The 72,089-nt window shown below is 35.1% G+C and overlaps 1 protein-coding gene and 1 non-coding gene across 2 annotated transcripts; one reads left to right on the top strand and one right to left on the bottom strand.

Moving 5' to 3' along the window:
- Positions 1-18,236: 18,236 nt before the first annotated feature.
- Positions 18,237-18,328, bottom strand: LOC132612388 (small nucleolar RNA SNORD24). Its single transcript, XR_009571755.1, has one exon. It is a non-coding gene; the product is annotated as a small nucleolar RNA SNORD24 (small nucleolar RNA).
- A 22,039-nt stretch (positions 18,329-40,367) lies between these two features.
- On the top strand, positions 40,368-45,944 carry LOC132610874 (WRKY transcription factor 55). The gene is made up of 4 exons (XM_060325272.1): positions 40,368-41,535; positions 43,998-44,134; positions 45,076-45,396; positions 45,627-45,944. The coding sequence occupies exons 1-4, from the start codon at positions 41,137-41,139 to the stop codon at positions 45,859-45,861; spliced, it is 1,092 nt and encodes a 363-aa protein (XP_060181255.1). The 5' UTR covers positions 40,368-41,136; the 3' UTR covers positions 45,862-45,944.
- Positions 45,945-72,089: the final 26,145 nt, after the last annotated feature.

Genomic DNA, 72,089 nt, shown 5'->3' with positions numbered 1-72,089 from the left:
CATAATTCAACACTGGGACAATATTTTGCAAGATTCGCGCTAATCGGGTTCAGGTGTCGTAATTGTTCCAGAACTACACTCGACCTGATTCTCGTGCAGTCCGAGATATGTAGGCAACTCAGAGACCGGAGTTCGGTCATAATCCTCTCAAGTTTCCTTTAGCCGGGACAAAATAGGCTATTGAGTCAACGTCTTTGCCCGACAACTCTTTTCATCATTACCGGGCAAAGAGGGAAAAGTTGTTGACACCCAATTTTGTCCCGCCTCTCCTCCGAAATACCTATTTACGCTTCTAATATTTTTGGAAAATTAAAAAATATATATATTTATATTTTTTACTATAATTATTAGCCTCTTATCAATGCCGGCATTTTATTATTCTATTACAGTTACCAGCCATCATTATCATTATTATTATTATTATTATTATTATTATTATTATTATTATTATTATTATTATTATTATTATTATTATTATTATTATTATAATTCACATCTTTATCATTTTAGCATATTTTACCAGCTTAAGCACACGCATCGCATTTATCTTTGCATAATTAAATAATAGTGTTTATTTACTGTGGATTTTCGAAATATTATTGCACGGCTATTACAACGCCATTTTTTATCTGAGCACTAATAATTGCATATTTTATGTTACGTAATATTTTAACGCAAGTTATTTAAGTAGGTCTTTATTTAAACGCAGTAGCCCAATCAACCCATACTATTTTCGGACCAATTCATAAATCAGTCCACATTTTAATTTACCAGCCCAATTTAATTCATCCTAGCCCAAATAATTAACCAACACTTCGGACCAGCCCATTCATTTAATACCCAGCCCAAAAATTGATCCAGCCCATTACCCACGTTACCCGACCCGGTCCAACCCCATTTCCTTATTCTTTTACCCTAAAACCCTTTCCTTCTCTTTCTTTCCCCTTCACACTCATCGCCGCCTCCTTCGCCTCTCTCTCTCTCCTTCCCTTTCTTCCCTCTCCTCCGCTTCCCCCCACTCGTTCCTGTTCCCCACCACCGCCGCCCACACCCGCTCCCACTTCTCTCTGTTCCCCACTTTCCCTTGTCTCCCCTCCCGCTCCTCTCTCTCTTTTCGTCACAAGAAACCCTAAATCGCTTTATAAATGTCCATCTCCAAATCAGTTGAGAGGGGGATTTTTTGGGTTCACGAAGTTACCTCAAGAAGTAAAGGATTTTTGGTGAAACCCCCTAAGAATCAAAGCTTTAGAAACGGAGAAATCCCCTGGAAATAGAGCTCTCTGAGTCATCCGAAACCCCCCTAAAAATAACAAATTTGCAGTGGTTGTGCTAATTTGAAAACATCGAGTCCAAAATATTAGAATATTTGTTTCCTTTTTTTTGTCTTCTTTGTTTGTTGTTGTGAATTCGAGCATCGCAAACTCTGGCTCAATAGTCTTCGAGGTAGATATCGAAACCTTCGCCTCATTTCGCTGCACCCGAAGAAGGTAATTCTCTATTTTTTTTTTATTTTCGCATTCGCTGTTGCTTTGTGTTATTTTGGTTGTTATTCTGGGATTAGAATATTTTAGTTTAGTTAAGCGAATTTTGTTAGACAAACAAGTTGGTTTGCAGGTTTTCTGTGTTGATCTGTTTGTATGGTTAAGTATGACAATTTGGTTTAGTTTGGCTTAAGTATGTGAGCAACTTTTCTTTGGTCAATTAATTTTGGTCTCATAGCTCAGTAGGTGTTGATGTATTCATTCAAGATTGTCGTCTCAGTTGGCTTGTGTTCTGTTTAGCTTAATTTAGTAGCGTTACACATATTCCTATTTTAATTAGTTTAGTTTCGTTTTAATAGTGAAAATGTTTAAATATTCATGTTCAATGTGGGTTAGTTTCCAGTCTAAGTAGTAGCAGAACCTATCTGTTCATGCCTTAATTCAGTTTCAGCTAATTTTAGTTTTATTAGCATGTTTGTGTCTGTATGTAGTTCATGTGAGTATATTGAATGTTCATGCCTCTGTATAATTGAACCCTTATGCAGTATTGTATTTCTGTTCTCCTTTAACTTTGTTGAGCATATGAAGCCATGAGTTTAGAAAACCAAATCGTTTTATTTTTTCCTCTGCTTGTTCCCTAATTAGAATCAGAAAAATATGATTGTGTGTTTTTTTTTTGTTTGGTCTCAACATATGCTGCCTATTTGTCTATTTTAGAAAAAATAGAAGAAGGGTTAAGTGTGCTAATATCCAAATGTTAGAGTCTTTACTTGAATAGAAAATATGGGTTTGTTAGATGCTTTTTATTTAGTAATGAAAATGTTGATTTTGATAGGTAACTGTGGAATAATATACTCTCATGTTTTATAGATTTCCCATTAAAATTTAAATTAACTGGATAAATTTGAAGTACTTTCTCAACGGGAATATATGTTTTCATTAAGTTTATTGCCTCCTTGGTTATTTGAAACAAAGGTGTTAATTAATAAGCCACATGCTAACATGAACATGATTAAGACTTTAAGCAATTGTTCCTTTTTTTAAAAAACCTTAATCAGTCACTAGATTTAATTACTTCTTAACTGAACACTCTTTTCTTCATTCTCTTTCAATTGTGTCCTCTAGGTACTGTATGGATAAGAGTGTATTGTTGTGTTTTCTCCCTGATTAGAACGGTTATGAGGTTCCATCACTTCTTCTACACTGAATATGGAAAAGATAAAAGCTTGTCTACAGTGAGATATGATTTGTTTTATAGTAAATATCCATGACAGTGATTTGTGTGTTTTTTTTGTAATTTTTGAATCAGATTACTTCCTTTTTACTGGAATTACCTATCCATGTTAAAATAGGAACTCATTTCCAATGCTGCATTTTCCTTTCAACTCTGTCTTGGATATCGGTTGGATGCATTTTTATTTTATTTTCAAATTCGGTATATCCCAGCATTTTTGATTGAATTCAGGAAGGATTAAGGAAGTACCTCAAAGATAAAATCATGTCTTTTGTCTAGGTTTCCTTCTACACTATGTTGATGTAATCTTATCATGTTTAGCCATTTTTTATTATGCTTTCAATCAGTTCTTCTATGGATCTTTCCATTATCTTTTCCTTCTCAAAGAACTCCCTGTCTATTCAGATGGCTTTAATTTAATTAGATTAATCCATATAGAGCATGGGGTTTAATTTTCTTATGAAGAGCTCTGTATGATTTGATGGTGTGCTATTTGTATAAGAATGAATAATATCTCTGGAGCATAAGCAAAGAGCTTAAAGGATTTCCTTGTTTTCATGGAAATGTTGGTCTGAATAGGAGTTAACCTTGGTTTCTTGCTAAGTAGTTTAACTACTCAAGTTTACAGCAGTCGTTTATTGAAGCATAACACTTTCTTCCTCCCAAACTATATTTGAATGCTAATATGTTTCCTTGGTTCTGATCTTTGTCGTTAGCGCATTATCATGTGAGCTTTGGGACTCTAATGAATAAAGGTGACCTTGCATGAATTAGCCGTAAAAAAAAAAAACAGTAATACGTTTGAGAGTCTTAAGGCAATTGTGCTATGCTTCCTTTCATTTAAATTGATTTGAGCCCATCTGAGAACTAAAAGAGCTGATACATCTAATGTATACTTGACTGTTGTTGTGTGCCTCCTACATGAAATTGTGAGCTTCTGTTCGCTACTGCTGTTGGGCATAATCTTTGCCTTAGCATATTTTTGTCTGCGTGACTGCTGTATGGTTGGATATAGTGAATATACTTAGTCCATATTATGTGTATCTTCATGGGGGCGAAACATGTGTTGGCAGATCCCCAATACAGTCCATTGCCAATACAATGTTTAAATTTGTGCATTGTTGCGAGCATACTTCATTCGAAGTATGTCTATAAGTATGCTTAAATATACCTAGTATATATTGTCTACTGGGCTATTTTCAGTTTGTATTTCTTTTTAACCTTATTGATTGTATACTAATCTTTTACTTTCATTTTTTGCATGAACTCCGCCTACGAGTCCAAGGGATTCGTCTCCTTTCCCACATTCGGGGTTGGGCTAAAAGCCCAACATAATATTCTCGAGTCATTTTCCCATCAGGCCTATCCGCAGCAAAGAATACAAAACATATTTGGGCCTTGGCCCGTACAACAGCAAATAGGTCCAGCAGTTCCCAAATGGGCTGGCCCATTCGATATTTTTTTTTTACCTCTTTTATTTTATTTTGTGCATTTAACTTGTGTTATGTAACTAATCCTTTATCCCGCTCTATTTTCTTAAATTAGCTGAACTTTAGTGTATTAGTGGGCTTAGTTTAGTAATGGGTAATTTAGTTTAAGAAAGACTAACAATTCATCCCATTAGTTTATTTCTCTTCTTTTTCATGCTAAATGTCTAATAATTTTCATTTGAGAATGATTGATTTGCAAAATGGCATGACTATATATTTTAAGTAAAAGGAATCATACTTTCATCATAAACATTTCCAAACGTCACTAATACGTAAATATAAACTCAAGTATATTCATAAATAACTCTTCAAGTTCGAATCAATCATGCATTTAATTAAACATATCACATTATCTTATTCAAAGTTCAAATTTGCGAAGTCTTATATTAAAACTATTACTCATATGCAAATTATCTTTTACAAGTTTTTATTTATTTTTTTTATATTTTGAAATAGTATTAGCATTTAAAATCATATCAACATATCTTTAAGTGTTATTTAGCATTTCAAATCTTCTTTTGCTAAGCGGCATTTGAAATTTCCTTTCTATATAAATTATCATATTTTCTATCAGTCTTATTCTAGCTAATATTTCTCATTTAAAGCCTTAGTAATATTTATAAGTATTATTTTAAATAGTATTATTACATTTTTTTTTCTTTTAAGATCTTAGCAATAATTTATAAATTATTCTCTTAATATTATATTTGCGCTTAGTCTATATTAATTAACCTAAGTTTGGCCGGATAACCGTAGTTAACGGATTCTAAAGGATGCCTAACACCTTCCCTTTAGGATAATATAGAGCCCTTACCTGGAATCACATTGGTTGAGCAGACTATTAACGGAGGTTTAGTTTTAACTTTATCTTAGTTAACATCTAGGTGTCCTAATTCACTGTTAAATTAATTAGGTGGCGACTCCTTAAAATAAATAAACAAATTTAGGAATCACCAATAGGTCATACTCCTAATTTTGACTCCGGGTTAAAATGGGGTGCGACAGGAAGGAGTTCTTACTTCTTGACTGAGGAAAAATTGATGAAATAAAGAATTTGATAATCTTGAGGTATTTTTTAGGCTAAAGAATCACAACTGATAGTTCCAGCATGTGAAAAGTAGATGCGTGGATGCCCCAATACGGAGGTGTGAAAGGTTTATTATGAATCATAAAGAAATATTAAGAATTCAATGATGGAATTATAACAATTCATACATAATATAATCATGTACATGGACCTAGGGTTATCATGAGCATAGTATAGAAACCCTAGTTTTCGTAGAGAATCATAATTTATGGATTATGAGGCGTGCGGAAGAACAATGATGTTCCCACACGTAGATAGTAACTCTACATACCTTAGTCGCTCCAAAACTTGAATTAAAGACTTGAGCTTTGAAGAAGATTTCCAAAATCTTGAATTCTTGAACCTTGAGATGGGTTTTCTTGTAGTTTTGGAATGATGATTCTTGTTTAGATTACAAGGATATATATTAGAATTGACTTGGAATGATTAGAGTAGGCTTACCTTGGTGTTCTTGATGATGGGAGAGAATAGAAGGTCGTTCTAGGGCTTGGGGGTGTGAAGAATGAAGTGAAAAAGCCTGAAAACGAAGTTTTATAATTGTTGTTGGACCCATTTTACGCCCTATTTTACGGTCCCTAAAAGTTTTACGGACCGTATATGTAACCGTACATCCATTACAGTGATTTGGGCTTTCTGGACCAATTTTACGGTTGGAATATACGGCCCGTATAATTTTCACGGCCCGTATGTTTTACCGTATATCGGCAGAACACTGTTTTAGTAAAACGGGCATAACTTTTTGTACAAATGTCTGTTTGGCCTCCATAATATACCGTTGGAAAGGTAATTCAAAGATCTACAACTTTAAAGAAGGAAATTTTCCCAAATTCCTTACGGACCTTTCCGTATACTCATTTTAATTGAGATATGGTGCAAACTCACTTGAAAACACGCTCCGTAGGGTAGCTTCCGACTTTCTTTTGCTCAAGGACTCTTCTCGTGTCTTAATTGGGTTTCAAACACCATTTATATAATACTAAAATTGGGTTCATTATACCCCCGTCTTATGAGTCAAATCTTAGCCCGAATGCACGAGGTGTTACAATATCTCCCCTTTGGGATCATTCGTCCTCGAATGATGGGTTTTGGTTAGGTATGCGACTGGACATGGCACGAATACATAAACGTGATGAAAATGACATGAAACATAAGAGCTTGACATGATTACATGAAAACATGGTCATGGATCATGAGAACTGAATACGTGATTACATATAACATGTACATAGGAACATGAAACTGAGTAGCACCTACATGAACTAGAATCATGAAACCATTGTCCTCGATACATAAATAATGATTAAGAGTTACTACTAACTCTAGAATTTACGAAAATTATGGCAGGACTTCTTTCGTAATTCGGACTCGCATGACATTTCTCAAACGCCTGTCAACTAACTAAAGTATCAACATAAACCTCACAGGGTATCTTAATACGTATGATGTGGCATAATCTTAATTACTGAATCTTGAATGTGGCTAACATGAATACTGGGCTGGCCTGAACACATGATTATTGGCTGAATGATTACATGATTACTATACATGGGGTTTGGAAGAGAATTTGTAGGCACGAATGGCATGAGTACTGGAAATACGCACGAACATGACATGATTTGACACGCATGACGTGGGACATAAATACATGAAGACTAGATGACATGAATACCTGAGTGCTAAACCGTCATGAGATACGAATACGTGTAAACATGTATATCGTAACATGGGATCTGAATGTCGAAAACATGATTGTTACAACATGAGGGTTGAATACTGAGCGTAGGCAGGATCTGAACACTTAGAGACTTGATCATAGATGTTCGTGTGTTACCACGATAGACATAAGAGATAAGAGTACGACTTAGGCTTTGAATGTAAGTGCAACTCGGTGCGAATGAGATAGAGTTGAGTCATATACTAGAAATATGATTCTAACATAGGTATTAATAAAGCTCTAGCATAGGCATGACATGATACATCAAATCTGAGTAGAATATTTTTGAGATAATTAGTACTATAGAATACCTGAAGGGATCTCACTATAAACTTGGAGCATACCTTACTTCGAACCTTACCTTGTTCGCTCTGAAACATAGATATGAATATCTTGACTTACCTTGCTTATTATTGTAAGCGGATCATTAAGGAGTGAGAGAAAGGGATCATTCATACAAATCAGACATTTCATCTTCGAAGATATACGTGGCATGGGTACATCAGACTGAAGAGCATAACATGGAACATGTATACCTGGAAATGGGACTAATATGGCATAAGACATGAATACATGAGTAGCATGGCATAGGGCATGAGAGACACGGCGTTTACATAAGTAGTTCGAAGCTACATACCCTGACATTTAGACATTAGCTCATGAATATTGAAGTGTGAATAAGACATAAGTGTGACTTAAAGAGAGTATAAGTTGTAGGCTTCACTCTTGAGTACTTAGAGACATAGGGATGGATAAGATATCACTTTTGGAACTTAGCTATACTTACAGAATGGGACATGGTTCAACATAGTTTACTCTTATTACTATAAGTCGACACCCTCATTATAAAATAAGACTCATGAAGGAAAGGATCATAGGCATGAATACTTCATTTGTCAAGCACCTAAGGCATAAGTAAAAAGTCACCTTGAACTTAAACAGGGCATAGGTACTTCAGAAAAGAAAATGGCATCCTTTGTGCCAAGCTACGAGTTGCTTTAAAATAGTAGCCAGAGGAACATAAGCATGAGTTACGTAGAATCGTGGGTAGGACATCCATCTTGACTTACTCTTATCATTACCTACCAAACCCACTGTTATGCTATTTCTATATGTGGATGCTCCAAGAAGTCGGTCGTGGGCATGAGTACGTGAGAACGTAGGTAGCATATCTTTGGAGTTGAAATAAATCATTTACCTAAGGCATTTTTCCCTTGTTCAAGGACCAGGTGGGCATTCCATAGGATTCTTAGTCTTTAAACTATTGTGTTACCTTCTCCTTAATCATTATCAAAATCAACATCATATTCGGAAAGCACTTAGAAGCTAGAACGTGGTCATGGGTATAAAAGCACGATAGATACGTGAGACATGAATAGAGTCTTTAACCTTGGACATGAGTACAACCTGATGTGAGAAACATGAAAGAACATTCCCTTAAGTTAGCGATAAGTGGTCATCTAGTAGTTCCACTAATTTTCTCTGAAATACTAACCACTCATTTATTTAGCTTACTTCAAGCAGGTCTTACTTAGTAGGAAAATTGGATTACTTAAATGAATGGGTACCTAATGTACATAACTGGCATAACATGGCTTTGTCAGTCTTGGGGAAAACTCTTTTATGATAATTCTTAAAGGCTCTTCTTTTGTAGCTTGCTCTCTTACTGCTTAGATGGTTTTCTTCTTTCACCTTTCTATACCTCAAATTTAACTTAAACCCTTTGGGTTCTAATACGCCGTCGGTGTATTCAGACGGTTTCCCACTCACTAGTGTTAACTTGACTATGTAACTCAAATCATACTTCTACTAACTCTGCTGAAAATTTCTAATTCACTGTATCTACTCAAACTTACTTACTAGGCTTCTGTTAACCACTTGCTAGTATCATATTCTCTAATTATTCTTTGAGTACTAAAGTGAAACATAAGGTTATTTCTAACTTTTCCTCCTCTTCTGACTCTATTCTTAGATTGTATACTATCTTTCTGAACTATAGACATAGATCACACTTAGGGAAATTTCATCTGTCTCAAACGAGAAATTGGAACAACTAACCCCCACTTTCAAAATTATACCATACTATACATATCAGGGATAAAATACTTAATAACATAACCTTAAGAGGGAACTGTCATATCTTTTTATCTCATATAAATATTTACTTCTTGTAGTAACTTACTAACATCATACTCTCTAGGTCTAATCTGAATAGGCTTAAATAAATTAAAACTAACCCTATTAAAAAAAATTCAATATCGTCTGCTCGTGGTTTTCTTATCGCATCAGTCCCTTCCTAGTCATGTACATAGATCATATGGAAAATATATATATATATATATATATATATATATATATATATATATATATATATATATATATATATATATATCCTTAAAAAAAAAAGTTGAGACTTTCTAGTATTACAGGTGGTTGTCTCTTAGGCTATTTCCTGCTCAAAACTATCGTGGATAATTTATGATTGCTGCAGCTAATTTCATAACATGTTACTCTGTAGGGTCTTAAATCTGAACTATCATCCTTATACTGTAGCTCCATGGTCAGATAAGCCAAATAAACTTATTCTGTGAGGTATATAACTTACGTGTACTGCCATGCTGAAACTTGTTTTTAAAAGGGTATTATCACCTGATAAACACACCATGCACTATTTGGTAAGTCTTGGGTCTCGAATTTTCCTTCTCGCCTCTTACGCATTCGATACGTTTAGAATTCGATGGAAAGAGAATGTTAATTACTGCTTTAAGCTTCATGGCACGAGTTAGAATAATTCCTGACGACTCTATCTGAAAGCAACACCTCGATAATGACTAGCTTTACATTTTCCTCATCCATTGAGACTAGGCGTATTCGGTGGAATGGGAAACAACACATGAGTTCGAGTGATTTCTGAGAACACAGCTCTATTGCACGATCTAGAGTTGAAAGAAGTGAGACAATCTTAAATGTCTTGGTGGTCAACTGTTTATATGTGTGGCGCGCACACACATATAAAAGTGACCTCACTAGACACGGTTTCATAGAATCCCTAAGACACTTGAACCTAGTGCTTTGATACCAAGCTTTGTCAAGCCCCGAACCATGGCCTGGGCGTAACACGACACTCGGTGCCTTACTGCACGTGACCGAGCGAACCACATGGCTTGCTGAATCATCATGAGGCATAACATGAGTGGTATATAACGTGAATGCATGATGAGCCTTTATAAAACGTAGTAAGTCATAATACTTAATAAAAATACTTGTTTAAACATGAGTGCGAAAATAACATGAATGAGCCAAAATGGCTATACGACTCCGAATGTCTAACATAACATAACTGACTTGTCTAGTCTATGAAACCTCTATCATGAGTCTTCCTGGAAAACATACTTACTGGGACAAGGCCCTCAGCATACATTAGATGCATAACTAATCATAAAACAAAAGTTGACTAAACCCCGAATGAGATGGGGCTCACCAATAAGCTGATACGAGCAATGTCCTAATGAGCAAATCTGATGTCCTGTCGATCAATACCTGCATCGTGAAATGCAGGCCCCCGGGCAATAGAAAGGGGACGTCAGCACATTGAATGTACTGGTATGTAAAGCAACTGAAAGAAATAACTTGGGACATGAAATAATAATGATAGGAACTGAAACCTGGTTATGAACATGAATACAACATATATATAAAACATGTTAAAAATATCATAAGTAGGGAGAGCAATAACTTATAACCGATACATGGTCTGGTGCTTGTGTCCCGCCAGCAAAACACTCAGTCCTTGCCAGGGAACACGAGATTTAATAAAATATAAAAGGATCCAGTCATTATGAGAGATCGTCCGGGACATGGGTGGAGCGATCCTCATCCTACGGTGGCTACGTAGTTTCAGGCTATCTGAAGCCCTCCTCGGTAATTAAAGCAACTCCCAAAAACATGAACATAATATAGTTGGCTAAGAAGCCCATGATTTTCGTGAATTAACTTGTACTTGTCTTGTAATCATGATTTCACGAAATAACTTGTAAAATAAGTGGCACTTGCTGCCCATGGTTTTCATGAATATAACTTGCTTGTACATGGATATCATGAATTACAGCTTGCTTGCATGAACTTGTAAAACATGTATAGTATTTTCTTGAAGATAGCATAATATATCATAACTAACATGCATGAACTCATGGAATGGGATATATGGGTTTTTCATGGATTACAGACAGATTCTTAATAATCATAAAGAAATATTAAGAATTCAATGATGGAATTATAACAATTCATACATAATATAATCATGGACATGGTGTTACAACTTATGTAGTTTTCTTGATTTCAGGTATGATTGCGATTTTAAAGTAAAAAAATCCAAAATATTCAAATGATGTTCAAAAGGCTGAAAAATAGTTGTAAAGCACCCAAATTGTGAAGTTGAGCAAACAATGGCTACATATGTTAAGTGCGGACAACAAAAGTACTATCTGGGTACATAAGAGGGCTGAACCTGAGAGAATTGGAGCCAGGAGCATAGACTTTTCGTGGAGCTAAAGAGTCAACATTGCGGACCACAAGACTGAAGTTGTGACAATAGAGTGAGGTAGAGAATCATCAAAAGTGAAAGTCTAATTAAATTCAGAGTGCGAATCGTAGAAGTATCGTGTGATCCATAGAATTTTCAGAATTCTTTCTGTGGACAAATTGAAAACATCCTGCTAAATGCAAGATTATTGTGTGATTTGGGTCCTATTTCAGAGCAAATTTCTACAACTTTTGATTATTGTTGTAATAGACTATGTTGACACCCAATTTTGTTTCACCTTTCCTCCAAAATAGCTATTTACACTTCTAATATTTTTGGCAAACTTAAGAATTAATTTTATTATAATTATTAGCTTTTATTAATACAGGCATTTCATTATTCTGTTGCAATCACTAGCTGTTATTATTTCGTTACTTATCCTTATTATTATTATTACTATTATTATTATTATTATTATTATTATTATTATTATTATTATTACTTTTATTATTATTATTATTATTATTATTTTTGTTATTTATTATTATTATTATTATTATTTTTGTTATTTATTATTATTATTATTATTATTATTGTTATTTATTATTATTACCAGTATTATTATAATTCGTATTTTTATCATTTTTAGCATTTTCACCAGCTTATGCACGCGCATCGCATTTTATTTTGCAATAGCGTTTATTTATTGTTGAACTTTCAAATATTATTGCACGGTTATTACGACGTCATAGCCCTGTTTTATTTTATTATCTGAGCACTAATAATTACATATTTTATATGAGGTAATATTTTAACACGCGTTAGCATATAATTAGTTAAAATGGGTCTTTTATTTAAATTTAGGAGCCAAGTTATTTCTCTTATTCAGCCCGTATTTTAATTCATTAGCCCAACTCCGCCCCAATCAATTTATAAACATTTTTTCGGACCAGTCCATATCATTTTTAATTCATCAGCCCAATGGAGAACCTAAATCCGAGCCCATTCGTTCCATTTAATACCCAACCCACGTTTAATTATCCGACCCAGCCCATGACCCGCTAACCTACCCGGCCCATTTCGTTGTCTTATTGAAACAACTAGGGTTTTCACCCTTTCAGATCCGCCTCCCTCCACCCATCTCTCTCTTTCCTCTTCCTCTCTCTATTCGTCGACAAATAGAGCAAAGCAACAGACGCCTTTCACCTTCCCCAGGCCTTGCATGGCCATTTCGGGGAAGGCAATTAATGTTTGTACCCCCTCGTCAATTTTTCAACCGTTGAAGAGGTAAGAGTTTTGTTTTCTTCTTCTTTCTTTCTCGCGTGCTTCTGAAAAATCTTAATGGGTTTTGTTTGTTTTGAACCCAAATCATTTTTTTATCCGTTCCTTTGACCTCGGGTACAAAACCTTTATGAATATTGTTTTCTTCTTCTGGGTTAATTTCTGATCGATGACAGAAGGGTTTTAGCATTTTGTGTTTGAAAAGGATCAATCCCGCCCATTTTATGAAACCCAAAAACCCTAACAACCCCCTATAAATATTCGCTTCCTAATCTGAAAAAGGGGAGGTCTTTTTGAACAGCAGAAATTCCTTAAGATCAAAGTCCTTGAATCGCCAAATTTGCTTGAAAATACGAGTCTTTTTTTTTCCCACCCCATTTAGGAGGATTTATAGTGTTTCCAAACTTCCCCTCCAGTATGACTCGAACCCAGGACCTACGGGTCGTGGGTGGAGGTGCTTAACCACTGAGCCATCCCTCACTTGTCAAAAAAAATACGAGTCTTTAGTCATTCCCGTTCTCCTTTAAAATATCGGCTTTTAATTTTCTCGATATCGTCACAAATACTAAATCCTGTCCTGTTTTGCTTTGGGTGTTTGTTTGAATCTGAGCATACGCAAGCTCGAATTTGGTGGTGTTCGAGGTATATCGGAGGTTCGAGCCCCACTTCGCTGCACCCGAAGCAGGTAATCCTCAGTTTGTTTTTTTTTTATTTTCTTTTTTTTTATTGCTCTGTGTTGTTCTGGTTTATTACTCAGTGATCCAAGAATGTTAGTTTAGTTAAGTTATTTTAATTCGATAGATAAGCATGTTCTGTGTTAGTCTGTTTGTTGTTTAAGCATGTTCATGGATGATGATTTAGTGTAGTTTAGTTAAGTGCGTTAATCCCCTTCTATTTTATTTTTTCATCTTTTACATTTTTTAGCTTCTTAGTTGTTATGTGTTAGCATTAGTATATTGTCTTCATGATTTAGCACATTAGTATGTTAATTCAGTTTATGGTTTATGAATCATGTTATATGCTGGCGGATTAGACGCAATGCCTATGTCATGATTTCGTTTAGTGGTTAAATTTGGTGGTAGTTGTTAGATTAGTCTACAATTAGTCTTAATGGGTTTGTTTAGGTTTAATTCTTGTCATTAAGTTGTTAGTTGTTGACGATTGCATGGATTAACTGGATTATTTGATGTTAATATTGGTCCATATGAGTGTGCCTAATTAGTTTCTTGGCAAATATATAAAATATGGAACCTCTAGAATTGCTAAATGCTAACCATATCTGCCCAGCCATTGTAGCCATTTGCTATTCGTCTAAGTAGTAGGTCAACTTGTTAGTCTTCATGAAATCAATTAGTCAATCCGGTGTGTTTGTAGACTGGCCTAGTTTGGACTTCGCTTAACCATGTGTTTATGGATGCTGTCTAGTACCCCATTTGAATGATGATCAAGTTTAGTTCATCTTAAACATGTATTCTCATGTAACTAGGTCATGCTTAAATCAATAATTTTTTCACATGCCTACTAATTCTTAAGCATAAGTTTGTTGTTGTCCCTTGTTGTGATTATATGTCTATTCATTATATATGATCACGAAAGCGAATAGGAATATCGTTTTACTTCTAATTGGAACCACAAGTTGTTGCTTATTCTCGGGTCATGATGTCTCCTTTGGTTTTAATTTGAAGGCAGCATGTTGATTGCTATATCAGTTTGTTTGTTAGTATTGCTGCTGAGTAATTTAGTCTCTGTTGAAATCTCAAATGGCCTCGTCATGCTCACTGTTCAATGCATCTTCTTTTACTTAAGCTTGAACTTGTTATTTGCTTCACTAAAAAATGACTTAAATTCTTTGGGTGCACAGTCGTGTTTATGTTAAGTAAAGGGTCCAGATCTGCCAAAAATGCTGTGATGATTTTTGCTTTGGTTAAATTCGTATATGTCAGTGTATTGCAAGCATATTGGGTTCGGTTGTATATATTGATGTATACTACCAATATATCTTAGTTAATACGTCGATAGGGAGGTTAGTTGGGTCATTATGGATCAAGCTTGGACCCTCCCCGGTGTTAGCCATGCCTAGGATGTTACACCTCGGAAATTTCCCCGCGAACGTACAATGAAAAGTTGCAGGTTTGCACTTTGACCCAGTTGGTCGTAAAGTGGAATACGGCCCGTAAAGTGATTTACGGACCGTAAACTGCTATTGTCCTCCAACCTTTCAAAAATTTCAACTTTCTGTCAAATGCTTCAAATGGTTAAAAACGACTTGGAATATGGACCGTAAATCGAAATACGGCCCGTAAAATGAGTCGTAAATTGCCATGATCTCCAGCATGCCTTTCTGGTTTTGATATGCTTAAATACGGTCGTGAAGGACGGACCGTAAACCAGAATACGGCCCGTAAAGTGGGTTTACGACCACTGTACACCTCAGTCACTGTTCATTCCGGATTAGATTTTAAGTCATTAAAAAGAGACCAAGCCTCATCCAATTCATTTCAATTTCACGATATCTCTCTCAAGAAGCCTCTAGAATGCTCTCTACTCTTCATCACAAGAAAACCAAAGGAAATTTGTGATCCACTACATGAAACCCACGAAATCAAGTGTGAGAATCACACTAAAGTTCATCTTTCTCAAGAAAAATCCAAAGGGAGTGAAGTAGGGTTTTGGTGCTAGGGGAGAAATTCCACTCATGACTTGTTCAACCATCATCTAAGGTAAGTTTCATGACTTCTTCATGATGTTTGAAGTATTGGAAAGCTAAGATGCTTGAATGGTAGAAAAACATAGAAGATGAGTTTTAAATGGATGAATAGTGTCACAATTGAATGGTAGTTGAATGGAATCATAAATGTTGATGTGCTATGATTATGAATATGTTGTAAAGGATGTATAGACCATGAAATAAGTATTATATAAGAGAAAACGTGATGATGAGTTATATGTATAAGTGTGGAGGAATTAGAGAGAAATGGTGGAATGCGGTTAATGCATGTAAATGATGATTGTTGATTTCAATATTGTGGGTGTTATTGTGGGCATTTGAGAGTTGATGTAGAATACGGGAAAGGTAGTAGGAACAAAGGAAGTGCTGCTCAATTTTCTCTAAAAATGGTAGCGCATTCTTATGGCTAGTTAACTAATGATAGTACGAATTACCTCTTGAAGGTAGAGGCGTGATATCGAAGGAGAACAAGCAGACGATAGCTTAGTTAAACGTCAAAGGTATGTGAGGCTAGTCCCTTCTTTCTAATGGCATGAATCCTATAGCGTAACTTATTTCTTATCCATGAGCCTATGTCTATAATTAGCTACACAAGGTAATGAGTTAAAGTATAGAAAGTCTAATGATGTTATTTATCGCTTACACTCACCTTATATGCTAATTCCTTCAAGGTGAGGCAGAATGTCCATAATTGTTCCATAATGCAATCGGGGGATCACAACCTTACGTCACCCCGATAGAGTATGGTTGATCTTGAGCCTTATGTATGTATTATGATAAGCTAAGCATATTGTGATGAGCATATGATGATATTACTATTACACCGCGCCTATTTGGCCGGGCAGTCACCGCCAAGGCGGGCAGCTATGCGATACACCATGGCCAGATGGCATGGGCAGACACCACTAGTGGGCGGCATGAGATGTTACCCCGGACGCGGGAGGCCTGGACGCAGGCTCATGTTGTGATTATTACACCGATCCGATTTGGACGGGCAGTTTATACATGATGCATATATGATATGATATGATGATGAGCATGAGTAAGACAACATGATTTGTTTTCTTATACTTGGTGTTGTTGCACCTTATTTTTTACCAAGGCTAAACAAAGCACAACTTATGGAGCTCTGAAATAATTAATTATGTACAGAGTCGCCACCTAGCATTTAAGGTATACTAGGGTACCTATAAATTATTAATATATGCAGCTTAACATGGTCTACGAAAATAAGTGAGATTCTAGGTAAGGGTTCAAATTATTCCGAAGGGAAGGTGTTCGGCATCCTTCAGAATCCACAAATGTGGTTCCCGGCTGGACCAATTTAACTATTCGAGGGATGTGTAAAAAGGCTTGATTATTACTTACAAAAATTAGTAGAATTTAGACTAAAGAATAACTAATATGACTATTCACATAAATAATCGTGCAATATGTATTTTTTACATATGTGATATAATAATTACTTTTTTAAAAAAAAAAAGGTTATGTGCAACTTAGAAACTTGGGTATGTGACAAAGGTATAAAAAGAAAATGGACATGAAATTATTTTGCACTCGAAGTGAGTTAACTAATTTAACTAGTTAAGTATGTACGCCTAATCAATTAATTATGAGAGTACATTCTAAAGCCTAAATATTGAGGCAAATCACCCTATTTATTCACTTAAGTGTGCTAAGCTATTGAATTAAAACTCTAGCGAAACATGATAACTATCAGAATATTAACTACAAAAATAATAACTGTCTAATATTAATTTATCTAAAACACATAAAATTTAAATCACCTAAGCAGATCATAAATAAATACCACTAGCCTACACCCTAAAAAGTAAAGTTTCACTATATTTTATGCTTGCATAATTTAAGAATGTAAAATATATATATATATATATATATATATATATATATATATATATATATATATATATATATATATATATAAACAAAGAATTTAAGAAGCTATTTGAACTTCTTTGAGTGCCATCTTCCAAAAAATAACTTCAGATACCTGCATGAGACTTAATAAAAAATGTTAGTAAGAAAATAAATAATTATCGAATGAATTAAAAAATAATAAATAAACTTAAAATAAAAATCCGTCTTTGTACATGGAAGGCCTTGGAAATCGACGGAAATTTCTTCATCGGCCAATAACTATTCGATTAATTGTAGCTGCAGTACAAAGACACTCTTTTAAGTGTTTGTCGGATTCTGATGCAGAGCATAATTATTCATAATTATTCATATAATACTAGGTAAAGAGTGTACTATGTTGATATGTTACTGTTGTAGTACTAAATTAAGAGTATAGGATACAAGAATCAAGGCAAGTATTTGTAATTTTCACACTAGAACTTAGAGTGTAATCAATTCCCTTGTAACTCATGAGTAATATGCGAATAAAAAAAAATTAGAATGAACTATTTACTATCTAAGTAGCTTTTACATTAACCATTTTACGGATTAGAGTCCTAATTTCTTATTAAATCTGTTCAAAATAAAAAAAAAAGATACTTGATATAGTATACATTTAAAACACCTAAATTGAAAGAGACGAAGCATGTATCATATTTACTTATAAGTACTAACTATTTCTTGGGCAAAAATTCATCAGAATTTGAAAGCACTTGCCCCATAAATGGGGCCACACTAACAATATAACCTTATATTTTAAAAAGAAAACAATTTAAAAATAAGGCCTCAGAGATCTTGGTGGATAAATAATCATTAGATAGAAATTTGATAAAGTCCCATCAAGAGTAGCAAATATATCCTTACATCACTGGTGGTGGCGTTGGGCCTGTGACGGAGAAAAAAAAAATGAGGGCATAAGGGTGTGTCGTAGTGGAGGCTTTTGGTGATGAGAACGGAGGGAGCAAAGGGCTGGTGGTGTTGGTCTAGAACTCCAGCGAGCTCGTCATCGGAGAAGATGGTGGAAGATGAAGTTGTGGGGCAGCGGGTTTGTGGTTTGGTGGCGTGGTGGCTGCTGGGTCCACCGGAGCTGTGAAGAAGATGAAAGGGCTACTGGTTGGTTTTGTTTTCATTTTTTGAAGCTTGAAGAACAAGGGAAAGGGGACGGGAGCAGCGACTGGTGGGTGGTGGCTGTTGCTGGCTGCTCGTCGGTGAAGGAGAAAAAAAAGAAAGGAAAGAGGAGGAGGCTGGCGGAGGGAGTAGAGGGAGACGAAAAAGGAGGTGCAGGGGTTGTTTGGGGTGCGTCGCTGGATCTCCGATGGCGGCGGCGGCTAAGAGAAAAGTGGGGGAGAAAGAAAATGTTTAGGGTTTAGGGGAGAGAAGAAGGAAAACAGAATCTGAAAATAAAAAATATCTCCTGTGTAAGTGTGTGTTTGTGTAAATATATGTAGAAGATGAATACCCCCTCCCTTTTCTTATAATGCAAAATGGCCCCTGTTTTGTCCAAAGAATAGAAGATTGCACCCTTTTGTCTCCTCAATGCTTACCTTAATCCCTTTTTAAAAAAAATGATGAAACCTTGACTTGATCCGATTTTACTCTGCGTTAAAAAATTAATTACTCCGATTTTCTGTGCACTGTTAGACTGTACTAAAATATAGTTAATTAATACATGTATAAATAATAACGCAAGTATAAAATATAAACATTAATGTCTATGATATGAAAATGTATTGCTATGAAATTGAGAAACAATAATTAATTTCATAAAAAATGGTAGTATTACGCTGTACATGTGCAAAATAATGATTCTTGAAAAAATGACAATAAATTGAGAAAATTCCTAAAATAAGGATAATCATCAATAAATTGTTGAAAAAGTGTAAAAATGTGTAAAAAATGTATTTCGTGCTCTTTAACGAATCAGGGGCCCCCAAAACGTTAATTTTAAGCACGTCGAGCCAAAATTAGGTGTCAACACTTGGCAGTTAGATTCTGATGTTCCATATGATTATCTTCCTTATATCATTGTCTTACTTCATTGTTTATGCCTCTCATACTCAGTACAATATTCGTACTGACGTTCGTTTTCTTTGGATGCTATGCTCATGCCCACAGGTAGACAGGGAGGAGAGCTCGATCCAGATCCGTAGTAGCTGTCAGCTGATTGGAAGCCCTCCATTGTCCCGGAGGTGCTTATGACTATTCTTTTGTGTATATGTATTTTTCTGGGCACGACGGGGTCTTGTCCCGTCCCTATGTTCAGTACTCCAGTAGAGGCTCGTATGTACGCAGTGCGGGTTAGATGGTCTCACGAGATTGCTGCTGTATGTATATATATATATATATATATATATATATATTATTATTATTATTATTTTGCTAGCCCGAGGGCACATGTACATGAAAGTATTTTATGTTTCCTTACGAGATATGATTTTCCTACGCTACGAGTATAAAGATGATAAAAAGGGTATAAAATGAGTAAGATGAGCGACAGAACGAGCGGTGCTCGGTGGTTAGCCCCGGGTACCCGTCGCGGCCCCTAGCTGGGTCGTGACATGGGATTCGTGAAATTCCTTGGAACTTGTGCAACATCGGGAAGACGGGGGCGAAAGCTTTCCAATATTAACCTTCTATACATCCTTATGAATGTGTATACATGAGATATACTTAAATATACGCAATATATATGTAACCTACTGACCTGTTTTTTTTTTTTTTTTGAATTTGTATTCTTACATGTTTAACATTATTTATCGATCGTATACTAATCCTTTTCCTTTTATTTAATGCACGACCTTAGCATACGAGTCCAAGGGACTCGTCTTCCGCATTCGGTGTTGGGCCAAGGCCCAACGAAAATATTATTCCCCCTCTGTCCAGTTCTGTCCGCAACCTATTTTCAAAAGAAAGAAATGAGTTTTGGGCCAAAGCCCAATAGCCGATTAATTCGCAGCAGTTGGGCCCCGAATAATGGGCCAGATCCATTCAATTTTCTTCCCCTCTACTTTATTTTATTGTTGTGTATTTTTGATTTGTTTTGTATGATTAACACCTTATCTTATTTCATTTTCTTAACTTAGACGAATTCTAATGAAATTAGTGAGTTAGTTTTAGTATAAAGGATAGTTAATCCAAAGGAAACTAGTAATTAATCCCATAAGCTTCATTTTCTTCTTTTATATTAATGTTATTTATAGTATCTATAATATTTACTTCTAGAATAATTGATAGTATAAATTCATATTTTCGGATTAAAGGAATTATATTTTATTCTTATTATCTTAATTTCAAAACATCACTAATACGCAAATATAAATTCAAGCATATTTTATAAATAACTCTTCAAGTTTGGAGTCAATCACGCATATTTTTAGCTAAGCATAGTTAATGAGAAATAACAAAAGGATAAAGAAACTCATATTAGCTATTTTTGTATTTAGTTCATGCTCCTAAACCACAAAAGAATCAATTAATATGTATTTATAAGTCTATTTTTATATAGCATTATTATATTTTTCTTTCAAAACCTTAGCAACATTTTATGAATTTTATTTTAAAGAGTATTTAAAATCTTCTTTTATGCAATTTATCCTATAAATTTCAACCTCATTTCTAAATCTTAACCTCAATTTATCCTATAAATTTATCTTCCTTGTATTTAAAGTCTTAACCACATTTATAAATCTTATTTTTGAAAGTATCTAAAATTTTCCTCTGTGTTAAATTACTATATTTTCTACAAGTTGGTTTAAATAGCATATTCATACTGTCCTTTAAAACCTCAGCAATATTTATAAGTTTCTTTTCTTAAAATTTAAGTATTACCTTTAACCTTAATTAGTTAACCTAAGCTTGGCCGGATAACCCTAGTTACGGATCTTAGAGGATGCCTAACCCCTTCCCTTTAGGATAATTAGAACCCTTACCTAGAATTAAAGTTAAGCAGGCCATTAACGGGGTTTAGTTAGCTTTACCTTAGTTAATAATTAGGTGCCCTAATTCACCTTAAAATCAATTAGGTGGCGACTCCTTAAATAAAACAAATAGGAATCACCAATATGTTGTACTCAATTTGGACCCGGTTTAAATGGGGTATAACAGACTATAAATAGTAACTTCTTTGTACTTTTTATGTAGCTTTCACATTTGAAGATATTCTAGAGCTTGTTTAGAGACTTGCGAAGGAAGAAACTCACTTGAGGAGGAGTCCTTCAAGCTTCTTATTTCACCCATGGTGAGATTTATCTTATTTTGTGTTTTTATCTTCTTTAGCATAAGTAACTAAATCTTTTACTAGGATTGTGAACTGAACCTATATTATTTAATTAATGGGTGTTTGATTATTAGATCTATCTTAATGGATTTACTATTATTTCATTGAATTTATGCCTTATTGTCATAGTTGAGTAGTAGAGATACACTTGATATACCCTGGAAGGTGAATCTTACTTGTGAAAGAGGATTAAGTTTGGGTTGGATTCCTTAGCAGGTTGATTTAATTACCCAATGAATTGGAGTGTTGGATCAAGAGTGAGCTTATAGGTTATTTGTAACTAGACCATATTAATAGCCAGTTGAGTGAGCTAATTTGATAATAACCCATTAATTGAGAACATAAAGGAGGTGAGAAATCCCATACCTTCCCTTAATTGAGTTAATCCTTTAGTGGTAATTACGTTTGTAGCTGTTTAGCTAATTTCATAGCTTAATTTCAGTTTTAGTTCAATTCACTCAATCACTAGAAAGTTAATCAACATCATGCAAGGCTTAAGTAACTAACTTGAACTTTATTACCCTAGTCATGCTCGTTAAGAAATTCAACATGATCTTACTAGCTTATATTATGGCGACCGCTTTTACTCCTAATTTTGAGAGTATGATTGAATATTATCAGTTAACATTAGAAAATCACCAAAAGTTGTTCTCAAACTCAGCAATTCAAATAGTTCTGTAAGAATCTTGTTAGATAGTATAAAATGTTTATATCTCATTTATTTTTTGTACCTTGCTTTTATTTATAATTTACACTTAATTGAATTATAAAATGCAACGAGTTTTCTGCAGTGACTCCAAATCTATCTAAATTTTCAAACTAAGTCATTTAAAGCATTTAGAACGAAGCTCACAATTCACACCCTTCTGTCTCATTTTTAAATTGTTATCACAACCTCTTCTTACTATCTTATTTTTCTTAACAATAATTGAATGAAGATCCATGGTTAATCATCAATCCCAAGTGCAATCTTTCAAAAAGAATGCATCACTTTCTAGCTTTAGTCCATTGACTATCCCACATGACTAGCCATTCAAGATGTATGGACCCAACCATTTCTAATATTGCCGATGAGCGGATATGTGCAAGCTAATGTTAAGGTTATTAACTTGTTTTTTGTGTAGTCTGTGAAGAAGAATATAAGAAAACTTATATAAAATATCTTTTTAGATATTATATATATATATATATATATATATATATATATATATATATATATATATATATATATATATATATATATATATAAAGTAAAGCAAACTAGAATCGACCTTTCGAACCATGAATATGAGTAATTGATGAGGAAAGAAAATGAGACAAATAGTTAAGAAATGTTTACAAGATTTGGAAAGACCGTTGGTGATCTCAAGACTTTAAAATAATTATACTATAATTAAGAACAAGTAACATGAATCAGAACATGAAGAAAAGGAAATGAGGAAGATCATGATGTCCTTAAGGATAGCTGATAATGGTAATTTTATGAACTTAATCAACGTCGTTTACATAGATTTCTATTGCTTTTACATAGATTTCTATTGCTTTTAATGACTATTTATATTATCGTGTTCCGATTTTATGACTAATAGAAGATCTCGAGGCCAGAAATGATGAAAAAGAAGTGGAACAAAACAAAAACGAGAAAATTGAACTCAAGATGCACAAGTCTAGAAAAATGTCGTGTAAAGTGCAAAATACTTTAAGATAAGCGTCCAAGGCTGTGAAGTGCACAATCCAGTGTGGCAAGTGCACAGTCCGGTGCGCCAAACACTTAGTGTGATAAAGGCACAACCCAATGCGAAGTCGCACTTTGTGCACAGAAAAACTTCAGAGAGTTGAAAATTGAGGAAAAAGTGTGACTTATTCTACAAAGTCAAAGAGGAAAAAGAGAGTTTAGCACTACAAACTGCCAAATCACAGCGCTCGGCAGACCAAGGAGATTTTTGTTTGAAAATTTGAAATTTTCTAATTTATTATAAATAGAAACAATTAATTCAATTTTATTTATCTTTTGTTTGGAAAAATAAGAGAACATAAGCAACGATATTTTGTGAAGAACATGAACATAAATCCGGAGGAGCCTAATCTTGTGCTCGCCTTCTAAATTCTTTCATTTATTTTAGTAATCAATATGATGAGTACGTTTTGTTTATTTATTTGTAATTCTATCATGAGCAGCTAAACACCTATCTAGAGTTTAAGCCAAATCTATGTTATTCGTTTAATTTCTAGATTCGTTCGCGGTGTAAATTGTTAGTGTTTCATATATTCTGATTGTATCTGCATTTCACCTATAATAGAGATAGTATCTGATTTTGGTTTTGCCCATCCAATCTATATTGAGAAATAAGATTGTATCTAGGGTTGGTTTAAATTAGCGGGTTGGCTACACTACCCAAGGAATTGGAGCATCGAACCAATAATTATTGCTAGGAATAGTCTATCTCATCTCAAGAATTCGCCAGAATAATTACTATTCCATGATTAATTGTCACGGCCCAAATTTCAAAGTCATCAAGGCACCTACCCCAACCGGTAGGCGAACCATCCACAACTGATTAGGTCAATTTTAACAAGTATATTATGCAGAAATAAATAAATAAAGTCATTTCAAAGTCACAATTAAGTTTCACAGTCATAAATAAGTAGAATAAGTACTATAACCCAAAACATAGTGTCACAGGTACAAGAACTACTAGAATAGAAAGTATAAGTCTAGAATAATATCTAAATACATTATATGAATGTAAGAAATGACATCAATAGAATAAAAGAGAAGAATCTGATGCCATGGATCAACCAACAGCTCACCCGGAATCCTCTAAGTCAGTTTCCTCAACGATTGGCAAAGCCTCGTACTCCACTAGTATTAAGGACAGACTTTGCACACATAAAGGTGCAACAAGTACAGAATGAGTATGGAAAATCAACATGTACTTAGCAGCATCATTGACCGACCATAAACTAAAACAGTCACGAGGGTTGGTCTTTCGAATGCTTACTCCCACACTTTTATGTCCGCTATTAGTTTATAAGGACATACTAGTACTCCAACAAGTAGGGGATAAGTAATTCACCCAATTTAACAAGGAATCAAATAATCAGTTAAGTAAGATAAGTACATTTCAACCAAACCTTCAAGTAAGTCAAATAGTAAGAATCAATGAAATGGTATAATATGATATGCAAATGCAATGCAAATACCATCTATTACCTGTGTACACACACTCCTTAATAGAGAATACGTGACCAATGAGGGACTTGAGAGTCTATACACCACCAAAATCATTTCTCATTAGGTTCTCAACCAATTTGATTCTTATTACTTTCGACTGTTATCCGTATCACTCCGAACAGAAAAACTTTCCATCGGGCATCACATATTGTTAGGTTGCACGACATATATCCTATCCTATGCAGTATCCAATTTTTGCCTATAGGATGGAACATATTACTCTACTTGTTCTATGCTAGTGTCTTACAGCATATAAATTACAGGTAAGTAAAGAACACCATAATTTTTACGTGAAAACCACACGGCTCACAAGGACGAAAAAAACCATGACTTACACCTCTGTAGAATTTTCCCCAAGACTTCACCACAACGGTGAGAATCTGCAAATTCAAGTTACAGACTATATAACCTAGGAACTAACCTCTAATTCCTATCTCACTAATCTCACTATACTAGTAAGAAACCTTCAAGTTGATCCCCAACTTGAAGTTGAATTTACAACATTTTTGTACTAACTATATGCTTCTATGAAAGCGAATAAAGTACAACTCGATAAACAACCAAATACAAAAATATAGACTTAAGAACTGGAAAACATTATATAGTAGACAACTCTTTTAATCTTTCTTCCTGTACTAGGGGCGCACGCCTAGATTCTGAATTTTCTTGATATCTTCATTGATAGCTCAATATTCTGAAATCTCTCTTTGTGGGTGTGCAAACTTTCTTCTTAGTAATACTTGGATATATATAGCATTGAGTGCATAATAGGCCGACAAACACAAAAATCTCTTCGAGTAGGCCCATGAGATATATTAGGGTTTGTGTTGAATTGTGATTCTTTCCTTTTGAATCGACTTCATTATCCTTGTAGGAGTCTGAAGAACCTTGTTGAATTATGGTAAGGAATCCTGCATACTTGACCGCCAAGTCTTTACCATAAATCTACAAATGCTAGTTGCTGTAGGACTTGCGCTGGAACTGTTTCATCCACCTAGTTTGTCTGCATCTGAATTTTTGCACTGTCTGAGATGGAACATGTTTACGAACCTATTTCATCATCTTCTTCTCGTTCATTCCTGCGACTCTATCTTGAGCCTGCTTTTGTGATGGATGAAAAAACATATTGACAAACTTGTTTCATAGCATTATTCTCTTCGCTCTGTTTCTATATTTCTTCACTTAGATTTATTCATTGCTGGAATAAATCATGTCTTTAGCCTTGTCTAGCTCTGTGACTCCGATCATGTTCTTGCTCTGTGTTGGAATATGTCTGTAGACCTGGCTCATGTGTTTTGTCTGCAACTCTCTTTATTTGAAAAAAAAATAGATCTGAGTCATCTTCACCTTTTCCCTTCATGTTCTCTTCTCTTTTGATTCATTCAATAACTATACCTGATGACTCCCGAGATAGAACATGCTTGTTCTATTCTTTGATGAACTGCACTATGACTGAGTCATCTTCATCTCTTTTTCTCTGTCTATATCTGTCTTGTGATTGATCATGTATTGGTTCACTCTCTTTGATCTGATCATTGCACTTATCTTTGCATTGACTAACATGTATACTCTTTTCTATAGCTTCTTTGCAGTAGAGCATGTCTATGGACCTGTTCTAGCCATCCTGTGCTGCTTGCTTTTTCAAGCTTTTTTCATTGTCTGGAACCTCTGCTTTAGCACAACCAGTTGTCTAGCTTTGTTCAATTACTTTATCAATTATCAAATGTATCTAAACCTATTTTTTATTTTTATTTTTACATTGTAGGTTCACTTTGTCAATCATCAAAACTTCACACTTGGCATTATGCCAACACATATGTATCTTCAAGTGTAATATGCATGAGATATCACATGCACACAATTAAGCAGCAAGGCTATAAAGTAAAGGCTCCACTTAGCTCTTTTTCATTCTAAAATGAGAATTTCGGAGTAATGAGAACACAATCAAACAGGGGGATGCATCCTTCGTATAAGAATCAAGTAAGAGATTCATATCTCTCATCACGATCATATCAATCAAATTTAACCTATCAACTAATACCTACATGCTTTGGCATTGTTACTGTTACACCTCGTACTTTGCACGTCATTCGTGTTGTAAGTAAACTAATGTAAAAGCGAAGAGGCCATGAAACCCCTATAAGGCTAAGGAAGGCTTTAAAAAACTATTAAGGATATACCACAAGGTTTTGAGGTCAAACAAATCAAAGGACATAAGTTCGTTAAAAAGTAAAAAAAAAAATGGTTCAATTTCACAGACCATGAAATGATTCACGGCCCGTTTTTTTTTTTGGGTGATCTCCAACGTGAATTGGTTCCAGTAGCACCTGTTGGGAGAGGAGAATTTACGGTTGAGATTCACAGACCGTAAATCAATTAATAGTCTGTGAATCCCATCGTGAAAGTGAGGCAGCGGACGACTTAACTTGGTTTAAAATGATTGAGGGTTCATTTTTGGTCATTTTAAGACCAAGACTAGTCTCTAAACTCTCCTAAGACTCCTCTAACATTTCTCCAAGGTTCATGGGTGAATCCAAGGTGTATCAACTCAAATCAAACCTTAAAAGCCTTGCAAAACTTGAAAGTAGTACTTATATGATGTTGTTGTAGTGTTGAGGATGACTTCATGTTGAGGAAAGCTTTCGTTGGAGGTGTTTCATGCTATATGAGCTAATAAATCTCGTCTCTTAGGTCTGCTCAAGTGAATCTAAGTCTTATTTAAGTTATATGGATGAAAAGTTGCAAGATATCACTCAAAGTTGTTCATAGTGTTGTTGGGTTGTGTTGGACTATATTATGTAACTTTTGTCATGGATAAAAGGCTAAAACTCAAGTGGACATGCTTATGTATGTGTTGGATATGCTGTTGTGTTGAAATTGATAAATAAGGTGGGGGCGGGAAAATTGGTTGTTGGTTGCAAACCGAGCTTGTCGCTCGTCGTATTTGTTAGTAACATCCATATACTTGTTGTTCTGTAGATTGAGGCACATTACGGGCTGCTTAAGTTGTATTTTTGGAGCAAGTTGGCTAAGGTATGTTAAGGGACCTTCTATCCTTCTTTTGGCATGATTCTGAACGAACGATACTCATAATGACTCTATTCTCCATAGTTATAAAAGCTTAAGTCTTTGGCTTCCATGATGTATTTTTTTGATCTATATTGCATTGATCTTTGGCTCTTAATGAAGTATTGTTGATGATGTTAGTTTCATAACGATAATCGGAGGTGTAACGACCTTACGTCACTCCGTCAAGTTCATAAGGCTTCCTTATCATTCTTATGCATGTATATATGATATTGTGAGATCATAAGTCCGTGCGTGGCTCTAAGAGTTATATGCGCATATATACGTACGACGGCGTTATATATGCGCCACTGATCAATTGGTTATTATGATGATGATGATATTGATGCCCACATAGGCTTGATGGCGTTATATACGCATATATATTGTACTCATGCATATCATGGCCCTCGGCGGTACTTCAGAGTTCGAGTTGATCTTCTTATCCCTATGTTACATTGATCTCTTACTCATGTTGTTATCTGTCATACATACTTGGTACATTTATTCATATTGATGTCCCTTTTCCTGAGGACGCTGTATTTCATGCCTGCAAGTCCCGATAGACCAGTTGATGATCCTCCTCAATAGGTTACCAGCTCAACTGAAGTGTTGATGCACTCCACTTGTTCCGGAGTTACCGTTCAGAGTCGGTATGCTTATGTACACATGTTTTATAGGTACGGCGAGGCGCTGTCCTGACCTTATGAAGTTTATGCACTCTTAGAGGCTTGTAGACAGATGTCCTGTGTATAGATGATCATGACGGGCTTGTTGGCCCGTATTCTCATGTATAGATGTATGTATATCAGTTTGGGTTGTCTATTGCGAGTTGTCTCTCATAATTCATCAGGTCATTGTATGACAGCCTTTTTATCCCACTTATATACGCTAGTATGGTTATCCGTGTACGTTATGTTGGTGCTCGGTAAGTAATGCTTCGGTTTCAGTCTTGCCCCTCTAGTTTGGGGTGTGACAATTACAAGGAAAGTAAACAATTCGTATGACACAACTTCCCCAACCATGGGACCGGTACCTAATATGAGTGCTAGTTACCTAACAAGTACGAGGCCCCCTTATTACTCGTTTCCCTTATCATAAATTTACCAACCACGTGCTTTAAATAGAAAGTACGGTCTCAAATAATAAAGCCATGCCTTTCCTTAAAGCTTCCGAATGATCCCAATATGTTCAAATATGAATTCTACACAAGCATACGAGTCCGTAGTCACCCATATTGTTATATTACAAATCCGAACTCAAAAAAGTCATCCAAAAAATCAATCCTGAGTCCCAGAGGGCAAAATTATAATTCGTCCCAGAATCAGTTTACCTATAGCCCATAGAGTCCAAATGCCGAAAATGACTCAAATTCGACTTCCAATTTGAAGAGTTGCATAAATTTCACTTAGGGCTTAAAATTTCAATTTTTACAATCCAAATCATGACTTTAATGATCAATTCCCTCAAGAATCTAAGTTAAATCAATAAAAAGGAGGTTAGAATCTTGCCCCCGCGATGAATGTTGAAAATCCCTTTTAAAAATCTCCAAAAGTGAGGTCTCTAGCTCAAGATATGAAATAAAATGAAATGTCTAAGTTCGATTTGGGGATTTAAGTTTCTTCCTAGGTGACCCCTTATTTGCTATCGCGGGTCACTGGGTCAACAAGCTTGGCGATAGCGGCCCATGGCATCCCGATCGTAATGATCGACTTTCCCAAGCATCACGATTGCAGCCCCACCTCGCGACCGCGAAGAAGAAAACCAATAACTCGACATCAGAAATTTTTGGTGTCTCCCGAACTTGGAATCAACATCCGAACCTCATCTGGGACCTCTCGGTCACAAACCAATATGCATTTCAGTCATAAATCACACTATGAACCTGCTAGCATACTTAAAATACTCATACGGGGTCATCTCGACCCGATGTTGATGGTGGTCAGCTCCAATTCATCACTTAACTAGTTTCTCAATCAAGAGTCCAAAATACATCTGAGCCCCTTAGGATCTGTCCCAACCATCCAACTAAGTCATAAATCACGTATCAGACCTAACAGAACTCTCCAAACTCACATACCGGTTCGGTAACCTCAGATACTGACTTTGGTCAACCATTTCCATTTCTTAACGTAAGAATTTCCAAAATTTACTTTTTCTTCTCTGATACTCACCTAATTGCCACGGCAATCGTATCACTCATCCCCCAAGTCTCAAACATCATTTAAAGCTACGAGAAGTGTTACTTAGGAAAAAGGGACCTAAAACTCTAAACGACTTAACGGGTCGTTACATTAACGAATATGAATATGAGTTTAGTCAAAATACGTCTATGTTGGGAGACCGTGCCGTATGATAAAAAACACTACTAAAAAAATCACTATTTTTCCGCTGAAAATGTTTAGTGGCTATTCCTAAATATATTTTTATTGAATCAGTGATAAAAGAAAAAATAGTAGTGTTTTCACACGGAAAAATTAGGAAGTTTCCATCTTTTCAATAGGAACCTGTTTCCCACCATGTGTTTTCACAGTGAGCTGGTTCGATGGGAATGAGGTGGAAAAATCATATTTTATAACACAAATTTCTCACTGATTTGCTTTGGAAAAAGCCTATGTTTCTAGTAGTGAAGGTAACCTAATAATAGTCTCTAATAACTAATCCACTCGAATCAACGAAGTCCAATAAATGGGTAAAGGCAGTGGAATCCTAGGTTTCTCTTGTATTGATTACAACCTATCTTTACTTCGCATTCTTACTAGTTAGTTTATAATTTTAGTTGTTAGTCAAAATCACTATCAGAAAGATAATCGGCATCGTGTTATGCATAAATTGACGAACCAGATTTTAACAACCTAATATAAGTACTCTCAATAGAATTCGACCATGAATATTTCAATAATTACGTACTGTGATGATCGCTTTATTCTTTTATGAAGGTACAGTTGAGCGTTATCAATAGCCAACACATATAACGAGAAGAAATAATTAGAAAGAAGAAGTCTCAATTAAACCTGAACAATAGAAGAATAAAACGGAATGCTAAGCTATGCTTCTACTGGCAAAAGATGCAACAAAGTACAAACGAGTGTGGTACCGTAGCATATAGTGGATTAATTAAGGATATTGGTCGCTAATACGTGGTTAGACTCGTTAGAGCAACCAATTCGTGCTCCTTACAAAACTTTTGGTTGTTAATCGCTCCATTTATTGCATAAAGAAAGTTATGCAACTTGCATTTGATGGTCAATATTCAGATACATGGACTTGGAAAGAAATTGACTGCCAGCTTGGTCATGTACTCATGTATGAAACAAATATTTGCTATCACAAGGCAGCAATACTACTCATGCAAATGCGAGATTTGAACTCACACCTCTTTCTATTAAAGCTAAAATATTAAGAGCCTGTTTGGAAAGCCACCTAGTAATTTGATTTGGGTGTAATTGAAAGGGCATGATTACACCCTCCAATTTTCAAGGGGGAGGTGAGAATTGGTGGTAATTACACTGTTAATTACAAGGTTACTTGGGCCATTTAATTAAGAGTGACAAAAAAGTCTCAAAATTGAGTTAGGGTAACTGTATTTTTTTTTTATTGAGTAGGGGAGATAAACTTTGGATTAGTGATTAGGGAGTTTTGACTTGCCCCAAAGTTATATTTTTAACACTTTGACCGCAAGCTTTGTTTTTTACACTTTGCCTCCAAGTTTTGTTTTTAACACTTTGACCCAACCCATATAAACCATAAAATATCCCCTGCCCCCCACGGCCCCCCGCCCCACCCCCTGCCTGCCCCCACCCCTCACCCCGCCCCCACACTTTGAAAAGTTTTTTTTTGTACCACCCGCCCCGCCCCACCAACCCCCACCCTAGCAAAAAAAAATTAATTTTATTTTTAAAAAAAAGTTTTGAAATTTTTTTGTTTTTGGTTTTTTGCACCAGCCCACCCCATCCACAATGTTTTTTAAAAAAAGAGTTTAAAAAGTTTTTTTATTTTTTTACCACCCACCCCCTGCCCCACCACCCCCACCCTCCCAAAAAAAAATTATTTTAAAAAAAAGTTTTGAAAAGTTTGCCCCCACCCCCCAAACCCCACCCAAAAAAATGTTTTTTTTAAAAAAGGTTTTGAAAAGTTTTTTTTTGTTTTTTCCACCCCCACCCCCTACACTCTAAAAAAAAATTATTTAAAAAAAAAGTTTTTGAAAAGTTTTTGCACCACCCCCACCCCACCCCACGTCCGCAAAAAAAAAAAAAAACTTGAAAAGAATTTTTTTTTCTTTGGTTTCTTACTCCACCCACCCACCCCAAAAAAAATAATTTTGTTTTAAAAAAAAAGTTTTGAAAAGTTTTTTTTTGCACCCCCCCCCCCCTCCCCTCCCGCCCCCCAAAAAAAATCTTGAAAAAAAGTTTTGAATTAGAGAGAGATACCTCCTCCATATGTTGATCCTAGCAAACCTGGAAGAAAGCGGACAAAGAGGAGGTGTGGAATCGGGGAATCATTGCGAACGAGGAAAAACAAATGCTCCTTATGCAAAATAGCTGGCACAAAAAACAACATGTCCAAGCCGAAATGCTCCATATTTGTTAATTGCACTGTGTTCTAATAATAGTTATTTTTTGGAACTTTATGACATTTTAATTTTGTTCTTTTTAGAATGATAATTTATGTTCTTGGTGTTTATGAACTTGGTTTATATGATATGTTTATCGTGTTCAAATCACAAATGTGTGTATTCTTGTTAATAAATTGCTGAACAGTTTCCAACAAGTAATGAATCTATTGCAACAGCTCTGTAATTTGTTGGGTTTTATCCAACAAATAACAAGACTTGTTGCAGCAACTAGTATCTTGTTGGGTTTTATCCAACTGCTAAAAGATTTACAACAAGTAAGCAATCTGTTGCAACAACTGACAGGCCTTGTTGCAGCAACTAAGTTACATGTTGGGGTTTTTCCAACAAGTGGAGTGGCTTGTTGCAGCAACTAGGTAACTTGTTGTGTTTATCCAACAAGAGTAAGGACCTGTTCAACAACTATGTCACTTGCTGCAACAGATACTACAGTTGTTGCAACATATACTACACTTGTTACAACAAATATTACAGTTGTTGCAACAGATACTACTTGATTCACCCATATTTAGTGATCAACAAAGGGAATCAATGAAATTTAGTGATAAACAAAGGAAATCAACAATATGTAGTGATCAATATATAATACTTAATCAATTTGATGGTAGTTTGAGTCAGGAAAGATGATCTACTAAGTCGTATGCACTAAATCCAATGACCATTAGAGTGAATTGATGTGAACTACTTGATTCATCCATATTTAGTGATAAACAAATGAAATCAACGATATTTAGTGATCAATGTACAATACTTAATCAATTTAATGTACTTTGAGTTAGGAAGGATGATCTACTAAGTCAGTATGCACTAAATCGAGTGATCATTAGAGGTGAATTGATGTGAACTACTTGATTCACCCATATTTAGTGATAAACAAAGGAAATCAACGATATTTAGTGATCAATGTATAATACTTAATCAATTTGATGTATTTTGAGTCAGGAAAGATGATTTACTAAGTCAGTATGCACTAAATCGAGTGATCATTAGAGTGAATTGATGTAAACTACTTGATTCACCCATATTTAGTGATAAACAAAGGAAATCAACGATATTTAATGATAATATATAATACTTAATCAATTTGATGTATTTTGACTCAAGAAAGATGATTTACTAAGTCAGTATGCACTAAATCGAGTGATCATTAGAGTGAATTGATATGAACTACTTGATTCACCCATATTTAGTGATAAACAAATAAAATCAACGATATTTAGTTATCAATGTATAATACTTAATCAATTTGATGTATTTTGAGTCAAGAGAGATGATCTACTAAGTCGGTATGCACTAAATCGAGTGATCATTAGAGTGATTTGATGCGAACTACTTGATTCACCCATAGTTAGTGTTAAACAAAGGAAATAAATGGTATTTAGTGATGAATATATATATATATATATATATATATATATATATATATATATATACTAACATCCTTAACGGATTAGATAGTAATTTCATGGATTAGATGGGCAATTCTAATTGTATTCTTCCTAAATCGAGTGATCATTACAGTGATTTGATGTGAAGTACTTAATTCGACCATATTTAGTGATAAAAAAATGAATTCAATGTTATTCAGTATAAACAAAGGAGTTCAATGTGATTAATATCGTGAATATGTTGCAACAATGGAGGAGTTTTTGCAACATATGAGTAAGTTGTTGCAGCATATGAGACACTTGCTGCAATATATGAGTAAGTTGTTGCAATAATTCAAACAAGGTGATTAATCTATTGCAACAACTACACAATTTGCTTAAATATCTGATCCATCTGTTGAAACAGATTAGTAACTTGTTGCAACTTCTTCAACAAATGTATGATCTGTTGCAACAATTAACTCATCTGTTGCGACATATTTTTTTAGTTTTTGCAATAATTTAAGCAATTGTTTGATTTTTTCCAACAAAGTGAGTAATTTGTTGCAACAACTAAGCAACTTGTTTAAAAGGATTAGTAACTTGTTGAAACAGATTAGTAACTTGTTGCAACAAATTAGTAACTTGTTGCAACTTCTTTAACAACTGTATGCATCTGTTGCAACAATTAGTAAGCAAAATAAATAAGTTCATAAACAGAAATTGTTCAACTGCCACCTTGGCTCCAAACACCACAACTAATCAAAATAAATAAGTTCATAAACATCATTCACAAATAACATAAAGGACAAAAAAAAATAAAAATAAACAACCACCTTGGCTCCAACATAAGTAATAATTTGTTCAACAACTGCCTTCTGGGGTGTAGCAGATTTCCTTGATCTACTCCATCTCCTTAATTTCCATCATTAGTTTCTTTATCTTCTAGTTTTTCTTCACTTTCTTCATTTGTATCTACTGCTTCTTGGCTCTGTTCTTCATCTCTTTCTGAGGATTGGTTGTCAGTTTGACTGTCAATTTGACTATATCTTTCCTCAACATTTGCTGATTCATAATTAGATTGTCTACTTATTGCAACAAGTGTATCTTCTACAAATAGAACCAAATAACTGAAGCTATGTCCAACAATTTTGTAGTGGTTGCAACAGATTGTCTACTTATTGCAACAAGTGTAGAACTTGTTGCAACAACTACAAATCTGTAGGATATTTTCTACAAACAGAACCAAATAACTGAAGCTATAACCAAATAACTGAAGCTATAACCAAATAACTGAAGCTATGTCTAACAGATTTGTAGTTGTTGTAATAGATTATCTACTTGTTACAACAAGTGTAGAGCTTGCTGCAACAACTACAAATCTGTTGGATATCTTCTACAAACAGAAGCAAATAACTGAAGCTATGTCCAATAGATTAGTGAGCCGTTGCAACAGATTGTCTACTTGTTGCAAAAAGTGTAGAACTTGTTGCAACAACTACAAATTCGTTGGTTATCTTCTACAAACAAAACCAGATAAATACCAGGACAAGAACAAAAAAACTATCTGTTGGATATATTTTCCTAAACCCTGAACCATACCAGGACAACAACAGAAAAACCATCTATTTCACTACAAACACACAACAACAACAACCTGGATTTTATCCAAATTTTCCTAAACCCAAAAAAAATAAAATTCAAAACTTCCTTTCAAGATTTTTTTTTTAGAGTGGGTGGGTGGTGCAAAAAACCAAAAATAAAAACTTTTCAAAACTTTTTGTTAAAAACATTTTTTTTTGGGTGGGTGGGGGAAGTCAGAAACCAAAAAAGAAAAAAAATTCAAAACTTCTTTTTCAAGAAAAATCATTTTTTTTTGTTTTGGGGGGGGAGGGGGGGTACAAAAAAACAAAAACAAAAACTTTACAAAACTTCTTTTTTCAAAACAATTTTTTTTGGAAGGGTGGTGGGTGCAAAAATTAAAAAGAAAAACTTTTCTAAACTTTTTTTTAATTTTTTTTGGGAGGGTGGGGGGTTGGGGGAGGGGGTGAGAAGGGGGGGGGGGAGGAGGAGGAGTAGGGGCTGTTAATTGTTTTTGGGGGGTTGGGGTTGGGGGAGGAGGAGGGGCGGGGGGTGAAAAAACAAATGAAGAAAATCAATTTTCTTTTTTAAAAAAACAAATCATTTTGGGGGGGGGGGGGGGGTGGGAGCAGGAGGAGGGGGGTGGCTGGTGAAAAAGCAAATAAAAAAATTTAAAACTTAAAAAAAATTTGGTGGCGTTTGGGTGTGTGGGGAGGGGGGGGGGGGGGTGGAGGTGGGGAGGAGGAGGGGGGGGGGCTGGTGAAAAAGCAAATAAAAAATATCAATTTTTTTTAAAAATAAAAATAAAGTTGGGTGTGCGGTGGGGGGAGGGGTGCTAGGAGGAGAAGGGGGGCTGGTGGATTTTTTGGGATTAAGTTGGGGTCTTTTTATATTTTGTAAAAGATTAAGAAGTTTTAAAAATTATAATTCAATCCCATTTAACTTAATCATATTTTTAAGACAAGTTTGACCTTGGCTCGTCAAACTTGTCATCATTTCTAATTAGTGAACTTTTTTGTCACCTTTAGTTTATTTTTCCAGGTTACTTTTCAATTTGTTTCCTTTTTTGTTTTTTATTGTAATTTATTTTCTTTATAATTTTTAATTTCTATTATTTTAATTTCTTTTTCTATTTTCACTTTTAAATTTGTTTTATTTTCTTCATTTAGCACAATTGCATTATTATTCTTGTTTTTCAAACTATACCTCCTAATATTAGAAATAATGTCATTAACAAACTTATCATGTAATGAGTGATGTCATTAAAGTAGAATTTCGTTGTTGAATGACGTTATAAACTTATTATGTTTTCCTTCGTTATTGAATGACGTTATATGTTTTCCTTTTCTTTTGAATTATTTTTACTTAAGTTATATTGGAATTTGACATAAAAGTATTATGTTAACTTTTCATTTTGTATTTTGAATTTATGTTATATTCATGGTTCCAATTTATTTGCTTTAGTAGTATTCGCTTGTTAGTTCACATTGCATATTGTTTATTTTTCAGTTAGCATTGAAAGATTAGTTTTTATTAAACATTTGAATAATGTTATGACATTATATTTATAAATATTAATCTATTTTATCAAACATGCAGTCCATGATGTTCTTACAAAACGTGTGCTTTTATTTTTTTTATTAATTAAATTAAAATATTATTAATTTGAAAAATATATACTTTTTACAATATTAGTTATAAATATATGATTACTAACTTTAATAAATAGAAAAAGTATGCATCTTATATACCAAATTTAATACCATTTCTAAAGACACATATTTATCATATTAACTTTTAAGTTAATATGATAATTACTTTATTTAAAATTTAATCTAACTGTGTAATTACACTTGTGCAACCAAACATTACGCTTGTAATTACACTGTAATTACGCTGTGACAAACAAACAGGTCATCATAATAACTATACTATGTAATTACTATCCTTGTAATTCCACCAATTCCAATTACCAGGTGGCTTTCCAAACAGACCCTAAAAGTATTAATGCGAAAATAAAAATAAAATTATAAAAAAGAACAGGTTAATAGTGGCTATACTATGATAGGTGGATGGATAGTTCTGAAGGGGAAGAAAACCAGCTAAGGTTTGACATTTTGACCAAACAAGTCAAGAAAAATTAGTGTATAGTACGTATAGAGGTCAAACTATTCAAAAAACAAAGGTAGTAATTTAGTTGAAATTGTCTTTCTAGAAATGTTAAAGCGTGAAAAGCTTCGAAATAGAACAAACCGTCAATGTGGTATTCGTTGCTCGATTTAGTAGGGCTGAAATAGAGTAAAAAGTGCAAAATATTAAAACCAAAAGAGGAGTTATTCTAGTAGCACGGTCTATTATTGGACCAAAGAAGATTCCAAGCAATTATATTTCATGTTGTTCTTCTTCTCCTCTTTCTTTTCTTGGTTTTCCTTTTTTTTTTTTTTTTTTTTTTTTTTTTTTTTTTTTTTTGTGTTTGTGTGGGTGATGGGTGGGGGGTGGGGAAGGAGCAGTTGGGAGGAGGGGAATATAAGACTTTTACTTCAAATGTCGGTATGCTATCTGGCACAATAATACATACCTAATTTTCTGCTAGTAAATATCGAAAAGTATGTGGAATATTGTTGTCGTCAAGAATTTGTGACATAAATTTAGTTATTGGAATAGAGTCTTATGGATTTGGGATGATACTGTTATTCAATATTTAAATCTCTGGAAGAATGTAAAGGACAAAGTCTGTATGTGTATTACTCCTTCTGATTTACATTATATGGTGTTTTGTGTTTGGTCATACTTCTTAAGAAACCACTCACCGCTAGAAAGTAAGAATTATTTTTCACTAAATTATGCTTATTTAAATAATACCAATTCAATATGATTTCTTAATTATGTAAAAAATCACTTATCTAAATAAGGATAAATTTGCAAAAAAAATTAATACCTTCTTTATGTAAAAGACTATTTACTTTGGACTAAACATAAAAGCTAAAAACACCATATTAATATGGACATGAGGGAGTATATGCGTAACTTGCAGTTATTACATGTTCAAAAATATGTGTGTACTGTATAACTTGCAGTTGTAACATGTTCAAACCGAGTACCTAACTCCGTATGATAGCATAAAAACAAAATGAAGCATCATCCAAGGGCAGCTGGAGTATAATTCATATATTCTTGAATAAATTTCAGTATTAAACTACCATGCATATCCTTTGGACGAAAACAAAAAGTAATAAGAAAAAATAAAACAAATTAAACCTAATACAAAAAGAAAAATAAGAAACAGAAAGAAAGATTATGTGGCCAAAACAATCTTGTGCTAGCAGTAATGCAGTCACTTCTGTTCATGCATAATATTAAATAAATATAAGTCTTTTTAACCAAAAAAAAAAAAAAAAAAAAAAAACACAAAGAACGGAAGAAGAAAAAAATCGATTAGGCAAAAAGCCAATCCAAAGAGGCTCTAAATGTTAGGGCGGAGCTAGCATAGTACTCGGGGTTCGGTCGAACTGTGTAACTTTACTCTAAAACCTGTTTTTGACTAGATTTTTTTTTTAATATGTATAAATTTTCTATTTAGAGCCCAGTAACTTAAACGAATTAGAATCTCGAACCCACAAGCTTCGAATCCTGGCTCCGCCTCTAAATTTATGTTAGCATGCATGAATCATGGTAAAAATTGGAATTCTGAAATAACTTTGAAGGGATTTATTAATCTCCTTGTTATTCATATTTAAAAAATATCTCCGTGTGAAAGAAAAAGGTCTATTGTTGATTCTCCTTTGCAAATGAATGACAGGATGAGAATGATAGACACACTAACATAAATTATTCACTGAAAGAAAGTAGGTATTTTTTTCTATTCACTGAAAGAAAGCAGGTATTTTTTTCCTTGAAAACTCCTTAAATATGATAAAGCAAGAATCGGCAAGGTGGAATCTTGAAATTTTATTGGGTACTTCCTGAATGAACTCTCTGCTATATATTGTAATCCAAAAAAAGAAAAAGAAAAAGAAAAAAATATATCAACATATCAAAAAAGCAGAAAAAAACAAATCAAAAGGTTGTTAGACGCGGAACTTAATTATATGTAATCTGCATTGCAAGACTTGCAAGTTGCCATCAAAACACATGATATTTTGGTTTAGTTAAGAATTAGATATATAGATAGGAAATCTCCATTTATGTAATTTTAGACTCTCACCAAAGTTCTTATGAACTCGTTATTTTTTTTCTACATGAGTCTGTTATATTGTAAGGAAAAGAGCTATGTCCTTTTACTTCTCTAGGGTCGAATCATTTCCATTTGTAATTTTATTTCACCTAATAATACTACATAGTATCTCTGTCCCTTTTCATTCTAAGAGCCCGTTTGGATTGACTTATAAGTTGCTTATAAGTTTGCTTATAAACTGTTTTCAGTTTTTTTGAGTGTTTGGCTGACCAGCTTAAAGCCATTTTGTGCTTAAAATAAGCTTAAAAAAATAATTGGGCCCATTTGACTTAGCTTATCTAATCAACTTATTTTTTTAACTTATAAGTTGTTTGCAGCTTATAGGCATAAGCTCATCCAAACAGGCTCTAACTCTAAACCAAGAAGAAGAATAAGAAGAAGATGGGACCCATATGAGTTAATCAGGCTTGCTGCAAAGGGTCAAAATCAAAACATTCCAGATGGAGAAGATGGTCGTAAATCGTAATATAGGGGTCAAGGTCCTTACTCAAATTTAAATTTGCAATTTAATTAATCCCTCCACTAACCTCGTCATTAACAATTTTTAACGAAGAATTCGTTTTATGTGATATATCATTTGTTTGGATACAAATTACAATGCAAACTCGATACATAGTAATTGTGGTGAACAAAAAACGTTAAGTAAAATATATATTTATACTTGGAATTTAATTCTACAAAAAAAAAAAAAAATCTCATATAAAACTTATAAATTTGAATTCTTACAATATCATTTTATGTAATAGAATGGTGTCAAATATTTAAGGACGTTACGTTAAAGTAGAAAGAACACCATCATCATATATATAAGTTGGACGAGGGAGAGAGTAATTACCAACCAAATTCGTAGAGAATAAATTGCATATAGAGGAAAAAAAAAAAAAAAAAAAAGGAAGTCACATCTTCAAAGTTGGGGAAAATTCTTCACAACACCAAATATGGTCCAAAAGATTGGTTTTCAATGAGGACCAGTCTTCTCGTAGACCTGAGAAAAAAAACCTCAGTTTATACTAATTTGTAGACCATGACTTGGTCTTATAATAATAATTTTTCCCTAAGCTTCTATGAAATCTTAGTATACTTACCGTGTTCAACAGATACAAATACTTTGAAAACACAATCTTCTTTTTCATATATAATACTCTAGCAAGCCCACCTAGATAATCCCCTTAAATTCTCCTCAAATCACTTCCATTTATGTTGTCTTGAACAAGTTAAAATCTCCATAAACCATTTTGAACAAACAATACCAGCCAAGTAGTTAACTCTTCGTAAAAGGGACATATATACATGGATGAGACAACTGCTATAATGCTTTATGGGTGTAAACTGGGTAAAGAGCTGGAAGCCAACTTACCAAACTGGGCAAACCAACGAGGTGTCATATTAAGTAAAACAGAAGAAATCCTCGCCGTATTTAATAATGTAAAAGAAAGATTAATGAGCCATCATCAGCATCAGCAACAGGTGGTTCAAGAATGGCTGAGTAGTAGTGCTGCAACTACTCAGGCACTAGAATTGTTCCATGCAGCAGAGAATATGTCAGCATTCGCCGCGCATGGGCTGCCACCGGAAAGTGATCAAATGGGGTTGCAACATCAGGTGGCGGGTCAGAATCAGGTCATGGATGCATCTCATGATTCGAATAGAGCTGCTGGTTCTTCTTCCTCTCAAAGGCAACGAAGAAGGTAAGAAACTTCACTACTTTGGCATTAACAAAAAACATTATAATCTAGTAAGAAATAGGAGTACTACAATATTTGATTAGTTACGTTTGTATAAAAGAAATAACAAAAGTTGAATAGCTTAATACGACATTTGGTTAGCCTTATTAAGCCCTGTATTGCTAATATACCGATATATGCTAACGATATTTTGTATACCTTTATAAGTTTATGCTATATAGAATATGGAATAGGGATACATGTATTAATTAGTAATTCCGATCTTGTAATACATTTTCACGGCGCAGCATATAACTAGTTCGAGAACCAAACTACTCTTTTAGGAGTCGATTCGTTTTGTATACAAGGCATGGTAATACCTATACAAAAATCTATCAATAAAAATGCAATGTTTGATTGCCTTTTGAATGCTCTGCGTAACTAATTTTTACATTATTAATCCTTGCATAATTTGTCTCAAAGCCAAACAACCCCTTCGTAGTTAGAGTTATGCAAATATTAGTTATGCGGGTAATGTAAAGATTAGTTATGCAGAGATTAGTTATTTCATTTTCTATATACCCTGTATAAATTAATACATAGATTATCTCATAGCTTATACATGTATTAGTTATGCCGAAAAGAAAACATGAATCAAATATTGTATTAGCAATGTTATATATGTTCTACGAGAAAAAGAGAAAAAAAGCAACAAAATATTTTATAACTTATCCTAGATTCTACGTGGAGATAATCTTTTCCCAATTTTGTAACCAACAACGACAATGTTTATAATTATGCTAATTTTAATACATGAATAACTCCTCCCACACCAACAACCAAATTAGTGCATTATTTCATGCAGTCGTTATAGTGTGAAAATACCAGTGGGAAAGAGGAGCGCACACAAAGGTTATAATTACTGTTTATATTTTTCATTCTTATATTAGTTTCTGCTTTATGACATTTTCAAAGAAATTCCACAGAACTTTCTCCAAAGCAGAACACCACTAACGATAAAAATGTCAACAAACAACGATTTTCTTCCAAGTTTATATCGTTAAATTACGAAGAAAAGGAGATCATAATGCAATATTGAAATTAATAAATTAGCACTTTAAAATACAAAAGAATAATCATAAGTGGGGACAACAATGTTTATGCACAGAAATGTATTGTACAATTATTTTAGCACGACTAGACATATATAGCGGTTCACATGATCACAATTAGGTGTTCTAGCCATAAGCTTAAGTAATGGCTTGTAACTATTCAGAAGAAACATAAGAGAAAAGGTATCATTTGACGTTCCTTAGCAAATAGGAAGAAATAAAAGGAAGGAAAACTAAAGATCTTGCTGATCAAATCCAACATTAGGAAAGTAGACATCAAATTATTAATTTTGGAGCCCCGACTACTTCAGGTTTCGTTTCAAAACCTTATATGAGGGAACAAAGGTATTGGTTCCAGAATTTAATTTGCTGATCCTTTAAAAGAATCACCACAAGCTCAGGAAGAAAAATAACCGAATTATTAGACTTCACATGATCTTCTTCTCTCAAAACATATTAATAGTGTAACTTTTGCATTTTATAGTTTTGTGTGCTAGGATTTGATTGAAATGCGTGCAATTGGTGACTTTTCGGGGAAGAAGGATTTACCGTCTTATAACACTTTTCTACTTTCCAAATAAGAGTTGTCGTCAGTATTTGCTTATGCTCACCACCAGTAATCATATTATCGGCTCCTTTCATTGATTGTATAGTTCCTCCCAATTAGCTAAAGACGCAACAGGTGTACTTCTGATTTTGAATCCGATTGTAGGTGTACTAGCATAAACTTATAAAATACCAAGAAAAACGTTTAAGTATTGGTGAAACGTTATTATCACTACAAGAAAATAGGTGTTTATAAAGAGAAAATTCGATTGTTAAGGGTTCTAATTCAGTCGCTATTAGTCAATAATGACTGGAAAAAATCCGATGGTCGCTGGTCGCCCTTATTTCAATGCCATCGTTAAAGAACTTTTAGCAACGACAATAAATCCAGTTGTTGTGCCTCCTATCGACCACATTTTTCCTATACTGATTTTCATTCCGGTCTTTAAATCTATTAATTGACATGTTCTAATGTTGGTTAACTCATATAGCAAAATGTTCTTACTTTGAATCTGGGAATATTATTTTGACAAGAGGGACTCGATGCTAGCTGATATATCTTGCAAGAAATATCTGTAGATATCCACATCCTATTTGTGATCTTAAATCTACATATTTGTGATACAATAATAGGTAGATTTAAGATCACAAATTCCACGTCCTAAGAAGGCTTATCTGTAGAAATCTTTTGATCAGTGACCTAATAGTGTAAGAAAAATCTACAATTATGATGTATATAACTTAAATTCTAATTTTTATGATCAATCTCTAACTACGAGAAATATTCATAATCTGCCAGTAATAGTTTTTATTTGCTTTTTTTGTAACTTGCAGAACGGGAGATACAGACAGAAGAACAGTGAGGATGGCTGCTCCTAGAATGGGAAATCTTGAACTCCCACCTGAAGATGGTTATACTTGGAGAAAATATGGTCAGAAAGAGATTCTTGGATCTAGGTTCCCAAGGTAATTAATTATTTTTATTCACTAATATATAGTATGTACGTGCTTGTTTTTCTTATTCTTTAATGTTTTTTCAATAGTATCCAACCAAATTCGACAAAATCTAAGGACCAAGTCTTCGCGCTTATTATTTGAAGGGGTCAAGATAAACCATTATAACTCCATCTTTATACATTAATTTCGCCGATTATATGACCTCTGAATTGAAGTAGAAAACAAGCTAGAAACAGTCAGTTTGAACAACTTAACTTTGACCAATGAGATGAGAAGTATGTGGAGAAGTGTCACCTTTTTTATAAAGATATATATAGATACCATGTAATTAAGAAGCTAACAATTCTTGTCTACTACTAATACTGATCATCAGCTTGCACTTTTAGACCTTTCTCTCACTGACTTTTCCTGTTTGTAGAAAACAAAATACGGTATTGGATATGTTGACCAATTTGAATTCCATTGAATTCCACATACAACAACATTGTTGGGAGTCAGTGGGACATTTTGACCCTTTAGACTTCTTACACATTCTAGAATTAATGATATGCATCTAACTACCGTTTACTTTAATCCCCTTGTTGGTGTTTCTATAATTTTTTCTTTTATGGATACTCGTCTCTTGACTCTTCCCCTAGGTAGGAACACTATGAATATTTAAGATACAAAACTACCCCAGTATTTCATCTAAAGAAAGTTTGTAAATAACTACATATATTAGTATAACTTATGGTACAACCAGTATAAAACTCTTTCACACAATCAAGTAACAGTTACCTACAACGAATGCTATAATCAATTTAATTTGATAGACTAGAAAAGAAAATAGAAATCATACAACTTGTTATGATATGTAAAAAGTTCTCGATAAGAATTTAATTATTTCACACTATTTGTATATAAGTTAAATCCATTAACTAATACTAATATTTTTGACGATTTAATTTCAGGGCTTATTATAGATGCACCCACCAAAAGTTATACAATTGTCCAGCCAAGAAGCAAGTCCAACGCCTTGATAATGATCCTTACGTATTCGAAGTAACATACAGATCTCAACACACGTGTTATATGTCCGCCACAGCTCCCACCGTGCCTCCTCAGTCCGTGGAAGAGATAACTCATCAAACCACCACAACTCTGCCTCCAGCGCCGCTGCTGTTGCCTCCACCAACTTCAGCCTCCTTAAGCGAGCATTGGCTCTCCATGGATATTAAGCCACAAGGAGAAGCTGGCCCAAGCACTACTAGTACTCCATTTGACATACAAAGGTACGAGGGACATAAGCATATTCAGAATTTAAATGTAATGCGTTCTAAATATTCATTTCTTAAAAAAAGAAAAAATGAATCCCATGAAATAATATCTTTACTACTTTTATTCGTATTAAATATGAGCAGATTAGATATTTTAAGTGTTTTTGCCTAATCTATTTTTGACCCGTCCATTTACCAACGCTAAATTGGACCCACCACTAATACTAAAATCCGTGTTTGTACAGGGATTTTGGGCATGGTACTGGTGGTTCACTAGCTAGCATATGCAATGTGGTGAACACCGGCAGCGGTGGTGCGGGGCCCTCCGGTGGTAGATATGGGAGGGAAGTTGATCACTACCAGCCGGTGGTGGATATGGCGGACGCCATGTTTAATTCTGGGAGTAGCAGCAACACTAGCATGGACATCATCTTTCCTTCTATTGATGAAAAATGGGACACGGCAGATAAGAAAGAATAGTTCATATAATACGGCTAGCTAATTAATTAATTAATTAAACACGACGACAAAGTCTTATTAATTGTTTATGGGAACTTAGGTTAATTAATTAATTGCCAATAAACTATTCCTGACCATGTATCTGTCATGATCACAAGATTTTGAAACACCAACACGTTAATTAACTTGTCTAGCTTAAATTAAGTATAGTGCCCTTTTATTCCAGTTGATTTTTTTGTTTATTTATTCAGATTTTGTACCAATCCGAAGCTGTATTGATTACGTAATGTCAATTCTTTTGTCATTGTCGATTTTCCAATAAAGCACCTTGATTCATCAGTATGGAATACACCAACTTCAATTTAAGTGAAAAAAAATTGTGGAACAATGCACAGGATTATCCAGTATCCGAGGAACATATAGTAACATATATGCTACTTAGTATACGTGAAGTGCAAGCACATATATATATACATATATATATATATATATATATATATATATAAAAAGGTCACTACTATTAATGAGAGGATAGACACACTTAGAAGAGATTAGAAAAAGTTTACACACACCGACAGACACGCAATGAATTAAATAAACATCTTGAATTAAATATATAATGAAGCAATAAGGTTTTTATCGCCTTATTTTAATTTTGATGATGGTGTTATTCAACTAAGCACATTTAATCTTTTTTTAGAGGTAATACTTATTTCATTTGACTTTTATGATTTTTTTTTTTCCTATGAAATTGCCATTGTTTTTCACCTTGATGTTATGGACTTGGCTTGGTCCCTGTCATTCCCATTCAATTGATGCAGAAAATAGTTGAAAGAGGGGGACAAAGACCTGACCTCTGGCATATAAGATTGTAATCTACGATCTGCAAAAGATATGGAAGATACCCTTCACAACTTTCATATTAGCCTATATACAAAATATTCAACTAACAAAAAAGTTATTATTACCATATCTCCTTCTAATGCTAGGAAGTTAACATTTGTCAAGTTAAAATAGACCATTCACTTCTCTTGGCTATTGTTGTTGGGAGAACCGGAAGGTGCTATTTCCACTTGAGGAGGCTCGTTTAGCAAAAAAGCCAGCCACATCATTAGCTTCTCTAAAGCAATGAGCAATGGTAATATCACTACAAGAAAGTATAGAAATTGCAACAGCCCTTTTGGTAACAAAAATAATATAGTTGGCAAAAGTCAATATTTGGCAACAACTTAGTTTTATTATTGACATATATGATAAATCTTTTAAAAATGAATTTTTTTTGTTGCCAAAAATTTAATTTTGTTGTCATATAGTATTGACTATTGTTTAAAAAAATACTTTTGGCAACTAAAAAAAGTTGTTGCAATAACAGCCGTTGAGAAAAGTTTATGCAACAACAAAAAAATTTTTGTTGCCCAAAATACTTTTTGCAATAATAACCTATCTATGGCAACAAAAATTTTTTTGTTCTCAAATGTTTTCTTTCTTGTAGTGATGTCAGTATTCTCCATGGCTCGAATAGTGTCTTGAATGATCCTTCTGAGTTTGAGACTTCTAGTGTCCCTGTAGTGCAGCATGTCCACAATAATGAGTGACTCTAGTTCCAGCTGAATCTTGCCAAAATCATTTTGTAAGGTCCATTTCAACCATAGTTTGCTGCTATAGTCTCCGCCTGATTGTTACTGCCACACTGGATGACCATTGAGAAGGACATAATGAGATCGTCATTGCAATCTCTAGTTATTCCTCCTATCCCAGCCTTACCAATAGTGCTATCATAACTACCATCAGCGTTGATTTCAATCACACCTTCCGAAGGTTTATTCCAAACTACTTGTTTTCATTTTGTCACAGGTCTTAGCCTTTCAATATAGCCTCATTTCAGCCACCATCAACAGTTGATTCTAGGAAAATCTGTTGTCAAAAAAGTTTTGATGATCAAATAGTAGTCATGAGACAAAAAATCCAAAAATAATATAAAAGATTGACAAAACGGAACCAGCCCAAATCGATATAGTTGGTTTGATTCGGTTTTGATAAAAATCGAACCAAATCGCCCCATATACACCCCTACTTTTAATATATAACAATGATTAGCACTTGAATGTGGCTGAACAATATTTCAATTATAGTAGGTATCTGAAACAAATAAGTAAATTTTACTATATGAACAAGATACAAAGTTAAAGGAGAGAAGGCTGTGAAGTAAACTTACAAGAATGTAACTATCAAACCGGAGAAGGGCATAAATAGCCTAGGTGAGTTACAGTAAGAAAATGAAAGAGAGGGAACACGACATGCTCCACACTCTTTTTTTTTAACGGAAAAGGCTCATAAATACCCCTAACCTATTGAAAAAGGCTCATAAATACCCTCCTTTCACCTTTTGGTCTAAAAATATCCTTCCATCCACCTTTTAGGTCTAAAAATATCCTTAAGGTTTGTTTTTGGCTCAAATATACCCCTCAAACTAACAACTTAAAATTAACTCTTTTAAAAAGCCAAATGACATTTTGTAATTGGTCAATAATAAAATTCCGTAATTTAAAAAAAAAAATCCAGATTTAAAAAAAAAAATTCCAGTAATTTAAAATTCCAGATTTTAAAAAAAAATTGCCAATAATAAAATTCCGTAATTTAAATATTTTAAAAAAAAAAAATTGTGTGGAAACTTTAGGTTTAAGTGTTTTATTTTTTAAGGTTTTGATTCAAGCGTGTTATTTTTTTAATCAAGACATAACTTTATTTTGAACATAAATCTAATTCAATTATTCTACTATTTTTTGAAAAGAAATGGGTGGGTTTGCGTCTTAAAAATTGGGTGGGTTTGCGTCTTAAAAATGTAATTGGTCATACATTTTAATTTTAGAATAAGTAAAACCCATTTCTTTTCAAAAAATAGTAGAATAATTGAATTAGATTTATGTTCAAAATAAAGTTATGTCTTGATTAAAAAAATAACACGCTTGAATCAAAACCTTAAAAAATAAAACACTTAAACCTAAAGTTTCCACACAATTTTAAAAAAAATATGTAAATTACGAAATTTTATTATTGGCAATTTTTTTTTAAATCTGGAATTTTAAATTGCTGGCAATTTTTTTTTTTAAAATCTGGATTTTTTTTTAAATTACGGAATTTTATTATTGACCAATTACAAAATGCCATTTGGCTTTTTAAAAGAGTTAATTTTAAGTTGTTAGTTTGAGGGGTATATTTGAGCCAAAAACAAACCTTAAGGGTATTTTTAGACCAAAAGGTGGAAGGAGGATATTTATGAGCCTTTTTCAATAGGTTAGGGGTATTTATGAGCCTTTTCCCTTTTTTTAATCACCTTCGTCTGCAATAGTACATGTAAATTAAACTTTTAATTTCTTTTCTGGAAATTAGGGTAAATTTAACAAATGATTATAACTTTTTTGCACCAAAATTATATAATTTTATTTTAACACTTAAAAGTTACAATGCCATTACATTGATAATAAATAATTACAATAGCCGGAAAATATAATTTTCGGTAGGATTTTCTTTTTAACTTTTTCTAAACAAATGACATTGAAAAACTATAATGACAATAACTATGAGTTGAATCAACTGAGGACTTAGATTTTTCTCTTCTCTTAGGGAAAATAAAAAGAATCGACAAGTTATTCTCATTATTTTGTTTTATACTTAACGTATATAAACTAATAATGATAAACATGTTATTTTCTTGCTTTCTAAAATTTATTCTGATAAAATACATAAAAGAAGTAATGAAATCCTTTTTACCCACGTGATTCTCCACATGTGTAGTTTTTTCAAGCTCATTTGTTTAAAAAGGGTGAAAATATATATTTTTTAAAAAACCACTAAAAGTTATATTTTCGAGCTATTGTGATCATTTTGTTATATAGTATTGTAATATTTAAGTAACAAAACAAAATTATGTAATTTTGATACAACAAATCTATGGTTGTATGACCAATTGTGAAATTTACCTGAAAAAATTAAGTAAAATTATTTACCAGGTGGTCAAAGGAGAAGAGTACATCAAAACATTTGTCACTAAGGATATGTTACCCACAATAACATTATCGTGTTTTGTGAGTATAAACCACACTTAAGACTGTAATGGCAAGCGAAATCATGAAGACAATTTCATTTAAGAATATAAAGAAAATTTTCATCATATTGTTCCTTTATGAGTACACTGTAAACATAATAAAAAAAAGACTATTTCGACGCTGAGCCCTGAAGCATGAGTTGTGAATCATGTAAGACTGAATGCACGGAGCCCATACAAAATCCTAATTCCATAATGCAAGAATGTGGCTAGGTATGGCATCGGTGAGAATATATTGCTCGACCGATTTCTTTTTGTAGATACTAAAAATCGTACTTGAATTTAAATTAAAAAATAAGTTCGAAGTATTTAGCAATTAGCAATTATATAGTAAAGAGCTTTCATAGTTGTAAAGATATTTATATTTGACCCGTTATTATTTTTATATAAGCCCTTCGGGTAATTTCATACGTGCAAGCACGTACCTTTACGAAATACTTATACAAATTAAAAAAAAAAGAGAGTCAAGAACAAGCAATTACGCACACAGTTACTGCATGTTCAGAATACTTTGAGGTGCACCGACACAAGTTGAAATATAATTTTTAAACATCTAGTACAATAGTCAATTCAAGTTCTAGGATTGTGGAATACTTTATCAAATTGTTGTGCATTTTTTGAGTGATGTGCATTTTGTGCATTTTTTTTAGTATATGTGATAAATAGTTGTAAAAGTCCAATTATACCTTAAAGAATTAAAAATGTCCAAATTTTCATAATGCTTGATAATGTGTTCCGTTAAGCATGATTTGTTGGCACTAAACCTAATTTAAGTATAGCTTAAATACAATTTGATCCAAGTTAATTTAAATGGTACTATGCTTAGTTTAAGTTATATTTATTTTTGCTATTCAAGTTAATATCTTATTCTAGTTGAATCAGATACTATATTAAAACTTTGTTATGTTCATGTTATGGTCATACAAAGAGAACAGCTCTCGCTTCTCTCTAGAATGTAGAGAGAGGAAGCCACTAATCAATCAATGGCCAGAACTAGTACCCATATGATTGACGCTGAAATGACTGATGAGGAAGCAGACCTACTCGACCGAAGCACTGACAAATCCAAGGAACAAAGCACCGACTACAACAATGAGGAAACTCCAAAAACTACATATTCACAAAGGCTCCAACAAGATATGCTTGGTACAAACATCTCCTTTGAATGTAATAAATTTAGTGAACTACACCTAGATGATGAACTCCAAAACCACACTAACCACCGTAATTTCATACCTATCTCTGCTCAGGACAAAATAGGACTTTATGATCCTTGGACATAAGCTGCTATAATTAAGTTAGTAGGAAACCATATGGGTTATAACCAACTTCAGTCTAGGGTACAAAGACTTTGGGGCCCTCATGACCATATTAGACTCACGGATCTGGGGAACGACTACTACTTAATCAAATTCTCTTCACTAGGTCTATATGACAAAGCTCTTAACAGAGGACCTTGGTTCTTAGATCCTCAACTGCTTTCTGTATGAGCTTGGACCCTTAAGTTTAACCCTTATAAAAACCATATCAACTTCTCTACCATTTGGATTAGACTCCAAGAATTACCTACAGAATATTACGACATCTAAATACTTAGGAAAATAGGAGGTACAATTGGATCTGTCCTTAAAATAGATACGTGTACCACTAAAGGCAGATATGCTAGATTATGTATATGTGCTCAATTAAGAATACCACTTCTAAAAGACATTATGGTAGGAAACCATCTACAAGAAATCCACTACGAAGTTACAAAACCTCTTTGTGTAGTGTGTGGATGTTTAGGTCATTATATCCATTCCTACCCTAAAAGGTCGGAACCTCAGTCAACAGAAGGAATCAAGGAAGAGCAGCCACAAGCGGAAGAGGAATGGAAAAAATTAGGTACCACAAAAAAATAAATACTGTGAAGGAGCCCAAATACGATGGAAAAAAAAAATTGAAAAAGGAAAAGAAAAATATATTCAAAAAGAAAACCTGACAAAAAAAGAAAAAGATCAAAGTCAGGAAAATTATAAAAATAAATTTCAACCTATGAAAAAAAAAGGAAGAGAAAAAGAAAAAAAAGAAAAAGATAATAGTACTATTACATCACTATTAAAAGCTAGTATACCACTAACTAACACAGAGGAAAGAGGAATTTTTTTCTCTTTTTCCTCTGATATTATTTCTGCAGGTACCATATCTCACAAGACAACTTCTCAAAAGAATGAAGGGTCAATCAGAGAAAAGGGGCCCACATTGGTTTCAAACTTGATCAACAAGTTCAATTCGGAACAAAGTCAACAAACACAAAGTACAACACACAAGAACACCATTCAGTTACAAAATAAAATAGCCCCAAAAAAGAACACCAAAAATACAAAAATTCAACCGATCCACGCAAGCTCATGTCATCTGCTTTTGATACTTTACACCATCATCCGTGCACCATCCCAACACCACACCTGAGACATCATTAACCACTGCAGCGGTATTAAATGCACTTAATTTTATGCCCCTCAAATAGTAAATCAACTCATAACTGAATTAGCACCTGACATAAATTCACAGTTACCTTTTAGATTAAATACCGGGAATAATCAGAAAAATCCAGTTATTATACCTATTACTTCCCACTCAACCTCTTCTCTCCCAAAAAATCCAAAACATCCCTCTAATAATGACACCTACGAATCACCAGTTCCCAATGTCATGCAGGAAAAGGCTATGGGAACTACCTGCAGCACCATCACATCAACCGAACAGATCGACCCTTACACTTCCCCTAAAAACCCTTCCACCACCCCACAAAACACCACTCAACCTCCTCTTCACACACTTCACAGATCATCCATAAAGCAAACACACAAACACTAAATCAAAATGCCGAGACATTTTCCACCTCACCACCACAGGTGATACCGCCACCACAACAACCACCACAATCATCACCATCACCAGAATCAACACACTCGGCACCACCAAGCCGAGTACAACATCGACCACCTACCCAACCCCAATGACATAGCAGTGCACTCACCAACAATAACTTACTATGTTCAAGCAACATTTCTTCCGATCGAAGTAGTGGTGAGCCACCAATATTACTACTCCCTGTATCAGTTCCCCCATGTCTATGCAACTAACACGAAATCCAATACCCTCACCAACAACCAATGTCAATAAAATACCAACACCCCAGTGGAACATAGAATTACTAGAACAACATGCCCTAATGTTGTTGGAAAATACACAACTTTTGACTCACATGGTGACACAACGACTGTACTCGAACCTGTACACTCAGATGACCATTCAAATATTACAAGTACTGGAAATAATAGCATTAGAACATATACACCAACTGAGTCTTTTCAACCGATAGGAACCCACCAACCAAGCAGTGAACCTGCAAGTGAACAACGACAACAATGGAGAAGGAGGACTGGAGCACTAACAAGCACAGAACATGGAGGCACCAAACGAAGCAGAAGCAGTGGAAGCAGTACAAAAGGAAATACACCAAAAGGAGATAGCACAAGAGGATATACTTTAGGAGATGGACCCATTACTCCCGTTAATAGACAATATCGATATAGACCAGGACGACCAAGTAGTCCCAGAGATGGAGCAAGAAGTAATAGCGGAAGAGGAACATCCAAAACAATTATTCCTTTTGGGACATCAGGGGAATGCACAACAGTCACTAAACATCTTAGAACAGGTGATGCAGACAGTGACCCTGGACAATACACTGTCGCTGACACTGAACGAAAACGCAGAAAGAAAATACTTCATCACGGTGCCATCGGAAACACTTTGAATTGCAGTGAACCTGAGGACTTACCCATACTCCATTATCCACAAATATGCAGCTCTACTAATCCATACTCTTACGGAAGTGGACATTTTGATGAGTAGTAGGCCGACCCACCAATTACTGGCTTATATAGCTATGTCTCTGAGCCTAGGAGGATCCTTTCGAACTCAAACATATCACCAAATGAAGATAATGCTATGGAATTGTAGAGGCCGTAACAACCTAGAATTTAAGAGGAATTTCCGAGCGCTAGTGGGATAGCATAACCCAAATGTAATTTGCCTCACAGAAACTAGAATGGCTTATCACTCAGCAATGCAGGATTTTATGAAATTTGATGATATGTTTGAGATTGGAGCGGATGGACAATCTGAAGGAGTGGTGATGATATGGCAAGGAGATGAGCTAGTTATTGAGCCAATTTCAATAGCGGACCAAGAAATTCACGTCAACATTCAGGTAAATTCCTCTGCCAACAAATGGGTACTTTCCCTAGTATATGCCAGTACTATTTTTGCTAATAAAGAAATATTGTGGAACAACCTTAAAATGGTGGGACTATTTATTAATAAAAAAGAATAGTTGTTATGTGGGGACTTTAACGAAGTTACTAATGCTTCAGAAAAGCATGGGGGAAACCCTATAAATATTAAAAGAACGAATGCCTAGATAGATTTCTCGCTAATTCTGCTTAGTTGAAAAAATACCGACACGAAAGTAACCCATCTACCGAGAATCCACTCTGATCACTGTCCTATCATTCTAAATATTGACAGACCAATACGAAACCTGCTAACACCTTTAGATTTGAAACTATGTGGTTAAGACATCCACAATTCCAACATATTGTGAATCACCATTGGACTAATAACAATAATTATTTTGAGGCGGTTACTATAGGAGAAATGGAGGTTTGGGCTCTAGAAGGGTTTGGGGTTGCTCATATTTTACAAGAGATGCTTACTTATAAATCAGATCATATTAGAGCTCGCCAGGAAGTACTTGGTACTACGATCATTGGGGGAACAATACCTAATACCGAAGATGCCTAGAATCTTTTCGATTGCTCGCTTTACCCTTAATGTGATAAATTGGAACAAGACTAGCTTTGGAAATATTTTAACAAAAAAAAAAAACATTATTCTTGCTAGACTTGGTGGGATCCAAAATATGGACCCCAATATAATTACGCCTTACCTTAAGAATATTGAAAATGATCTCATCCTCAGGTATAATGAAATTCTCAAAAGTAAGGAAGATTTTTGGAAATTAAAATCTAGAATTCATTGGTTAAATGATGGTGATGCGAATACTAAAATTTTCCATCTCTCTACCATACAAAGGAATAGAAAGAATTGAATATTGGGTCTTAATGATTCTAATGGCACATGGTCTAATGACTTAACTATTATTAGGAATACTATTCTGGATCATTTCTCAAATACCTACACCACAGACCTGGTAATCTACCCTAGAAAATACTACTGCCTCCAACCTACTACCAACACTCTTGCTCACAATGACCAGATGACTTTGTCTAGGAACCTTACACTGTAAGAAATAAAGAAAGCCATTTTCTCGTTTAAACCTCTTAAATCACCAGGACCAGATGACCTTAACCCTGTATTTTTCCAAAAGTTCTGGGAGGAAACAAAAAAGGTTGTTTCCACCACTTGCTTTGAAGCCTTTAACACCCAGAAAATCCCAGTAACATAATGATATGTATGTCACCTTAACCCCCAAAATCAAGCATCCTACTTCAATCACTAACTTTAGACCTATTAGCATTTGCAATACTATCTATAAAACCATTACTAAAATTCTTGTCAATAGAATTCGACCCTTATTAAACAAAATCATCAGCCCAACCTAGTGTAGTTTCATCCCTGAAAGACGAGCTGTTGACAATGCCATAGTAGTTCAAGAAACTGTCCACTCCTTTAGAAAGAATTCTACGAGTACCAAAGGTAAGATGATGATCAAAATCGACTTAGAAAAGGCTTTTGATAGACTAGAATGGTCTTTCATTAGAACCTCCTTGATAGAGCTACATTTCCCATCTGACCTAATTACTCTAATAATGAACTGCATTTCTTCAACTACAACTTCCATCCTAATCAATGGCAACCCTACTGATTTCTTCCAACCTAGCAGGGGAATTAGGCAAGGAGATCCACTATCCCCATACTTGTTTGTCATTTGTATGCAGGCCCTTACCAGGAGAATTAACCATGAAACTGGTTTTCTAAAATGGAAACCCATTAGAATCTCAAGACAAGGACCCTTACTCTCTCACCTTTTCTTTGCAGATGATATCATCTTTTTTGCAGAAGCCAACACCCGCAGCATTAATGCCATTATCAGTACCTTCAACTCTCTAGCCACACACTCTGGTCACAAGATCAACTTTGCTAAGTCTATGATTTTATTCTCTAAATATGTTAACCAAGCAGACATTAGTCATATCATCCAAATGCTCAACATAAAGCAAACCAGCTCCATAGGAAAATATCTAGGATTCCCCATTACCAACATGATTCCTAAGGCTAGAGACTACCAGTTTATCATGGATAACATAAATAATAGGCTTAAAGGCTGGAAAGCTAAACTCCTCTCTATAGCAAGAAGATGCACCCTAGCAAAATCTGTCCTTAATGCTATCCCTGCACACTGTATGGAGCTGAATCTACTTCCTAGCACTACTAGGAAACATATAGATAGAATCCAGAGAGACTTTGATTGGGGTTCCACCTCAGAGAAAAGAAAAAATCATTTGGTAAACTGGGACCTAATCACCAAGCCAAAAGGAAAAAAAGGGTTAGGACTTAGTAATATTACTAGTAGAGATATGTCCCTACTTTGCAGCCTAAACTGGAGATTCCTCACCTCAACTAAGGCTATCTGGATTGAAATCCTATCAATGCCTCATCCATTACAAATGTAGTGACTCATATATTTGGAAAAACACTACTAAGACTATACCCATTCTAAATAGGGGGCTTGCTTGGGAAGTTGGATCAGGAAACCATATTAATCTCTGGAATGATAGATGGCTCTTCTCTAACAAAACATTGAGGGAGCTTATCAATGGACCACTTACACCTGAAATGGAAAACCTTAAGCTCAGCTGTATCCTTGGTAATATTAGACAGTACCTCAATGCTCTAAATTTTGGCCTACCACCCAATATAGTAACTAAGATCCTGAACAGTTATATTCCTTTCACCACTGATAATGAGGATTCTCCCTCATGGACATGTCCAATGATGGACAATTCCATACCAAAGATGCTTATAAAATTCACCAAGCTCTTTCCATCCCTCACACCCCCATCTACAAGTTAGACCAAACATGGATCTGGAAGGCTGAATGTATTAACAAGATTAAATACTTCCTTTGGCTGCTAATCCTTGACAGATTACCCACTGCTGACCTCCTAGCACGAAGAAACATAACCCTCTCTAATCTCTGCCACCACTACCAGGCACCTAAAACAATTAGGCATATTCTTTTTTATTGTAACATTCTTGGTACCATTTGGAGCCAACTTAGTATTGCAACTCCTAACAACTTTGAAGATATAGGATCGTGGATTAAGAGAAATTGCTCCTCCCACAACACCTTGTCATTACATCCTAACTTGTATCTGCCCCTTAGAATTATCACACCCATCATAGTTTGGACCATCTGGAAAAACAGAAACCATAATATTTTCAATCATACTTCAAATCAACCATAGTCTAGAAAAAATCTGCAACTTGGGTAGCGAAGTCTTTTACCTAGGACCCATTCATGGATCATCTCCTCCAAGCATCCCCATACCCATAACTGCTGAAGTTGCCTGGAACCAACCACCCTCGACAACTTACAAGCTGGATACTGATGGAGCCTACGACTACATCACCAAGAGTGGTGGAGTAGGAGGAATCATCAGAGACTCACTTGGAAGATGGAAAGAGGGATTCTCAACACAAATCAGATGCCACTCAGCACTGCAGGTTGAAATTCAAGCCTTTTTGAAGGGATTGGAATTAGCCTATACCAAGAATCTATTTCCACTCATTGTGGAAACTGACTGCCAGGTATTAGCAACCATTATTAGAAACAACGATTTATCTACTCACAAAATACTTTTGCATGAATGTAGGTTCCTCCTAGACGCAATGGGGATACCGGCAATACAACATGTACACCGTGAAGCCAATGCAGTAGCAAATGGGTTAGCCAAACATGCATGCAAGCTAGGAATGGGAGGCCAAACCTATTTGAAGCATTATTTTGAACTCTCCACCACTTTTTATTATGCCTTTGTATACCAAATACAATTTTGAGGTAGTATCTTTTCGATCTGCCCCATCTCTGTAAAGACTATTTAAGTTTTATCTTCAATTAATGCATCCTTACGATTTAGCAAAAAAAAAAAAAACTATATTTGTTTTTACCTGATGTATTTTGACCTGTCAATATTCGATGTCACCGTCCTTTTGCAAAAACTAAATTGGACCTACCACTAATACTATAAATACATGTTTGTACAAGGATTTTGGGCATACTATTGATGCTTCACTAGCTAGCATATGCATTGTGGTGACCGGTGGCGGTGGCGCGGGGCCCTTCGATGGTAGATGTGGGAGGGAAGTTAATCATTACCAACAGTTAGAGGATATGACGGTGTCATGATGCAATTTCACAAAGTGGTGCGGGCACCTACCTTTTCCACCTCGTTAGACGAACCCTTAACCTAACATTAACAATTAATATAAAATAGCGGAAGAAAGTAAAGTAACGTAAGTCTCACAACATAATATAAATAAGTGCGAAAGTAAATGAAATCTATCCCAAAATTTGGTCTGGTCATACAAGAGCATCTAACTAAATACTACAAGTCTGGATAATAGTAAAACATAAATAGTCTAAAAAATCATGTCTCAGAATAGAAATAAAGACATAATAAAAGGAAGAGTCTTCGGGCAACGAACATCCTCATGCTTACCCTGAAGAGGATCGAATCAACAATCCTTGAATATTAGCCACGAGGAGTAGAAGTGGATCCTCCCTGGTACTCTGCATTCATAAAAGAATGAAGCAAGTGCAGGTCAGTACAAACAACAAACACTGGTAGTTATCACAGGCCGACTAAGACTAGCTAACGTATATAAAGACAACTAAGCAGATAAATACATAAACCAACAAAGTACAGGTCAACACGAGTCCATATCCACTGTACAAGTTACCACCTATGTTATAGAATCTAAAACCAATTGTGCCAAGTCTCAGTATAATCAATCTGAACCAGTACATCACAATTATATCACAACAATCATCACCGATGTTAGAGCATCTAAGCCCAACTGTGCCAAGCCTCAACATAATCATTCCGAACCAATATATCACAACCGTATAACAACATATCACATGAAACCAAAAGGTACAATGCAATGCAATTTAATAATGTATGTATGATGAACGCAATGCATATGCACCGTACACATGTACTCCAACGATGGAACATCACATCTCGGCAACACAACCCATGGGGGACCCGCGAAGTCCATGTACCACTCGCTACAGAAAGTGACCTCAGATCATGAGCACTCTCTTGATCCCAGCAAGAAACCTCGGGCATCGTACACTCATTCATTCTCGACGGAAAACCTCAGGCAACGTACACTCAGTCCGCTTCGGTAAATGACCTCGGATCACTGACTCTCATCTTTATTTTACTCTCTCTGGCAGAAACCTTGGAGGCTACACTCTGTCACTTATCATCATCAGTACCATAACCATGCAATATCAATGAATCATGGAAATGAGTATGAATACGATGCCATGTAATATCAAACAACCAATTCAATACAAAATAGTACCAAACAGCGCACACAAGTAATATCAATAATAAGGCTACACAATAAGCCAAAATGAAATCACAATCTCATCTCAATACTGATCAAATAAAGTACCGTAATATTATAGTCATGATTTATCACTAGTCACAATTACCCAATGTCTTAATGTGTCACGACCCAATTGGAGGGCCGCGACGGGCACCCGATGCTAACCCACCCGGGCACCTCTTATCATACTTTCACATTTACATCTAGGTGAGCCATATAGCTAAATCATACTTTCCATCCATTATTCATACTAATTCTATTGGGCAACAATACACACATATATATATATATATATATATCATCATCAATAATAATGCCCATATAGGTGTACATAAGCTGACGAGGCTAACAAAATGATATCCAAAATATAGGCCGACAAGGCCAAATACATCTAACCATATACACATGTCTACGAAGCTCTAAGGAGAGTATGTCATATCATATAGGCGGGATAGGATCCCGCTATGCCCATAAATATGCACACAAAAGAATAAATACCAAAAGCTGTAGCTCCGAATGAAATGGAGCTCCGCTATGTAGTCCCTGAGTAATAAAGCTATGGATCAAGCCTGTCTCCCTGGCCACCTGCGGGCATGACGCAGCGTCCACAAACAAAAGGACGTCAGTACGAAGAATGTACTGAGTATGTAAAGCATGATCAACATCATTATGAAAGCATAATAGACAACATAAGAAATAGCATAGGATGGGAGATAGTAGTATCATCGTCATAAACACTTAGAGCCTGTTTGGATGGGCTTATGCCTATAAGCTGCAAACAGCTTATAAGCTAAAAAAAAATAAGTTGGGGTAGTCTAACTTATTTTTTTTGGCTTATAAGCTGTTTTCAGCTTATAAGCTGCTTTAGATAAGCTAAGTCAAATGGGCCCAATTATTTTTTTGAGCTTATTTTAAGCACAAAATGACTTTAATCTGGCCAGCCAAACACTCAAAAAAGCTGAAAACAGCTTATAAGCAACTTATAAGCTAATCCAAACGGGCTCTTACTTGTTTTTAATAGGGACTTTCCATTTCTAATGCGTGATTGTCTACATACATCCATATCCGTATCCGTACTCATTTACATTTCGTATCCGTAATCATATTCATATACATATCATTTACATAGCATACCCGACCACGAAGGTTCGGTGTTTCGCGTACCCGACCATGGCTAGGCTCGGTGATTATACATACCTAGCCCTACCAAGGCTCAGGGTTACACATACCTGGCCCTACCTAGGCTCAGGGTTGTCCGTACCCAACTGCAGTGGTGCGCGCGCAATATATATTCTACCCGGCCATATAAGCTCGGGGTTTCATAATAGTCATACATAGTAACATATACATAAAAGCTCATAAGCATCATTAGTATCGTCGTTCATTACATCTATCCTTAGAGGATTACTCATCATAGGAGGAATTTAGTACAATCGTATCATATCGAGAATCATAAGCTTAGTAGCTCTTAAAGATAGAATCATTTGGAGGACATCATAGGCTCATAGAAGATTAGATATTTGGCCAAGGAACCATGCCTTATGAAATAAGGGTTAGCCTTACATACCTTTCCGTTCAACTATTCTATCACTTGCATGTTCTCCTTCAATGCTCACGTTTCTACCTTCATTAGAGTTATACTATCATTAGAAAATCGGTAGCTTAGCATACAAGACTAAAGCTAGAGAAAATTGGAAAGCATCTCTTTTATTTATACGACTTCCTCCATATCATATATCAACTCCCAAACATCAATAATAACATTCACAACATCATAACAATAGTCTTTATTCACCTACATTATCCTTACTTCTCAATTCACTTCCAATCATCCATATCCATGGTCATAGCACACTATTACATTCACTCATATACAATGTTTATCCCATGTTATCAATATCATTTATAACATGATTATAATCATAACATATCAAGAATCATTACTCAACCCAAGCTACTACTCACAACCATCACTATTCTCACATTCAAGACCCATTTTCTATATTCTTCTACAATCCAAGTCTTTCAATGTCCCAATACCTTAAACAACATAGAAATACCATAAAACTTACCTTAGATGGTGTAGGAATGAATCTTGAGTGGAAATACTTCACTTGAACCAAAACCCTAGTTCACCTCCAATGGAATCTTTTGTGGTCCTCTAACCCTTGGAAGCTTTCTAACACATAAACACTTGATTCTAGTCTTTTGATCTTTGTGTTCTCTTGAACTTGAGTGGAATGTGCTTAGAGAAGGGTTTTGAGCTCTCAATATTTGTAGAAGATAAAAAATGAAGTAAAAGAACCCAAGGCATCTATTTATACAAAACTAAAAATCAGCCCGTCGGGTACTATACAGACACTTATACGGTCCGTATAGTATTGTACGGTCCGTATAAGTGGCCGTGGTTCACCAACCAGAAAATCATCTCCCTACTGGGATTTATATGGACCCCTTATATGGACCATATAAAGTTATACGGACCGTATAATTAAGTGGTCGTATAATTCCACTTCTCTAAAATGGTTTTCGTCGTTCCGTTCGATCTCCAATCCTTATGGAACCTTCTTGACACTTGTTTAACACCTCACTAACAATCTAAGGGATGTTATAACTCTCCTTCAAAACATCATTAAGTCACCATTAACTTGCTACTCGTAAATCCTTTCCGATACCTATCGTATGCCTTGCCTCCTCTTGGCAAACTTTCTTCTCTTACCTCAAACGTCTTTGAAATCTTAATTAAGGTCATCAAATGTCATTCCTTACTTATCGAAACACCATATACTTCGTGCTCTTCGTTAGTCTATTCACTGTGCATCAACGAAATTTTTTTCGAGGTGTAACACAATGTGGCAACGAGCCAATAAGTAAATAGAACAAGATAAGTAAATCAACACCGAGGGGGTGGCTAGCCCCCAAATCATACAACAAGGCCCAACCTAAGACAATATCCAACCCAACTTCATACCCGAAGGTTTACATGCATTCTCCGACAATATCATCTAAACATACGATTCGCTAAGCGAAATCTCACCATAAGATAACCCAGAACCTACCTGGTATGCGGACATCAAAGTCTCCAATAATCAAACCTTAGTGTTTCCCTTCCTTTGTGCCTCGAGATAATGGAAGTCTAAACATATTTGAATCATGAAATTAGAATCAAGAAGAAGTATCATTCAAACCTTACTTCTATTCAAGATCCAAATCCCAACCTATGGAATTGGGTTTATGAACTAGAAATATATAATAAGGAATCTATAGGTCTCAACATGAAATTAATCTTCTAGGTGATCAATTTGCATCAATTATAAGCTAGAATAATTAACAAATCACTTAAATTCGGATTATAGGCAAATCCCCCAAATTTGGGTATAAACCCTAGCATTTCAATTCAAGAATTAACCTCTAATGATGGATGCTACATGCTTAACAACATTGAATACATCAAATTCGATGATTATCTTTGCCAATTAATCAACATAATCAACTTAGGACGTCTAAACCCCTTTTTAAGAAACTTTCATGAAAACCCATTTAGTCCCTCTTTGATTCTACAGATTTCTAACATTAAATCATGATTAGGAATAATAACTTGAGGAATCTAAGACCAAGAGTTACCTTGATTAAGAATCTTCCCCAAAACCCTTAAATTCCCCTCCAAAGCTTAAGTGAGAATGGAATAATGACATAAGGGTTGGGGTTTTATTAAGCCATTAAATCAAGAGAGTGCCCGTCAACCGCTTCTGCGATCACGGGACTACTATAACTGTCCCGCTTTAGCGCTCACCTCACCACTACAGCGGTTACCCAGAAATGCACTTAGCCGCTTTTGCAGCGTGGCCACCGCTATTGGGGTATTAGTGCTGCTATTATGGTACACCAGAAACCAGAATTAATATAAGTACCACAAACTCATTACGACATCCAATTATCACTCGAGGCCCTGTACACACAAACCAGATATGTAGATATATATATATAAAGACAAGCTACAAACTCGCCCGTGGCCTCAGATTTCCCAAAGGGGGTCTCGTTGACTAAGTCAACCCCCAAAATGAACTTTCCAACACTAGTCCCAAAACACACTCGAGTGCATTGAGAATTGATCCAAACCCACCAATCAGTCACAAATGATCATTCGGACCTCTCAAAATTGATGGAATTTCGAAAAACGTCCGCTTTCCTAACAGTCAACTACGAGTCAAATGGTTTTCACTTAAAAGCTAATTTTTTCGGAAGTCACGTCAAGACTTACCCAAATTCCTAGGGAACCGTGCCACCTGTCCCCGCGGGTCAAAATAATACTAATAGGGCTTGCAGATGGGTCAACTGTGGCAAAATGGTCAAAAACTCAATAACGACTGAACGGGTCATTATATCAGATACTAATTAGACCTTCGCTCTTCCTCAAGCGATAAGAAAGGGAACGGGGAAAGATACATGAGCCCACAACAATTGGGGATATCTCGAACACATCTTGGGCTCCTCCTAATCGGAAGGATTCTCATCGCGCATAACTGAATCTCAAAGAATGATACAGGAACCATCAGGATGGCACTTCTTCAACCTAGAAACATAGAAAACCAGATGAACACCTAACAGGCTCGGTGAAAACTAAATCATAAAATACAGGATCAATACAACAGATAGTCTCAAACAGGCCAGTATACCTCGGGCTAACTTGCCCTCCTTCCCACATTGCATGTCACCCTTATTGGGTGTACCATTTAGAAAAACCTGATCGCTTACTTCACTAGTCATAACTCTCTAAACTTAGCTCAAGCTCCAATTCTCATATCTCCGCGTTCAAATTTCCCTCGCAACAGATCCTCGAATAAATGAATTGCTTTTCTCGAATTCTCCGATCTGATAAAATCGCAACTCTGAATGCGATCAATAGGTCCCACAAACACTTTCCGAAATCACACAATCCTTCAAAACATGGCTACAAACCCGACCAATTTTGTACCGGGAAGATATTCTAATTGCGTTAACCTTTCCTTCGCACTTGCTAAAGCCATTTTTCACACCGCGATTCCTTAGAACACATGAATACACACACCACTAACCTGAAACCATGACTTACTCTCGCCAGAAAGAATCCTTGATTCATCGGAGTTCTCTGCGCAATTCCATCAAAACTGATCTTATTGACAACCAACTTGGCTAGTTCCAAGTCTTCTTAAGCCTTCAAATTACAATACAGGAACCATACCACTGAATATCTCGCCGAGAAAAATCCGTCGGAACCCAACTGGTCACTATAAAGACATCTCGCACAACAGTTCCTCCTCAAATCTACACGAAGCTCATTGTAAACCATTATTCTATCCAAGTAACTGTTCTCAGAAAATATCATCAAATCCTTTAGAAAACCCTGACAAAGCTCAGTGAATCTGTCATACCTTAACTCCGAGCCGAAACGCATCGAATCTTTAAATATCTTCCTGGAAATATAACCATAGACCATTAAGATTAACTAGAACAATGCTGACCCTGAATGAATGCACAACTCTCGAATATCACTAATAGTCAATTGAACTGACTCCGAATTTTCAAAACCAATCACAGTCCTATCGCATATTGTGGCAGCCAATTTTAATATTTTCCTCACGCATAACAAATCATGTGTATTACCCTTGACTCCTCAAGTTGAGTCTTATCCAAGTTATTAACTTAGTACCGCAAAGCTATTCCTTACGATTCCAATCTTCATAATTCTCAACCTTTACCTGATACACAAATCCGATACAACCCTGAACTTTTCGACGCAAAACCTGAAGCCTCACCATCGAACCTCACATTGTATCACCTCGATATGCCCATAAATTTTTTGAAAGTATCCAATCTTACACTGCCGCTTTAAATCTCGCGCAACTATCTTTAATAACCAAAAGTGCTTACCCAAACTGTCCAGTCTATATTACCTGCAACATAACATATTACCACAAGTAAGGTCTCTCCTCGAAAATATAACTCTAGTCCTCAGTTTATAGGGATTCCAAAAATCTTTCACTTAAAGCATGCTAACTCATCCACTATGGAATGTTGCGAAACTTATGCAACGACGTACCACCAAGCCACTTCTTATAAATCTCAACATGTCGGTTCACTAAAACATGCTTATCACTAGTTGCCGATCACGAACCTCACAGAATTTTCCTCATATCACTTTGTCCATTTTTGTAGATTTCCTTCCTTAAGTTCAAGCAACGATCACATCTCATGTGAATATGTGAAACAACGATGCCACAATCTAAATAGACTCAAGTAATCTCAAGATGTACCTTTTTCTTATTGATTCATAATCAATTATACCTTTTGTTGACTCTTCAATTCCTCAATTTCTATCAGTTAACATGCACTGACATCATCTGATCATTACTCAAACCCACTCAGTAGTCTATCACATAACCATAAGTCTCGCACACTAGCTGAATCACACTTGGAGATAATAGTAGGCCATACACTCTATTCATTATAGTTTTCCCTTAACTCACTCAGCGCTAAATTGAAAACTTTCTAAACCTAGCGTATCACATAATCCCAAGTCCGGCATATTACATCTCCAGTCTTACTAATATTCTCATGTATCCAACTAAATCGTCCTTGCCCGAATTGTCTTACTCAATCTCCAAAATGTTATCCCGAGCTTAACTCAGTTAACCCATTGTTGATCTACCATTTCAAGCATCCTTGTTAACGAGTACTAAACTTTTAAACTGGCCCAACACTGGTAATCGTTCCATTAGTCAATCACTGGCCCTATTAGCTCACGACAGATTTGAAAATTCCAACTCATCCTTAAACTCCCAAGCCCACTCTACACTGAACAATCACAACCAAGCACTCACATCCCTAGTTTTTATTTTAACGATTTTCTTTCTACCCTTAACCTCGAAGACACCAATCAACCTTATCGGTCACACCTTTTACTGAAGGTTATGATATAATACCACCGCAATCCAACATGACACAAGTACCTATACTACCTCACCTCAAGTTTTACGAACCTTGATCCCCTGAACTAGATAGCAAGATGCCTTATTGTAATCCTTCAGTTCCCGTGTTTCATTTCAAATCACTTTTATCACTATCAACTAAGAAACACTCAATTCTACTTGATCCTCTAAACTAATCATCCATCTAAGCCAAATGAAGCACAAAACAATATCAAAATTTCTTTTCAAATCAAAGTGAAACAACTAGTAACTCCTCGAGTCATTAACTCATCGCATTCACCCATAATTGAAGTCATTTTTATTAGTCAATTACTAGATCCTCGAAAGTCTACAACCCAATCAACTTTACCGATCAAACGATGTGCCCATAGCATTCACTTAAAACAGAGTAGTTCTTTAACATCAACGAGCTTATATAAAGAATGACTTTTAGCACCAGTCACAACCTTATCCTGACAACCATGTCATATACCAATTTTTTTCTTTCGAATATCACAAAAGTACTCATATCCGAGATATCTTAAGAAACCTTACTTCGCTACACGCTTTCCACAAAAGTCTTCCCCATTTCTCAAGAATTCCCCCCACGATAAGAAAGTCTAATCGGGACTCCACACAACAACCAAGTCTAATCTCGACTCCACACAATCGAATCGTTAAGCCATAGCTAGAACTGAAGTTGATCACGTGTTCAGAATAACACATCTCGTATCATACTACAACGCATCATAAATCAATCATTCGCATAAGAATTTAAGGATGAGTTTCCACCCTCCGTGGGTGATTAAGATAAGAAAGTACAGATACCAATTGGAATTGACTAGATACAAATTTGAATGAAGTCACATGAGAGAATGAAAGAATTGAAAGTTTCCTAAATGTCCTATAGCCTCTTGCAGATAAGTATGGAGCTCATCATACCGAATGACGAGACTCTGCTAGACACGCTCTTGTATTACTGACCGGGTAACCTAGAGCTCTGATACCAATTTGTCACGATCCAATTTCACTAAGTCGTGCGGGCACCTACCTTTTTCACCTTGATAGGCGAACCCTTAACCCAACATTCACAATTACTATAAAATAACAGAAGAAAGTAAAGTAACGTAAGCCTCACAACATAATGTAAATAAGTGCAGAAGTAAATGAAATGTACCGCAGTATCTGGTCTGGTCATACAAGAGCATCTTACTAAATACTACAAGTCTGAATAACAATAATACATAAATAGTCTCAAAAATCATGTCTCAGAATGGAAATAAAGACATAATAAAAGGAAGAGTCTTTGGGCAGTGAACATCCTCATGCTCACCCTGAAGAGGCTCAAATCAGCAATCCTCAAATATTAGCCACGAAGAGTAGAAATGGATCCCACCTAGTAGACTGCATTCATAAAAGAATGCAACAAGTGCAGGTCAGTACAAATAACGAGTAATGGTAGGTATCATAGGCCGACTAAGACTAGCTAACGTATATAAAGACAACAAAGCAGATAAACACATAAACCAACAAAGTACAAGTCAACACGAGTCTATATCCACGGTACAAGTCACCACCTATATTATAGAATCTAAACCCAACTGTGCCAAGTCTCAGTATAATCAATCTGAACTAGTATATCACAATCATATCACAACAGTCATCACCTATGTTATAGCATCTAACCCCAACTATGCCAAGCCTCAGCATAATTATTCTGAACCAGTATATCACAACCGTATCACAACATATCACAGGAAACCAAAAGGTACAATGCAATGCAATACTGTATGTATGATGAATACAATGCATATGCACCGTACACTTGTAGTATGATGATGGTATATCACATCTCGGCAGCACGACCCATGAGGGACCCGTGAAGTTCATGTACCACTCGCTCCGGAAAGTGACCTCGGATCATGAGCACTTTCTCGATCCCGGCAAGAAAACTCGAGCATCGTACACTTATTTGTTCCCGACAAGAAACCTCAGACAATGTACACCCAGTCTGCTCCGGTAAATGACCTCGGATCAGGGACTCTCATCTTTCTTTTACGCTCTCCGACAGAAACCTCGGAGGCTACACTCTCTCACTTATCATCATCAGTACCACAACCATGCAATATAAATGAATCATGGAAATGAGTATGAATACGATGACATGTAATATCAAACAACTAATTCAATCCAAAATAGTACCACACATGGCACATAAATAATATCAATAATAAGGCTACACAATAAACCACAGTGAAATCACAATCTCATGTCAATACCGATCATGTAAAGTATCATAATATCATAGTCATGATATATCACTAGTCACAATTACCCAATGTCTCAACGTGGAAACGAGCCAATAAGTAAATAGAACAAGATAAGTAAATCAACACAACGGGGTGGCTCGCCTCCAAATCATACAACGAGGCCCAACCTAATACAATATCCTACCGAAATTCATACCCAAAGGTTTACATGCATTCTCCGAAAATATTATCTAAACATATGCTTCGCTAATCGAAGTCTCACCATAAGGTAAACCATAACCTACATGGAGAGCGGACGACAAAGTATCCAATAATCAAACCTTAGTCTTTCCCTTTCTTTGACCCTCGATACAATGGAAGTCTAAACATATTCGAATCATAAAATTAGAATCAAGAAGAAACATTATTCAAACCTTACTTCTATTCAAGACTCAAATCCCAACCAATGGAATGTGGTTTATGAACAAAAAAGATAGAATAAGAAATCTATAGGTCTCAACATGAAATTAATGTTCTAGGTGATTAATTCCCATTAATTATAAGCTAGAAGAACTAACAAATCAATTAAATTTGGATTCTAGGAAAAAGCCACAAATTTGGGTATAAATCCTAGCTTTTCAATTCAAGAATTAACCTCTAATAATGGATGCTACATGCTTAACAACATTGAATACATCAGATTCTATGATTATCTTAGCCAATTTCATCAACTCAATCAACTTAGGAAGTCTAAACCCTTTTTTAAGAAACTATCATGAAAACCCATTTAATCTTTCTTTGATTCTATAGATTTCTAGCATTAAATCATGATTAGGAATAATAACTTGAGGAATCTAAGACCAAGAGAATTACCTTGATGAAGAATCTGCCCTAAAACCCTTAAATTGGCCTCCAAAGCTTAAGGTTATGAGAATGAAATAATGATATAAGGGTTGGGTTTTTATTAAGCCATTACATGAAGAAACTGCCTGTCAATCGCTTCTGCGATCATGGGACCGCTATAATGGTCCCACTTCAACGCTCACCCCATCGCTATAGCGGTTACCCAGAAATGCACTTAGCCACTTTTGTGGCGTGGCCACCGCTATAGCAATGCCGCTATTACGGTATAGCGCTGCTATTGCAGTACACTAGAAACCAGAATTAATCCAAGTACCGCTAACTCATTCTGACATCCGATTATCACCTGAGGACCTATATGCACAAACTAGATATGTAGATATACATAAAGATGGGCTAAGAACTTGCTTGTGGCCTCAGATTTCCCAATGGGGCTCTCGTTGACTAAGTCAACCCTCAAAACCCCAAAACTAACTTTCCAACACTAGTCCCAAAACACACCTGAGTGCAATGGGAACCAAACCAAACCCACCAATCAGTCACAAATAATCATCTGAACCTCTCAGATTCGACGGAATTCCGATAAAGGTCCGCTTACTCAAAAGTCAACTATGAGTCAAACGATTTTCACTTAAAAGCCAATTTTTCCAAAAGTCACGTCAAGACTCACCCAAATGCCTAGGGAACCATGCCACCTATCCCCATGGGTTAAAATAGTACAATAGGGCTCGGAGATAGGTCAACAGTGGCAAAATGGTCAAAAACGCAATAACGACCGAACGGGTCGTTACAAACGGATGCCATGTTTAACTCTGCGAGTAGCAGCAATACTAGCACAGGCATCATCATTTCTTCTATTGATGAAAAATGGGACACAATAGAAAAAGAAAAGAAAAAGGAATAGTTCTTATATGTATGGCTAGCTAAATAAATGATTAACTAAACATGATGACAAAGTCTAATTAATTGTTAATGTGAACTTAGGTTAATTATTTAATTGACAATAAACTATTTATGACCGTGTATTGGTCATGATCACAAGATGGTGAAACACCAATTGTAGCAACCCCTTAAGGAGGATGCTACTTGACAAAATTTAATCAATACTTACTAATTTAAATATTTGTCCAGAAACTATTTTTGTAAAAAAAAAAAAGTCTAATAACTACATTCAAAGATAAAGTATATTGGCAACATATTCGCGAGTAGAACAAAATAAAAGCAGTATGCAGTTCAAATGTACCACAAAATTTAGAAGAAACTAATTTAAAACAATGACATTGTAATGTAGTGAGGAAATAGACCCATGCGAACATGGTTCGAAATACAACATCTCAACATAGTATGATCTCATAAAAACCTCCTTAAAAATGTAAATATTCAATTATAAAGAAAATGGACATCACCTATATAGAGTTAAATCAACACTTTAGGATTCATCAAACCTTAATAGCGGAATATTGTTTTCAAGCAACAACATCCAAGACATATAACAAGTGTAACGACCTGCGTGGTCGTTTTGAGCTTTTTGGCTTATTTTCCCCAAAACATCCTTTCCGTAGTTTTATCTGGTATTTATGACTTGTGGGGATGGGTGATGTGGGTCTCAAGGAAATACAGTTAGTTTTGGATTAGTTTTAACAAAATTGAAAGTTCTTAAGTTAAGAAAATGGGGAAGTTTGACCAAAGTCAACACCGGGTGTAAATGCGTCATTTTTGAAGTTTCGTCGATTTCATTGATGTGATTTTTGACTTGGTTGGACTGTTGGTTCTGGTCCCAAGGCATTTGAGTGTCATTTGGATTGTTGGTTGAAAATATAGTATTTTGAAGAATTGAAGTTGACCTTGGTCAACACTGGGTCAATATGACCTCTTTTGAGAATTCCTAGTGCACGAGTAGGTTCGTAGTGTTTTTTTTATTGAAATGCATATATGGTTTGTGTCTGTGATGTTCCGGATGAGCTTCGAGTGCTGAAGCTAAGATTTTGCAATTGCTGAATTTTCTGATGCAACAATTTCGAAAATACCGATTATGTCCCAAGTTAGCCCTTAAATTTCAGATTCTCTTCAAAAGTTCAAAACATCATATCTCTCTCATTTTAAGGTCAAATTGGGTAAATAAAAAGGCTATCTTGGGTGGAATCTCGCAAGGATCATGTTGGAATTTTCAAAGGTGAGTTTTGTGATCATCTAGCATCTGTTTCGAGGCCGGATATTTGTGCATTTTTGGTACTTGTTTCGGGACTTTTTTCGCAAGTTTGGGTGCTCGGATTGAGGCTAATTCAAGGCATTCTTCTCGCATTTGCTTAAGGGTAAGAATCTAAACCTTATTTAATGTTACTCCATAGATTTCTTACATTATTTAGGGTTGATTTCATGGTTGAGCGATGG

This window comes from Lycium barbarum, chromosome 9 (assembly GCF_019175385.1).
Source record: "Lycium barbarum isolate Lr01 chromosome 9, ASM1917538v2, whole genome shotgun sequence".
Lineage (NCBI taxonomy): Eukaryota > Viridiplantae > Streptophyta > Magnoliopsida > Solanales > Solanaceae > Lycium > Lycium barbarum.
Note: the sequence above shows the minus strand (reverse complement) of the source record. Positions and strands in the feature narration are given on the sequence as shown.

Coding starts and splice junctions, on each gene's coding strand:
- LOC132610874 (XM_060325272.1), top strand. CDS start 41,137: ATGGATGAGACAACTGCTATAATGCTTTATGGGTGTAAACTGGGTAAA. Junction 41,536..43,997: donor CTCAAAGGCAACGAAGAAGG/TAAGAAACTTCA, acceptor TTTTTTGTAACT/TGCAGAACGGGAGATACAGA. Junction 45,397..45,626: donor ACTCCATTTGACATACAAAG/GTACGAGGGACA, acceptor GTGTTTGTACAG/GGATTTTGGGCATGGTACTG.